The sequence below is a fragment of the Callospermophilus lateralis genome, chromosome 1, assembly GCF_048772815.1.
Source record: "Callospermophilus lateralis isolate mCalLat2 chromosome 1, mCalLat2.hap1, whole genome shotgun sequence".
Taxonomy (NCBI): Eukaryota; Metazoa; Chordata; class Mammalia; order Rodentia; family Sciuridae; genus Callospermophilus; species Callospermophilus lateralis.
In genome coordinates, this window is record NC_135305.1 from 32,623,395 (window position 1) to 32,695,483 (window position 72,089).

At 36.7% G+C, this 72,089-nt stretch overlaps 1 non-coding gene across 1 annotated transcript; it reads right to left on the reverse strand.

Moving 5' to 3' along the window:
• Positions 1–29,329: 29,329 nt before the first annotated feature.
• On the reverse strand, positions 29,330–29,405 carry Trnaa-agc (transfer RNA alanine (anticodon AGC)). Its single transcript has one exon. It is a non-coding gene; the product is annotated as a tRNA-Ala (tRNA).
• Positions 29,406–72,089: the final 42,684 nt, after the last annotated feature.

Consider the following 72,089-nt stretch of genomic DNA (forward strand, 5'->3'; position numbering starts at 1 on the left):
CCTTTTTCATCCCATATGCTAGTAATTTGGGTTCTTTCTTCTTCTCTTCTTTAGCATGGCTAAGGGTCTGTAAATCTTATTTATTTTTTCAAAGAGCTAGCTTTTAGTTTTGCCAATTTTTAAAAATTTTTTTTTGTTTTGATTTCATTGATTTCAGCTCTGATTTTAATTATTTCTTGCCTTCTACTGCATTTGCTGCTGACAATCAGCTTTCTTAAAATACAAGTTTGGGCTTTTCTTCTTTTTCATTCACAAGACTGCATTATGAAAAAGATAGCTTATGTTTTCTTTCTCATTTTGGTAAAATAATAGCCCAATTTTAGGCAACTACTAACTTCAGAGAAAGACCAGGATCTGAAGAATATATATAAGTAGATGTGAGAAAAGTCTTAATTTGAAATTTGCTTAAGGAATTTGATGATTTGGCATTCACAATTTTAGGCAGAAGATCAGTGAGGTCACATAAGATTTAAATGCTTGCTATATACTAACTATACCTGCTAGGCATCTGTAGAACACTATGCAACAATAGCAGAACACATATTTTTCTCATGTTCACATGGAACATTCCTAAGGATAGACCATATGCTACACCATAAAACAAGTCTTATTAAATTCAAAAGAATTGCTATCATACAAAGTATGTTCTCCAACTATGATGTAAATAGAAAACAGCATCAAAAAGAAATGTATACAATCCATAAATAAGTGGAAGTAAAACACCATACTCTCAAAAAACCAATGAATTAAAGAGAAACTTTAAAAATTAGAATTTTCAGACAAATGAAAATTAAAGTACAGCCTACCAAAACTTATGGGATGCAGTGAAAGCCTATATTAATAAATAAGCTATATCAGAAATCAACAACCTTACTTTCCACTCCAAGACACTGAGGAGTTAAAATTTAAAAACCTGAAGCAAAAAAATAAAAAAGGAAACAATAAATACTATAGCAGAAATGAATAAAATAGAGATTAAAAATAGAGAAACATCAGTGAAATAAAAATTTGGTCTGGAAAAAAATGAACAAAATTGGCAAAACAAACTATTCTGAAATCTACTAAATGTTGTTGGAAATAATAAAGACTAAAATAAATGACATACAACGCTTGATATTGGCAAAATGGCAATACTTCCTGAACTGATTTACAGATCCATTGCCCTCCCTTTCAATTTCCCACCTCATTTCTTTGCAGAAATCTACAAGCAGACCCTAAAATTCATACCAGAATTCAAGGATACCAGAATAAAATTATCTTGAAAAAGAACAAACTTGGAGGACTCTAGTCTTCTCAACTTCACAACTTAGTGTAAAGTTAGAGTAATCAAGACAGTATGGTGCTGTTGTAAGGATGATATATAGAAGTAAGTGTCCAAAAATAAAACCTCACATTTATAGTTGATTGACTTCTGACAAATGTTTTTAAAAAATAAATAAATGGAGGAAAGCATAGTCTTTTAAATAATACTGGACACCAGCTATTTGCCTGCAGAAGAATGAAATATGCTAGTAGAAAACTAATGCTGCTTGTAAATTAATATTTAGACTCAAAAAAACAGTTTCATTCAGCAAGAAGGAAATTAAATCTGGAAAAAAAAAACTATGGACTTCAGAATTAATGGAAATAAATAAATCCTAAGCCTGTTGAGCCAAATAGGAATGTCACTGAGCTCTGCCCAGCCATCACAGAATTTATGTCCAAGTATCTATCAAGCAGTGTGCTCATACCTGATAGTGAACATACCTGGGGTCTTAGGCTGTGTTGAGAATCTTTTTCTGGCTTGAAAAGATTGAGTTTTTATAAATGGAACAGAGACATATTTTTCATATATTTCAGGGGTGTGTGTGTGTGTGTGTGTGTGTGTGTGTGTAGGAGAGGGAAGTCCAATTTGCTGAACAAGGCTTCTCTGTTCCACTCACAGAGTCTGTGGTCAACAGAAGCCGGAATTATTGAAATGCAACCTCTGGTGCTCCCAGCACTGTTGATTTCCTTGGTACACTTCCTCCTTTCTCTAATCCCCCAACTCACACTTCATTCTGCTCACCCCTTCCCCTTTTCTCTACCCCTCTTGATGGTGATTCCTTCACTGGTTGCAAAACATTAAGTGAAGAGCAAAAATTCTACTCAGTGTGCCAGTATTATAGCCTTCATTTAGTGGACAGTTAATGTCTAATCTACAGTCACTGATAACTGTAAAGATTGTTGCTTCTTCTTCTTTTTTTTTTTTTCCTCTCCTCTATCATAATAGGTTCAGCATATAGCTTGAAATTTGGGATGAAGTAGCCAACTGTTAGCCAGACTTTGGAGAAGTGCGCCACCTGTGAATTACAGAATATTCTTAGCACAAAGGCTCAGAAGATTTGTGCATCATTGCTTTTTTGATGTGTTGTGATACTGCTAAGTGTCTCTTCATATCATCTACTAAGTTCTCAAGTGATGCCCCTTTGAGAAAACACACTCTCTAGGGGTCCAAGGAAGGCATCATTGGATGGAGATTGTTATCTAGGGAAACCTCATTCTGCCCCAATGGCCTGATTCATTGCTTGAAGCCTCATGCTCATTACACCATGTACTTTTCCCTTTTATCTTGTGCGGCACGACAGCTTTCATAGCATTGACGTCAATGATCTGATGGCTTCCATGCAGTTGGCGGAGATGGGCTCACAGTTCTAACATTCATCTGCTTGAACAATCACAAACAGAAAGCCAAGCAGACCCCTTTCCGCTCTTGTGCTTTATTTATTCTTAGCACTTTGCTGAGACTTGGCAACAGCCGATGGAAGCAGGAGATAATTTGTTTGGATTAAGTCAATAGCCATCCTCTGAGATTTTCAGCTATCTTGTTTGTTATGCTGCAATGATCCCTGTTGTACCATGTCATTTGACTCATAAGTGGTTTGGATAAATCCATCTCAGACACAGAGATGCCAACAGAATCACTGGTATTTATTTATTTGTGAAATCTCACATTTAAATCAATCATTATTAATAGAATGACATCCATATCTATTTACCAAACTCAGTTTCTTATTAAAAAATAAGGATACAACTTGGGGCAGTGGTGTGTGCCAGTAATCCAGCAGCTTGGGAGACTGAGGTGGAGGATCACGAGTTCAAAGCCAGCTTCAGCAAAAGTGAGGTATTAAACAACTCAGTGAGACCCAACATAGGGCTGGGGATGTGGCTCAGTGATCAAGTTCCCCTGAGTTCAATCCCTGTTACCCACCCACCCCCCAAAAAGAAAACAAGGATACAAACTCAAGGAATCTGTTTCCCTAACTATACAGAGATGTATACACATGTAACTGCTTAGAAACACATTCTCACTAGATATTACAATTTCAGTTATTTTGAGAAGGTGTTTTTTTTTCTTGATATATTAAGCTAAGTAACTTTTTAATTAATTGAATTCTTTTTCTGGTACAGGAGATTGAATTCAGGGTTTTGCACATGCTAGGAAAGTGCTCTATCAGTAAGGTACATCCCCAGTGCTTTTTAAAATTTTATTTTGAGACAAGATCTCCCTTAGTAGCCCAGGTTGGACATGAACTTTGTGATCCTCATGCCTTAGCCTCCCAAAGAGCTGGAATTAACAGGTGTTCACCACTGCATATGGTACTTAATAACTTTAAAAAAAATAATAGTAACAATTAGGGAAATGGGCTATACTGTGCAGAATGAAGCTGGCTCCACTTTTAAAAGGTCCTATATAAATCTCTAGCCATAATTTGCATTTTGACTTTCATGTCCCCTCTCTTTTAAAAATACAGGTTGTCTATGTCAGATATTCAGGCTCTTTCAAGAGTACTTATGCCTTTGTAATATTCTGTTTCTTCCATCATCAAATCATAAACCTTACCATATTGCACAGCACATCTTAGTTTTCAACCTCTGGTATTTACTTTGGTGTTTATAATAATTCTGTGTGGCAGTGGAGTCAAATATTGTATGCCTCTGGTATGAAATGTTTGTTTTCTTATAATTAGTGTAATTGTAGTGAAATTAATTATGCTTCAAGAATTTTACAATGCCTGGTGACATACCAGAAGAAATGGTAAGGTGTTGTAAAAACAGGTAGTGGAATTCCTGGCTTAAGAAATAGAGCCCTTCAGGGTGTGCAGTAAAATAAACCAGGAAGCAAAATGATGGATAGAGGGTGGCATCTAGCAATTTCCAGAAAAGCCTGGAGCTTCACATAAACTAATGCTGTGTTTGGCTTCTTGGCTTTTTCCATGTTTTCACACATGTTCTTTAGGCCATACATTGATTTTTAATTACTTTTCCTTCCCCCCCCTTCTCTCTGCAAAAATTTTCTTTATTTTTTCATTTTTAAAAAATCTGCCTGCATAAAAAATTTTAAAGTGCGGTTTGGAGGAACTCAAGTTCTATAAAAGTCAGAGTAAATAACCACCAGCTGCTCTGATGGTCAAATTTTTAAAATCTCATTTGTTTAATAGTACAAAGAATTATTTCTTGCTCTTATCACAAACCTAATGCAGGTGAAGCAGTTTTCTTCCAATGGTATTGCAAAGAGATCCAGGCTGCTTCTGTAATGCAAAATGTTATCTCAAAATTATATGCTTCCAGATTCACCAATGAGAGAGAGAGAGAGGTGGGGGGGATATGAGGTGAATTCACAATTCATACTGGCTCAACTCACACTACCTTGGACCCAGAGTAGCATATTATTTACATTCACATTTCCATTGGTTAGAGCTAGTTATAAGCTCCCAACCTAACTACAATGCTGAAAATCATAGAGGAACATAGAGAGTATTTGATGAGTACCAACTATCTGTGCTATAAATATACAGAATGATAAGAATTCATAGAAAATTGGAGCTGAAAAAGTTTTTATAGACTATATTGTTGAGTCTTTTTCTTCATTTTACAGATTGGAGAAGAATTAGTAGCTAGAGAGTTTGAGGGATTCTGCCCAAGTAGCAAGACATGGCAGAGGGAAGAGTGTCTAATCACAATAATTAGTATTTATTCAACTCTTGTTATGTGTTGGGCACTATGTTTTTCTGTATGAACTATCACATTCACCCCATGAGACAGACTCTGTTGATCTTTATTTTAAAGATGAAAAAAAAATGACAACTAAAATGTCTCATGTCACACAGGTCATAAAGAACCAAAAAGGAGATTAAAAGTCTGGCTGCCTATCTTCCAAATGCCAGCATAGAATTTTTTTGTTTGATGTGTATTCTTTTTCTCTGGTCTCCAAATTGCCTTCTCATCATACCACCAGACTACATAGATTTGGGATGAAATGTAAAAGTCTTCATCAAAGGATAATGCTACAGGAACATTAAGACAGAAACTTCTCCAATGTTCTCAGTTATCTTGAAGACAGATTGAAGTTACCTATGAGAGCAGAGAGAGAGCAATGGTATCAACATAAGCTAATCACTACTAGATTGGCTTGGTAAAGCTTGCTGCTTGTGGTAAACAGGTCTTTCCTGCAAGATCTAGGAGTATTTTCTGTCACATAGGGAGTAGCCATTTCAGATTACAAGCTAACAAACATTAATTTATACCCATTGATATAAAAATGTATGCCATAAGGGCATAAACTGAAGAAAACAAATGTGGCAACTTATGTTTAAGAAGCCAAAACCAAATGTTATGGATTAGTTCTGAGTTGTCCTCCATTAAGCTAATGTGATAGACAACACAAGAATATTTAGAGGTGAAATGGTTAGACTATGAGAGGTGCAACCTAATCATGGATTAATACATTGATGGATTAATAATTTGAATGGAACAACTGGGTGGTAACTATAGGCAGGTGGGGCATGGCTGGAGGAGGTAGGTCACTGGGGGTGTGTTCTAGAAGGGTGCATCTTCTCTGCATCCCCTTCTTCCTTTTCTCTCTGCTTTCTGGCTACTAGGACCAGAAAGATTTCCTCCACCATGCCCTTGGGCCGTGACATTCAGCCTCACCAACCATGAACTGAGATCTCTGAAACCATGATCCCAAAGTAAAATTTTCCTCCTCTAAGTTGTTCTTGTCAGGTATTTTAGTCACAGCAACAAAACTATGCCTAACCACTAAGTCAAATAAAATAGTCATTTCTCGTGGTTCTCACTCCTTTACATGACAGCAATACAGGGAGTTTAGTTCACAACTGTTTACAATAAGCAGTAAGGATCAAGTTTAATGTTCAAGTTATCTAGTTTGTCATCAAGGTTAACTTCTTCATTGATATATATAAAATCTAATGAATTAAGAACAAATTAGCCAGGCACGGTGGCACAAGCCTATAATCCCAGCAGCTGAGGCAGGAGGATGGCAAGTTCAAAGCCAGCCTCACAAAAGTGAGGAGCTAAGCAACTCAGTGAGATATTGTCTCTAAATAAAATACAAAATAGGGCTGGGGATGTGGCTCGGTGGTTGAGTACCCCTGAGTTCAATCCTAGGTATCCCCCCCCCCACAAAAATAGATTATGTGACACAAATTATGTGACACGTTTAGCACAGTAGTTGAAATATAGTAAGTATCACAAAGTGGAAGCTCTTCTTCCATCCTCCTTGTTCTGTCCAATTTTAGCTGGTGAATCACTATAGAATCAATCTTTTCTCATATTTTCTTTTTTTTTAAAGGTTTATTTATTTCTGCTATCAAAGAACAGAATTATGACAGTGTAATTTAACAATCCTAATTGGCTTCATTTTTAATTTTAAAATCAGGTAACACTTCATTCCATAAAACAGAATCAGTTTTCCCATGAAAACTGATGAGCCAAGCACTCATCAAAAATAATTTAATGAGTTAACATCAGATTATTTATTTTGCTTACACAAAATAAGGACAAGGGAAGTTCACTATTTCGCCAGTTTCGAACGGCTGTTCTCCCTCCAATCCAGATTTCTCTTGGAGGACCAGATGTGTCAGCTTGGTTTGATTGACTCCATGTTGTTGTTGTTGTTGTTTTCCCCCTGGAATATTGTCTCTGTTGAAAAACTGGCTTCACAAAGAAGGTGGCAGCAGGAAAATTTCAGAATCCAAAGCTTAAAAATAAGTCTTGGGCAGTGTGGGGTTATTTTCTGTCTCTGGGAGGGATCATCCAGTGTCTGAGGCCTGGAGACAGAGGCAAAGTCCCCAGCCGCCCATCCAGGAGATGTCACTCTAAGTAGCGTCTGGTGTTCTGACCTTTGCTCACCCAGGATGACGGTGGATAAGGAGCAGCAGGTCACAGGGGCCCCCTGACCCTCTGGGAGACAGAGCTCTCCCTGGGCAGACCCTGGGGCTGAGGGTCAATGGCCAGGGGAGAATCATATCAACGACTCTCCGCCTGTGGTCCCTGAGGTCCTAGGGCAGGGATGTAGGAGGCAGCTAGGGTCATAAGATGTCCCCATCCCCAGCCAGGCTGGGCGCCTGGCTAAGTGAGGAGAAAGATGGTGGCCTGGCCCCTGCGCCTGGTCTCACTTCCTCCCAGCACCGCCTGGAAGGGGAGGAGGTGACACCCAGGGGAAGGCCAGGAAGTGAGGCCACTGACACATTCAAGTTCAGGGTGCGACAGCTCCATCTGCCCCCCAACAGGCCCAATACTCAGCTCTCCTTCATGGGCCACGTCCTTTCTGAGAGACACGCCCTGCCCTTTATAGGCACAAGGACCCAGAAGTTCCAGGGACACGTCCATGTTTAGGCTCTCGGATCCGGAAGTGCCTCAAGTGTCCATGTTTAGGCCCCCGGATCCGGATCCAGAAGTTTAAAGGTGCACATCCATGTTTAGGTGCCCGGATCCGGGAGTTCTCGGGTGCACATCCATGTTTAGGCCATAGCATCTGGAAGTGCCTCAGGTGCACATCCATATTTAGGCTCTAGGATCCGGAAATTCCTCAGGTGTCCGTGTTTAGGCCCCCGGATCCAGAAGTTCCTCAGGCGTCCATATTCCTCAGGCATCCCGGATCTGGAAGTTCCTCAGGTCCACGTCCATGTTTAAGCCCCTGGGTCCGGAAGTTCCTCAGCATCCATGTTTAGGCTCTAGGATCCAGAAGTGCCTCAGGCGTCCATGTTTAGGCCCCAGGATCTGGAATGCCTCAGGCATCCATGTTTAGGCCCCCAGATCCGGAAGTTCCTGAGGCGCACATCCATATTTAGGCCCACAGACCCGGAAGTTCCTCAGGTGCACGTCCATCTTTGGGCCCTTGGATCCGGAAATTCCTCAGGCTTCCATGTTTAGGCTGTAGCATTTGGAAGTTCCTCAGGTGCACGTCCATTTTTGGGCCCTCAGAGCCGGAAGTGCCTGAGGCATCCATGTTTAGGCTCTAGGTTCTGGAGTGCCTCAGGCGTCCATGTTTAAGCCCCAGGATCCGGAATGCCTCAGCCATCCATGTTTAGGCCCTCGGATCTGGAAGTTCCTCAGGCACACGTCCATGTTTAAGCCCCCGGTTCTAGAAGTTCATCAGTCCTCCATGTTTAGGCCGTAGCAACCGGAAGTTTCTCAGGCACACATCCATGTTTAGGCCCCCGGATCCAGATCCAGAAGTGTCAAAGGTGCACGTCCATGTTTAGGCTCTAGGATCCGGAAGTTCCTCAGGTGTCCATGTTTAGGCCCACGATCCAGAGGTTTCTCAGGTGCACGTCCATGTTTAAGCCCCCAGGTCCGGAAGTTTCTTTTTTCCTATTTTCAACCGTGATATTATTACAAATTCTTTATCCCAGTGGAGAATTCAAATTTCACCGGTGGGGGGGGGCACACGGTAATGATATAAAATTACCCATATTATATTTTAACTGAAATGACTCCTTGCTTGATTGCATTCACCAGATTGCTTCCGCAAGGTGCAGACCTAGCTTGCAATTGGAAGGAGACCGATAGGAAGGCAGGGGATCACATCGTTCCTAAAACAAGTGGACACAGGCCAGGTGAAACATGAGATAATTAACCAAATCTGAGTCCAAATAAGTGTTTTGGAGGAAGAATAAGTTTCTGTTCTCTACTCTTGATGAGGTCTCCTGGGAAGGAAGCATGCTGTCCAGGAAAAATCAACATATTTGCCACCCTAAGAACTAGTAGAAGTTCCAACTCTTTTTACTAATTTGTTAAGTCCCTTACTTTCTTCAAAGCTGTCTGTTTTCTTTTCTATTCTAATTTTTTTTTTATTTTTGTGTAGTTATTTTGAGAATATAGTAAGAAGACCTACTACGGTTTAACAATAATTCTATGTTCCTGCAAAACCCTACCATAACATGATAAATGAGATGTGAATATTCAGCCGTGTAAAACATAGAGTTACTTTATTGCATGATTAATGAAATGTAGGAAGTTCCATGTTCCATGTGTGCCATTTAACATCTGCCCAGGTCCTGCCTGAGGTGTGACACATCTCGTCTCTCCAAGTTACTTGGCCAGAATGAATGAGAGAAATAGTCAGGATCCAAGGATCCATCTTTTTCAGATTCCTCTGAGTGGTTGAAGATTGTTTGCTCATTTCCCTTCTGGTTTAGTCATCTTTTTTTTTTTTCTTCTGGACACTTTAGCTTACACTGATTCAGAATGGGATTGATCAGAGGCCACTGTTATTTTCAATCACGTTATATCCATATGTTCCATACCAGGGAATTTTTTACTTTGTTACTTTTGAGAGTTAAAGTTATTCACCACCGTATGTGAAATGGGATAGAGAAAGGTTTATTCTCCTGATTGGAGAGAAAGAACTGCATTTAGTTTCAGAAATAATTTGATGTACTATAGCTCATGTTATGCATGAGGTGAAAAGAGAAACTGACACTGCTGTTGAGAGGATGGTGTCATTTGGATAGAGAAGAAGGATGGAAGAAATGCAGAAAGGAATAAGCAAGAAAAGGAGAAAAGGAGCTGGAGTCCTTGTAGGCCCTGGATCTTTAGTGAGTGTACAGTCCAAATATATGTTTTGATCATTGGAATGTTTGTGTGTATGTAGAGTAGTATGTATATGGAGTTGAATTCTCGGTTGTGGTTTTCACTCAGCTGTCGTAGGAAGAGCACAGATGAGCACAGGCATACAGGCACCTTTATGGCACCCTTGTTATCTATGAAAGTTCCCAATACTACTAAATAAGATGATTACCCACATCCAAGTCATTTCATAGGTGCACAAGAATCTCTGTGAGATGATCTCAATTTAACATCAACTTTCGAATCTGGGTTCACATAACCAACAGAAAGCTGAATTTCTCTTCAGTTTGCTCTAATTCTAGATTGTGGTGAAGTCATGAGGCTTAAAGTTGGAAACATCCCTGTCTTTAAACCCTTTCAGATGGCAAACTAATCCAGAATTCATGACTGCTTCCTTCATGGCACATTAAATAAGCAGAGCTCCATTGACTAGCAACTTAGAACCCTTAGAATTCTTCACATAAAATTGAAACTGCAGAGAATGGCATTTTATGGAAATAAATCCATCCTGTGCCATTGCATATAAATTTCCTACCTTGTTCTTAAGTGATAAAAGGAATATTATTTTCAGCTTTTCAACCCACTTGTGGTTGATGAAATAAAAGCTCACTTAAAAGTATTTAAATATTTATTACCTAAGTTATTAAAACATTACCAAAGACCAGTGGTTCCCAGTTTTGTCTCAATAAGATATCACACATTCTAATCAATAACAGTGGCTTCCCAAGGCTTGATACTTCCTCAGGGAGTGGGCAGATAGGGAAAGAAATAGGGGCACCTGTTCGTTTCTGAGAAATGTTATGAGGATCATATCAAAAGCAATCAAAGGAGTAAAGAGTCAACCTACAGAATGGAATGAAACATGTGTTAACTATTCAGTGCTGGCCCCCTCTTGTCCCACATACTGGTTTACCATGCTGTGCTGAGAGAGTGGGTTAAGAGCACCCACGTGAAACCAAGTTCCAGCTATGTGAACTTGAAAAGGCTTTGAACTTGGATGTGCTGACTCCATCTGACAGACAGTTAATATCTGGACTATCTAAAAAACTGAAAAAAATTAACAAAAGACCAATAATGGGAAATGATCTGAACAAATACTTCTGAAATAAAGAAATACAAATGGCCAAAAACATATACAAGGGCTGGGGATGTGACTCAAGCGGTAGCCTGGCATGCGTGCGGCCTGGGTTCAATCCTCAGCACCACATACAAACAAAGATGTTGTGTCCACTGAAAACTAAAAAATAAATATTAAAAAAATTCTCTCTCTCTCTCTCTCTCTCTCTCTTTAAAAAAAACATTTGCTATTAGGGAAACACAAATCAAATCTACGAGATATCATTTCAACCAGTTAGAACAGCTGTAATAAAAATAATAACAACAAATGCCAGTAAAGTTATAGAGACAAAGAAACTGTTCCCTTTTTGTGGAAATGTAATAGCCATTATGGAGAATAGATGGAGGTTCCTCAAAAATCAAAAATAGGTCCACCATCTGATCCAGCTATCCCATTTCTGGATATAAAAGCAATATACCAAAAATCTGCATACCCATGTATATCGTGGCACTATTCACAACAGCTAAAATTTGGAATCAGTCTAGGTGTTCCTCAGCACTTGGCTCAATGCTGTTGTTCCAGATTTATGTTATTCGGGGTTTGGATTGTACCAGCAATTCCCTTCAGGTTGGCCCCACTTCTGTTTTCTCATCACTTGTGCGGAGGCAGGAGGTTGAGGTCCTGAAATTGTGGATGGGGGTTTTTTTCCAGGTGTGGCACTTGTGGAGCAGGCATCTGCTCAGGGCAAGCTGAGCTGCCTGGCCATAACAGGTCGTCACACCCTCTTGTCTGGGCCCTGCATGTAGAAGCAGCCCAGGCTCACCACCTGCACTCCTGCCTGCCCCACCTGCCACTCCACAGCTCCAGGAGAAGGGCTTGGCTTCAACATTCTCAGTGTAGTCATAGAATCATAATGGAGAAAAGCTAATGAAGGATGAATGTGGGAGTGAAAAAAGGTGATGTGAAAAAATGTCACAAAAAATATTATCTTCACTCACCAGATAGAAGATACAATATTCTAATATTAAACTCTGGAGTAGTATAGACATTTGCAATCTCTCAGCATGACTGACTGTTGAAGGCTTACCTTTGACCCTTCAACTCCTGTTTCCATGAACTCCCAGAAATCAAGTGTGTTACGAGTTGGATGTGTGGTGTCCCTCAAAAACTTACATGTGAGACAATGCAAGAAGGTTCAGGGGAGAAACGATTGCCTTGTGAGAGTCTTAACACAATCAGTGAATTAATTCCTTGATTGGATTAACTGAGTGGTAACTGGAGGCAGGTGGGGTGTGGCTGGACGAAGTGGTTAATTGATGGCATGGTTTGGGGGTATATATTTGTATCTGAAGAATGGAGTCTCTCTCTCTCTCTGCTTCCTGATCAGCATGTAAGATGTTTCTCTCTGCCACACTCTTCCACCATGATGTTCTGCCTCACCTCGAGCTCTGATGAATGGAGCCGGCTGTCTATGGACTAAGACCTCTGAAAACCATGAGCCCTAAAGTGAGCTTTACCTCCTCTGCAGTTGTTCTGATCCAGTTCTTTAGTCACAGCAGTGAAAAAGCTGACTAAAACAAGCAGAACAGGAGACAACAAATCCCGACTCTTATTTTAATGAAGTATCTCAGATCCTTCCGTTTTGATTTAAAGCACAATGTGGACAGGGAATGTGTGTGGGAGCCGGGAATCTGTTTCAACACCTGGAAATGACTTCAGGTTCTATAAAAGCCACCTCCTATTATTCATCATAACAAGTGTCAGATATAAAAAGAATCCAATATACTAATAGGAATAAATGTACAGCTGGATCTAAAGTTCAATTAATTACAAGTTGGAAATTGTTTAATTCAGTGCAAATATTTCAAGGGTCTATAGCTTGTTTTTAAAAAGCAATCAATTAATTAGAGATTGAATTAATCTACATGACAATATTTTATGTCAGGCAGTGAGGAGATATAAAGGACAATTTATTATGATGCATGCTTATCTTTTCTGGATTTCTTGAATGAGACACAAAGTAAGCAAAACAAAGTTAAAATCTATTTTGCCTATAAAGTGGACCATTTCTTCACTAAAGTATGGTTTGCTTTCTGTGGTTTGTCCTTCAAAAATCAAATGTGTGCAATAAGTTCATCTGACAAAGCCATTCCAAGAAACAAGAGCACAATGCTGTTAGGGTCTGTAAACAAGTCAGGATGGTGCCTGGCAAATGTTAGAGTCTGTAAACAAGTCAGGATGGCGCCTGGTATTTTGCCAGGGGGAGTGGTTTGTGAGGTGGCGCCAGCGAGCCATTAAGTGTGGAGATTTCTTATTGGTTGACTGCTGTATCGAGTTTATGTTAATTAAGATAAGCTGTGTGAAATGTATATATACTCCTCCTGTCCTACAATAAACGGCTCCCATTCCTGCTGTATCAATCTACACAAGTTCTTCGTCACCCCCCCCCCCCCCACTGTGTATTTTGCTGCGGCCAGACTGCAGCACAATGCAGTGGCAAAGTTGGTCCAAGGGTGAGTCTTGAGTTGGTCACTGCTGTGGGCAATTAGAACTCTCTGATGAGCTGTGTAGATGGTGCTTCAGGATATTCAATACAGGGAATAGAAGAAAGGGACATTTATCCATCAGCTCTCATCCTGCATTTGTCAGAAGTTGCCTTATGGTATTAACTTCCTATACTTCCAGGCTGCATATGTGTGTGAGAGGTTCTTAAAGAGATGCCCAGGGACAGAATATGATAGATAAGTGGTAAAACTAATGTAGTGTATGCAGAAGGGCTGGCTGCAACAAAGTATGTAGTGAAAGGTGACTTGAGAGGAAGAGAGATGGACACAGGAGTCAGCTCTATCAGGTACCACATCCAACTAATCCATAGTGGCTGCCAGACTCTGGTATTGGGAAGAACTCAGATGCTGATCCTGAATTCTACAATGAAGAGGTGAGAGTTATGGAATTCTTGTTTGACGTCATTTGGAATTAGGAAGGTCATAAGTTGGTTTCCTTGCTTCCTCTTTGATGGGAGTGGGGTGATGAGAACTGTGGCTGATGGAGTCGTCCTAAACCAACCTGATTTGGTACTAAATGCCTCCTTTCAGAGAGATGTTTAGATACTGCTATAAAATGTAAAACAGAACAATATTCTTTAGACTGTGTCTAAAACAGAAGTCTGTCATGAGATGGGTTGGCAGAAAATAACCAATTCCTTTGGATTTGTTTGCTTATGATTGAAGAGAATAACCAATAAGGAGCATAGTGGAGAATGTTTCCCATGCTAAATGTGAAACTACTGCTTTTTTAAAGAAGGAAAAAGATATTTGTGTGCTTAAATATTCTATAAGTCTCTGAGTCTTCCGATATTCTGGGGACCCCTCTTGCTTTAACTATGTCCCTATGTCAAGCAGTTTTGGGAAGGCTGGCATCTTCTCTTACACTTCTGAGGCTTTTAGGATAGGAGATGTGTACATTCTCTGGTTGTTTGCCATCTGTCACTCAGAATTCTTCTTCCTGGCCTTGCCAGTGTCACTGATACCTATTTTGTCACCAGTTCTGCTGGATGCTTTCCCCTTTTGTCACCCCCAATGTGCCTGAACGCCCCTCTCTTTCATTCTGTGGCTCTATCAGAGTTGCCATTGTCACAGAATTTTACTGAGGATTTTGGGATAGTTGAGAGATCAGAGCAGAGATGAGGAAGTTCGCCAAATGGCAGGTTTCACTGTTTCTGGAGAACTTGGCTACTTCTCCACAGAGGAATCCAGTACAGGTCGTCTTTCTCTTGAGCCTCATATGTCTCAGGATGCTGGAATCTGCAGTTTCTCATCTTTGCATGTCCTCACACTTCCTGGGGTCCCTAGTCCCTCTGGTAGCCATGGGACAAGTCAAGAATCTCTGTAACTTCATTATGCAATTTAGCTTTTGCTTTTTCTCCATCTCTCACTTTTAGACTAGACCAGAAGCTGTTCCTCAACAGAATAACAGTAAGATCTAGAAACTAACTTTTTCCCCAAAGGGGCAAATTCTGCTATTCATTTGGAACAAAGCTCCAGGATGTTTACTTTATTTTCTAATTTATAATTTATTTCTAATTTTCTAATTTATTTTCTAATCCTCCAAAACAAGCTTGGAGCTAGTTAAAGTTAGAAGTTTAGGGTTTGGAGGGATCACAAAAACTAAGACTGGTGGAAAGAGAGTTTTCAATGGAAGAATATTTAAATGTATCTTTAAGCCGAAATAGAGGAAGAAAATAAGAATTCCCACCCCCCAGAAGAATAGAGAGAATCAAGCACCAGAAATTCCAATTATAATGTCTTTACTAATGAATCATGGGACCTAGAGATGTGGGTACAGTGAAATAAACAGAACTGAATATATACCCAAGTAAAAGAAGAATCACTGGACAGCATTATTTATTAAAATCTTGAGTAGTCGACGAAGACATTAACCTTACCCATTGGGTTTAGAAAATCTAATGATTTTCCCCAAGAGTTTGATTCCCACTCTAACTTGAAATGGAACAAATCCCCATGTGTGAGGTAGAACTGGAAGAGATTTATTTCATGTTGGTGGAAGACATTTGGGAAAAAGCAGTCCTTTCTTGGTAATACCCCAAAGTACTCAGGTGATTTTTTGGGAGGAGGGGGGAGTCAGTGTAGATGATTTAAAAAGAGATCATGTACAGTAAAAGAAAGAACTACCCATCCCACCTAATGTAAAATGTCAGCATTCTTTGTTTAAACCAACTGACAAACTGCATCCAAAACCACAATGCACTTGCTGAAATTAATTTAAATTACGAAGTAAACCCTAAGCAGCTGCAAGCAAACATTTACTCTATTAGAACATTTCTTAAGTCCTCAGTGAGAGGTAAAATAGGAATAAAATTCATCTTGAGTTATTCTGATACTGGATTAGTTTTCCATTCAGGTGCAGTGGATTCCCTTTAAAGTGATTTTCCAAATCAACCATATTCTGGAACTTTTTATGATACTTTGAAATGATGACATAATCTTTTGTATTTAGAGGTGGTGTGCTTTCTTAATTTTTTTAGGAAATTGATTTTTTTTTTATTCTCTATGCACTAAAATTTGCAATCAGCAAAATGAGAAATTCAGGGCCAGCAATCTTTGTGAATAACATTTTGCTCTGTCCTTCCTAAGAGCTGGTAAAGAACAGGCTCAGGGTAAGAGGTATGAGTTTCAGATTGGAGCAATTGAGACTTGTAGACACCTTACAGTGGCACCAAGCAAATCCTGGCTTTGATAGTTTCCATCCACATTATTTCTCAGGCCCCCACATATCCTATAAAATACCACCTTCTGATACCTTTGCTAGCACCGGCATTAACCCAGCTTCTAAACCTGCTTTATATCCGAATGCTTTAGAATTCTGCCTGGTTTTGGTCTGAGTGGCACAACTGGCTAGCATGAAACACCTCTCTGGCTTGCCTTCCCCACAGGACTTTTCCTTCTTCTCCATATGTTGTAGGCCAAGGTTTAGCAATGCTCCTTCTGCTTGTCAGCATGAGTTCCCCCAGACTTTGTACCCCAGGTCAGGTCAAGAGCTTTTGAATGTTCCGTTCTCAGAGGAGAGAGTGGTTACTTCAGCCTGATTAGAACATTGAAGAAGCCAAAGCCGGCTCTGCATCTGGACAGCTGTACTGCCAGTTGGTCCCAAAGAAACTTGAGTAGCAGATGGGTGATCAAGAGAAGGACTCTGACCCAGCTGGAGTTGAGAAGCAGATGACATGGGGCCTTAGATGCAAGAGCTGTGGCATAAGTCAAAGTATTAATCACATGTTCAAAGCAAGAGGCCACAACTCCAGCCTTCAGGTCTCGACATCATCTGCCTCTCAACTGCATCTGGGTCACAGTCCTTCTCTTGATCACCCATCTGCTACTCAAGTTTCTTTGGGACTGACTGGCGGCGTAGCTTCTTCCTACCCTCTCTCCAGTGACTAGAAATCAGTCCTTGGCTGGAAGTCCCATCATCACCTTCCTTCCCGCTTGGTGCTTCCTCCTTACTTTCTATATCTGGCCTCATCTAACTATTACTGCTATCCATTCTTTCTGTCCATGCCTATGGCTTATCACTGTGGCTACACCTTCTCCTTGTCCCCAGACTTTCTGGCTCCTTGTCCACAGACTCTCTCTGTCTTCTTGTCCCAGCCATCTCTCCAATCTTGACTTTTAAATAGCTAATCAATATCCAGCAATGATATTTTCACCTTTGTGGAGCATTTCCTAAATGTCAACATTAGACACATTAACTCTCAGCCTCATGGCCTCTCCAAAGTAAGTCTCTTTACCCTCATTTTGTAAAAGAGTAGAATGAGTTTGGGATTGACCATTGTAGGGGAAAACACAGGAGCCAGAATCAGACTGAGGTCTGGCATTACAACGTAGCTTCTTCATTTCACCAAATTATCTCCCCTTGGAAACAGGTGCAGTACATTATCTTGAATCCTCACCAATATTATTATCTTCACTTATAAACGTAGGGACCTCACGAATGACAAAGTCATAATTGGAGTCAAGATTGACTCTGAAAACCCTACTCTTTTCACTGCATGACGCCATCTTCTACTGTGGTACTCAGTCCATTATAAAGTGTACACTTGCTTTGTAAACACTCAAATTTCAGCCTGAGATCAATTTAAGTGCCCTTACAGTAAGGTCCCCTAATATTGCATCTGAATGCTGAATTGTCACTTCGGACAACACCTTTTTCCTTGATGTAATTCTGCCTCTTTCTCAGCTTCCCCCTCCATTTGTCCTTGGAATGATTCATCTTTCCATTTTCTCTTCAGCAGGCATAGATTGTCCCTAAGGATGCTTACAGAACTTGAAATATCAGCCAGAATGCCAGCTTTAAATTACAGTGAGGAATGGCGCCATCATGCTCTCTAGTGACTCATGTGTGTTGATCAGTAGCCCCTCTCCCTATGGGCAAATCTATGTGGGATGTTAAATTTATAATTGGGAGGTGGGTTCGCAAAGGAAGAATTGGAACAAGAGAAATTAAATGAGGTGACTGGGTGTGACAGACTACATGGTCCAATGCATCCATCTTTGCGTTTGAAATTTTGCTGTCACTGGCCTTGGCTGCTTAAACCTGGACCTGGGTACAGACTCCCTCCTCAGGTACTTTACTGGAGTGGGGAAACATTGTTACTGTGCTTGATCCGCTTGAACAGTTTTTAAGAATTTTTAAATGACACATTCAGTAAAGATAAAAATATTTATGGAAAATGTGTAACATTTAAAGAATAAATATTGTGAACATTCACTTTCCCAGTGTCCAGACAAGAAACAGCATTATCAAGAACTTTGAAATCTATGCGTTGCTACCTCATCCTATCCCATTTTCTTTCTTAAATAACTATGAATCAGCATTGTGTGTATGTAATTTCATTTGTTTTCAGAATAGCAATATCCTTGAATCTTGAACTAATATATTGACTTTAGATAAATGAGATCATATCGTAGTTTTTAATAAGAAAATTTAAGTTCATGCTGTTTTGTGTAGCTGAAATTCATTACATTTTGGTAGCGTATAGTAATCCATTGTAGTAAAATATGACTATTTACCTGTTCTACTGTTGATGTGCATTCAGATTGTTTAGAATTGGCTAAGACAATTAACAGTGCAACTATCTATATTCCTGGGCATTTTTCTTGATGTCTATAAGCATATATTTCCAGGGTGGAATTCCTGGGTTATATATTAAAAATATTAAGTTGTATCCTAGAGTGCTGTGGTAATTATACTATATATATATTTCTTTTTTTTTTTAAACATGGGGTCCCCTTATATTGTCCAGTCTGTACCAGATCTTCTGAATTCAAGTGATTCTCCCACATCAGCTTCCCTAACAGCTGGGACGACAGGATATGCCCCATGCCTGGTTGATACTCCTATCAGTAATATAAAATTCATCTTTTTTCCACATTCTCACCAGGGTATAATATAGCCAGACTTTAATTTTCATTAATATTGTGGGTGTGATGGTATCTTATTATAGTCTGAATTTACATTTCTTAATTTCTAATAAAGCTGAGTATCTTTTCATGTTTATTTCTACTTGTGATTATTCATCTGTGAAGTTCTTATTCAAGATTTCCCGCCCCCCATTTTTTTTATTGTATTCCTTTTCTTTCTTTGAAATTGATTTGCAGAGATTTTTTTGTTTTGTTTTTATACATCTTTTGCTATGAATCAGTTTTATGTGTTAAAGATCTTTTTTTCCCAGTTTGTGTGTTTTCTTTTAATTATTTTTATGTCTTTTGAATGAAATGATAAATCACAATTTTCCTTTATGGTTTTTGTGTGGATTTTCAGAAATCTTTTGCTAGATGGAGATCATAAAAGTATCTTCTGTCTTATTAGTTTTGCCATTTCTTATCTAAGATTTTAATTTAATGAAACTGGGTTTTACACATAGTATATGATAAGAATGACATTTTACTTTTTCATCTGTAGATACCCAAATATGCGCAGATAATTTATTGAAAAGTGCATTCTTTTTCCAATAACCTGCTATACATCTGTCATATACCAGAGATCCATATAAGAGTACCACCTGACTCTGGGCTTTCTAGACTGTTACTGGAGTACATCCTCACAAGACCCCTCTGTCTTAATAATTAGTTTTATAATAATGCATGTGATAAAGGAAGTACTCCTTTTTCTTCTCCATCTTGACACCTTGCTCTTCCATATAAATTTTAAAATCAGACCGTCAAGTACCACAAAGTTCCTTTGGGATTTTGATGAGACTCTCTTTCAAATAACCAGTCAATTTTGGAAGAATTGTTTTTTTCTATGGTATCAAGTCTTCTTATCCTTGTGTATAAGGGTTCTATGTGCAGATTTTTTTTTTTTTTTGCTTTTCCATAAAGTGTTATATCTTCTTCATTAAGTTCTTGAACTATTTTGTTATATTTATTAAAAATATTTTATTATTTGAGGTTATTATAAATGTGTTTTAAATTAAATATTATGTTTGAAGAAAGTTATTTTTGTACATTTGATTTTTTCTGTGAATCCATTCTAAATTGTCTTATTAATTTTAGTAATTTATTTTTACCTCTTTTTGGATTCTGCTACACAGATTATATTCACAAATAATAGCTTTTTTCATTCTTTCCCATCCTTATACCCTTTATCACTTTCTCTTACCTGATTCTTGGCTAAGACTTCCACTACAAGATTATACTAGTGGTGCTAGCAGATGTCCTTGTTTTCTTCTCAATATCAGAGAATGCTTTCAATATTTCACCATTAAATATTATGTTTGCTATAGGCATTCTGTAGATACCCCTTGTCAATATAAAGATGTACATTATTGATTGCTTTCTTTACATATACTAAGAGGATTATAAGATTTTCTCCTTGTATCTAGGAATATGGCAATAAAAATGCCAAATTAAAACATGGTATTTTATATAAATTAATTAATTAATTTCCTCTATAAAATTAAACTTGTTATCCTGGAACCAACCAAATGATGCATTATTTTAAAATGCAAACACACACACACACACACACACACACACACACACATTTCTGGTTTATATTAAAATTCTGTTTAGAATTTTTTTTTAATCTTTGTTCATAAGCAAGATTGATTTTCAGTTTATAATCACGTTCTCATATTTTGTTTGACTTTGGATCAAAGTTATGCTAACTGATAAAGCAAGCTAGGGCTATTCTATTTTTCTATAATGAGATGATTTGTGTGATGTGGAATTATTTTTCCTTGACTATTTGTAGACATTTCTGTCTTTATTATTTGCTGGAAATTGTTGGCTGACTGGACCTGGTTTTTCTGTGAGAAGATTTTTTACTTCTTATTCAATTTTTTTATAGTTATATAACTTACATTTCCTATTTCTTTTTAAGTAAATTTTGATGTCATTTTTTTTCTTAGAGATTTATTCATTTCACCTGAGCTTTCACATGTATTACATAAAGTTGCTCATAATATCTTTTTATTATCTTTTTAACTTTGAAGCACTGTTAATGTTTTTCTTCCTAATATTGTTTACTAGCACCTTCATGCCTTTTCAAAAATCTATCTTCAGAGACGTTTGTCAATTTTATTAGTTCTGTTAAAGAGTCATGATAGATTTTCTACTCCGATATTTTTTCCTGGAAATTTTTCTACTCTCCTATGAAATCATTTCCTCTGTCAAGCAGTGGCATTCAAGATTGGATATTATACTGGTAACTTGAGAAATCACTTTTTTCCCTCAAAAAAACTATCAGTGTTTCTTAAGTATAACTTTGAGTTGAATTCCACTGGAAAAAAATAATTATGAATTCAGTTGAGTTGAGGATTTAGAACAATAAACGTTCCCTTGTGCAGTTTTAAGTAGGAAATGTTGGATGCTCATACAAATATTTTAGTACTCTACCTCCATAAGCTTTTGCAGACAGGTCTTAACAGGTTTTTTTTTTCCAAATCCTTTAAGTAACCCACCAGTACAAAACACAGCAACCATCAGAAAAGAACAAACATAACCCTGGTTGCTTTGATCAGGTGGCAAAGTTAAAGGGTGAGGTTATTTCTTGAAGGTCATCGAATCTAAGCTTCCAACTTTATTTTTTTATTATATTTCCTCTTTCCCCTTCCGGCTAAATGGAATCATTCATTCATACCGAGATAGGACCTGCGTTTTCTTGCTTCACTTCAATTCTTTCCTGTACTTGGAATTTTTTTCTTATATATCTTTTACCCAAAATATATTTATCCAGCAAGGTTTCTTCCTAGTCTATGTCCTCCTTATTTGAAAACCGTCTTTCTTTTCTGCTCACATATGTGGCTTCAGCTACTTTGTTTGCTCTACACAACATTTTGGCACTTAACAATACTAAACTGGCCAAAGTTGACTCCTGACCATATGTCAGATCCCCTCTTTGGGCAACTTGGAATTGGAAGTCAGAAGTTTTGTGAGTCTCAGATGGTTCCTACTTTCCACCAGATTCCTGGATCCAGTCTCTCTTTAGGCTCAACTAATTTCCACCCTTAAGTTCCAGAAGCTACCCTTGTATCATTGCAACATAATTCTCTTTTTTCCTTATGCAAGTCAGGTGAGATGATTTTTTGCAACCAAATGACAATTTGACAAGGACCCCTCTGCCATGAAACCATTCCTTATTCTTCCTATTTAAAATATAATCTTTTCATGAATGGCTACCCAATATTATTCCACTACCTACTTAAAGAATATCATATTCTTTTTTTTTTTAAAAAAAAGCTCTTATCCTGCTAATTTTTACTTTTCTTATTTATTTATTTATTATTTATTTCTTACATATATGACAATAGTGGAGTGCATTACATTCATAATTATCCATTCACATCACAATTTTTCATAACTCTGTATATAGAGTATGTTCATGCCAAAATATGCCATTATACATGAGCTCTCTTAATTTTTTTTGCATCACAATTCTTAATACATCAATTTTTATTTTTCAAATGTGGACAATACACACCAACTTTTGACAAAGAAAGATGAGGATTTACCTCTGTCACTGTCCTCCCCCTTCATGCTCTTGTTCTCTTATTTTGGTCATGACATAATTTTGCTTAGATCATTGCTCAATATTTACAGTTGAATGTACATATCAGTGTTGTAACAGCTGAACCATATGCAATAATGGATTACTTTTTCTTTCTTTTCCCCTGAAGGTTAATACTTGGCTTTTTCTTTTCTTTTCTTAGTTTACTAGGATCGTATTATTAATTTGGCCTCACTTTTTCTCTAAAAGAACTTTAAAGGTCCTCTAAATATGGCAAACACATCGTGTAGATTGAATTTTTCTTTTGGCGATGTCTCAATTAAACCTCCTTTTTTCTCCTTCCAGTTCTCCTGTTGCCATCGGCACCATAGTTGTCTTGAAACTCTCCTTCACCATCTGGAATATTCCTTCACCACTTTCTGTTGTAGGATTCCTTTGTTTCCTGGGTCTCATGTCTTCTTCATTTTTGTTTTTCTCCCTGATGATTTGGAGAATTCTTTCTTTTCTTTAAGCACAATATTCTAAAGTCTCATGACAATGTGCCTGAATGTGCGTTTGTTTCATTCATTGTTCAGATAATCCCTTTAATCTGACTTTTTGAAGTTTTCTATTTGTTTGATACCTCCTCTCCTTTGTTCTCTGTTTCTGCCATTTTGGAATTTGGGCTGTTGAAGTTTGGACATTGTTCAGATTGGCCCTCTAGTTTTAATTTTTTTCTCTATTTTTCTATTTTGTTCCTCTTCTTCTTTTCTAGTATTTTTTCTTTTTTTTTTCCAGGGAGGAATCATCTAATTTTCTGCTTTGGATGGGAATGAGTGGGGATGTGTATATGTGTTATAAATTCCGTGGCTAGTGTTCTGGGAGTATAGCAAGCTTTCACTTAAAACCTGTTGATGGTTTACTCAACCTTTTAACAAACTCCTTTTAACAAACTATATGAACATACATTATAAATTCTTTTCTATTTTAAATTTATTTTATTTTACCCATCCCAGCAGACAGGCCTTTTTGTGTGCAATTTCTGTAAATGAGTGTTTTGGAGGTCTGGTTTTCTGTTTGACTTATAGTATCTCAGTGTGGGAAATAAGAACTATTAATCTATTTTGCGCCTTTGGACCCTTTGGCAATATTTTTCCTAACCAGAAAAATATTTTTAATTCATGAAGTCAAACACATATAGGATTATAAAGAAAATTGATTACGCTCAAATACAGATATTAAAAAACCACATTTATAATACAATAATTAGGTACTTGTAAATAAGCACATTAGATAACAAGATTCAGTGATAGGCCTAATAACTTTTATGATTTTACGGTAGCAAAGAACACAACATTTTAAGATCCCTGAAAAAAGTAATATATCTTCCAGGCACAGTTGCACATGCCTATAATTCCAGTAGTTTTGGAGGCTGAGGCAGGAGGATGGCAAGTTCAAAGCCAGCCTCCCCAATGGCAAGGTGCTTAGCAACTCAGTGAGACCCTGTCTCTAAATAAAATGCAAAATAGGGCTGAAGATGTGGCTTAGTGGTTGAGTATCCCTGAGTTCAATCCCTGGTACCAAAAAAAAAAAAAGTAATATAATATGGAAATAACTATAATTGCTGTTGATGAAAAAGACACAGATTTCTTGCCTCTATTCATAATGGAAGGAAATGCTGAATTTCAGCTAGATGTTAGTGAAAATAACAATGTATTTCCTTTGATTCCCAGGTTTATAAGCCATTGAAGTATATCCATGGACCCCTGTAGAGGAAAGAGGAAGAGATATTTATTGTTGTACAGAGAAAAGCTCAATAGATTCTTACTTCAGAATTATTTCTCTCTCTCTCTTTTTCTCAGGGTGTGTGTGTGTGTGTGTGTGTGTGTGTGTGTGTGTGTTTCATTTGAGCTTTGATATTTAGTCACACTCCCAAGGATGGTTTACATGACTTTAAACTCAAGTTGGAACTATTCCATTTCAAGCTACATGTGCAATGTTGAAACAGATTCTGACAGAGTGTACATTTTAAATACCACTAGAATGGTTGGTTTTCTCAATTTATTTGTGATGCAATTTTTGTAAATCACTAGTTGTGTTTACATCACCCAATACAGACCCAATTTTTATATATTTCTCCTTTTTTAGTGTAGACAACATCTCAATTAAATAAATATAATTTGTTAAATAACACAACACTTAATATTGCCTGAAGATTTCACAATGTGAATTCAAGTTTGAAGTCAGGTTGACCTTGACTGTGATAAAGTAAAATGGAATAAAGGGAAGGGGGCAAGTAGGTAAGAAACTAAAGAATAAATAAAAATAACTTCAAGTCTTTTCACTAGTGACCATTATAGGCAATATTCAAAAGACAGAAAACAGCTGAAATTCAGAGTAGTTCATGTTTTCTACACAAAACTAAATTCAAGTTACCATACATTTTCTAACAAGCAAACAAAATATAATTTTGCTCTGGTAAGCCTCTCTGCAATTAATTGAGTGGTTGAAAGTATTTTAGAAGGAATTTCTGTAGTGTTGCATTAAAAGCTGCATGTGACATTAACAGATAACTCAACATTTTTTATTGTTTCCCTTTCCTCCAAACACATGCATTACTTCAATTAATCAATAAAGTACTTTTTAGTATATGACTGAAGGGGAGATTTGGTTAGGGCTCTCTGGCCAAATACATCAAACCCTCCAGTTTGTCCTTTAATCTTTATAATTTTACTCTTTCAGACTCTGAAGTTTTATTTTTCAACTTTACTGTATTTTTTCCCAGATTTTTAAGTGTTTGGGGGAAACATTATTGATTGAACATCTATCAGGAGCTATTGTATAATATATGATTGTAATAATATATACTACTAATATATGATTAATTGCTAAATAGCTGAAACCTATATTTTTAGAACCATGCAGAAAAATGTTAGAAGGAAAGATGTAACATGCATATTCAGATGACTTAAACCTAAATCTTGGCTATACTACTTTGAGGATTTTTTTTATGTTTGTGGGGGGTACTTATTATAATGTCAGCCTTGTTTATTTCAGAAAAATGTATAAAGTTGCACTGTAATTAATATATACTCCCATTTCTTTAGTGCTTCCCTGTGGGTCAAGTGTCAGGAAGGAGAATAAAAAGTAAACTGAAAAAGAAGGTTAATTAAAATTTTTTTCATTGTAGATGAACACAAAACCTTTATTCTATATATTTATTTTTATGTGGTGCTAAGGATTGAACCCAGTGCCTCACATGTGCTAGACAAGTGCTGTACCACTGAGCCACAACTACAGCCCCAAGAAGGTTAATTTTTATTGTTTTTGCCATTACTGGCCTTTAAGGTCTACTCTGAAGTTCAAAAGGACAAAAGAAATTAAAATGTAGTTTTTTCTATAGGGAGTTTACACCTAAAGTGTGTCACCCTTTATTTATCCATCCATCTATCCAACTATCTAATTCATGATCCAGCAATTACCTAGCACCTGTTCCATGCCAGGTATGGAAGAGCTGAGACTGATGGAAAGACCTGCCTCCCGACCCCCTGTCTAGTTTTGAGACTCCCAGAATAACAGATATATTATCCTCATTCATTGAGTTTTCTTCCATTTAATGTTTTCCAACTACTGATTCCTAAAATAGGCCTCTAATTGAAGATGTCCTTTGTTTGCAAAGCTAAGTTTTCCTCAAACGAGCTGAGAGATTTTTTCTGAAAGAACCAAGAAAATCATCTGACAGGTTATAAACTCTTAACACACATTCAGGTATGTGTGGATGTATTATTAGTATTGTGAAAAAAATGGCAGGTATATAAGACATGTGGAGGGACATATGAAGATGGATTAGTACGTATCCAGATGACTGGAGCTAAAAACAAGTAATTGGTACTCTTTATTTCAATGCAACTTACAATGATTCCACAAATGTTATAGCAAAGTTATCAAAAGTTAATAATTAATTATAAAATAAGTATTGAGTAGATATCACACACTGTTCTTAGTTGGGTATTTCAAAGTGTGAAGCATATGGTTTTATGCAGTTTGAAGGACACTATTTTATTATTTTCTTTTTTCATTTCACATTACATTTACCTAGTCTCAAACTCCATTTGAGACATTAAGAAACAAAAACTTAATTAAACAACATAATTTGTGGATTTTTTTTTTTTTGGTCTGCATTTATATCATCAGAGAATTACAGTGGAAACCAGAAAACTTCTGTGAGCCTGGGCAACTCAACTAACCACTGCAGTATGTGTAAAATGTCAATATGCATAACTTGCCTGTCTATCCCATGAGGTTACCATGCAGATCAAATAAAATCATACATGAGAAGGCTCTGGGTTTTGTTTCTGTTTGTTTTTTTTCCAAAAAGTGTTGTGCACGCACGATATTATAATTGTAATTATTAGTTTGATTGGTATTATCTGTGCTTCTCAGTCAGCTATGTTGTTTACTGTGTATCTTCCTCATTGTTTCCCTTTTAGAAACTGCTCCTTGGAAAAGAAATAGATTCTCCTTTGTTGGTCATTATATCTAACTGTCTAGTGGAGGTGTAGCGCCATGCATTCTGGAAACTCTCCTCATCATGCTGAGGACAGAGTGGCATAACCTTGTTATAAACAGTGTCACTGTTCACAGATTACCAGAGGATCCAACCCTGTCTCCTGTGTACAGGATGATTTATAGTGTATGGTATAATGGAAGGTTATAATGCTGCAATCAGGGAATAGATTCTACTTGCATCACGGAATAGGCCATACATAATTCTGTTCACAGGATACACCATCTTTCTTTAATGGCCTGAATAATGTAGTAACAGAACAGCAAAAGAAAGTAATTTGGGAAATAAAACCAACCTGTTATTAAGTGATGTATAACACTGACAGTTGCCAAAGTATTCTTTGTTCTCATTATTTTTTATCTATGAGGGAAGTTAACAACCATATAATATCTGATATATGCCTATAGAATATGCTTAATAGTTTTAATGGAACATATTTTAATTCCTTAGTATCTTAATAGAGTATGGAGGGTAGAGTCCCGCCTTAATTTTATAGAAAGGGAGACTAAATTTTAAAAATAGGCTCAACAAAAGGAAGAACGAAATTATGTCAATTGCAGGAAAATTAATGGAACTTGAGAACATTATGTTAAGCAAAAAAGCCAGACTGAGGAAGTTAAGAGTTGTAAGTTTTCTCTCAGATGTAGAATAGAGAGGGGAAAAAGGAAAAAGGGCTAGGGGAGATCTCATGAAAATAGAAAGGAGACCAGTCGAGGAAAGAGGAGGGAGGAGGGGATGGAAAGGAGAAGTACTAAGGAGTAAAATTGACTAAAGTATGTTTTGTGTTTATAACAAGATGTCACAATGAATCCCACTATTATGTATAATCATAAGGTACCAATAAAAATTTTTAATATGCTGAAAATCTTTGAATATATACCTTGGTATAATAATTATGAATCACACTCAGATCTTTGATTTGGTGTTTTTGTTTTGCCTCAGTAAATATGCTCTAAATACATATGCAAAATCACAAACATCCTGGCTATCCATTAACTGTACATATCTCTTCTGTTTTGAGATAGAGAAGATTCTGGAGCTTCTCCATGCATACTGCAATGAACAGACACAATCCTGACCAAATCAAGAGAAAGTAACCATAATGTCACACAAAAATAAAAACATCACCACCTTTGTTAAAAGTTATTCTGTCAAAAGACAAGTTTCCTGACATACTTTAGTCAGATACTTACCAGTTAATTGACTAACATGTCACAGTTGTATACATCTTTTTCAGTTACAGTTTAATTATTCCTGTTATACTGGTGGTACAAAATGTACTTATTTTATATTTATGGGAAGATTGCAAAAGATTTGCATTGAGCTCAAAGTCTGTTCTTTGCTTCCCTGGTGATAAAGAACCTCAGCCATAGGACAACTCAGTCAACTGAAGCAGCCAGTGCAGCAAAGGGAGGTGGATTTGCTTTCCAGTTGAGAGTCTTTTATTACAGGTACTACCAAAGCAATCTTGGCAAAGCCCTATTTTTGTTTATCTATGAACTCTGTCCTGTGTTCCACAAGAAGTCACATACTGTTACAAAGCACAACCACTACCCTCTTGTTATGACATCAGAGAAGTCTTCGCTATGGGTTCAGTTCCAAGATTATGTAATATAAAATGGTTCTACCCAATGATGGGGCACAGTCAAATTCACGGCTCAGGTCTTTTCCCAAAAATTGTAAGAGAAGTTGATGTTAAAGGTGTGTTATGTATTAAGGGACATTGTCCTTAGTTTCACATTACATTGCTTTTGCACAGCACAAGTAGGATGAAGTCTTGGCAATTATCTAGCTAATGTGATCAATGTTAATGGACAGTCTGGTTAATTTGCTACTAAAAGCAGATTTCAGCAACCAGAAGTGAAACACCGAGAGAGTTCTTAAATGAATTTTCTTTAATTTTTAAGTTAAATTGCAGTTCCTTTCTCTATTTTCCAATTACTACATGATGTTTCAATAGTATTGTTGCAATAATAACACTTTGTTCTTAAACAGTTCCTCGAATTCAATTAGTTCAAAGTACATTTGGGTATTTATATAGGTTATCAGTTTCCATCCAGCCTTGTGAGATGAATTTGAGCTGCAGACATTTGTAACTCTCAATTTCACTGTACTTATTCTTCTCTGCATTCTAGTCATAGTGATTTATCATGTCCTTGGAAATTTCATATATATATATATATATATATATATATATATATATATACATACACATACGTATGTGTATGTGTTCTTGGAAAATTTTGTGTGTATGTGTATACACATACATTTTTTATACATTTTGTTGGAAACAATTTTGTTTGTATGCTTGTTTTTGCATATTGGGAATTGAACCCAGGGTCTCTTGCATGCTAGGCAAGTGCTCTACCACTGAGCTATATTCTCAGTGTAGATGGATACAATTTTAATGTTTTGTAATTTGAAAGTATTAAGCTAGTCTTACCTTCTTTCATTGTTGAACTTTAATACTTGTTTTTGTCCAAATATCTATTCACTTAAATGAGTACATTTTTATTAGACATGTACTAATTTTATGCAAATAACACAGTTTAAGGTTGATGCATGACTTTTCCAATATGTAACTGCTTTTGACCTCTACATTGTATATCTTAAAACTAATAGGTGAGAGATGCTAGCCTTTAGCTTCCCTTAGGAGCTATACTTACAATCTCATCTTTATGAGATCATCTGTTGCTATCTTTATCACCTAAGCATTTTTTAAAAATTAAGCCATAAATTTAGTTAATTTTAGTTTAAAATGGTCTTTAGCAATGTTGGTAGGCTCAGCATTATTGACAGAACTATAAATGTAAATGCTTTATTTTTATTTTTTATGGTACTAGGGATTGAACATAAGGCATCACACATGCTAGGCAAGTGCCCACCATGGAGCTGTGTCCCCAGCTCTTCCCTAAGTTTTCTTTTGAGGCAGGGTTTCACTGAGTGGTCTAGGCTGACTTCAAACTTACAGTGTTTCTGCCTCAGTCTTCAAAGTAGCTGGGATTACAGGTTTTCACAACCCTGACAGGCAAATGTAAATGCTCTCTAAAGGAATTTACCTTCATTTCAGGTCTCAAAGAATCTCCACAAACAATTCAAGGACAATTGGCAACACAGATATTATGAATGACAGAAAGTAGGTAAAAGGGCAAAAAAAGGCATAAGACAGTAGGGATGAGAATTATCAGAAAATACTTTTAAATAGCTATGATCTATAAGGTTAATAAATAAAGAAAAAAGCTTCAAAATATCTTTAGGGAATAGGATTCTATAAAATATTGCAGACTGGATTTTTTTAAACAATTAAAGATAACTTTTAGAAATAAAAATTACAGTAACTATTAACAACTCAATAAACAGACTCTTAAAACTCACCAATAAGAAAATGAAAATCCCAAATAAGATGTAGTCTAAAAATCTAACATCCCACCATACAGATGGCAAATAAACATAAGAAAATATACACATCATATGTCATCAGGGGACTGCAAATTAAAACAATAACATATCACTACACTCATTAAAATGTCCAAGATTCATGTAATGATACAGTTTGCTGATAAAGATGTGAAGCAACAGGAGCTCCATTTATTGCTCGTGGGAAAGAAAAATGATTCAACCACTTTGGAAGACAATTTCTTACAAAGCTAAACATAGTCTTACCATATACCCAGCAATTGCACGCCTAGGTATTTGCCCAAATCAGTTTAAAGCTCATGTCTAGAAAAACAAAACAAAACAAAACAAAACTTCACATAATGTTTACAGAAGCATTATTTATAATTTCCAAAAATTGGAAGCAACCAAAATGTCTTTCAATTATTGAATGGATAAACAAACTGATAGTCATACAATGGAATATTATTCAGCAATAAAAAGAAATGAACTATCAAGCTGTGAAAAGACATAGAGGAAATATAAATGCATATTGTTAAGTGAAGGAAGCAAATCTGAGAGTCTTTGGTGTATGATTCCAACCATATATTCTGGAAAAGGCAAAATCAGAGAGAATAAAAAGATCTGTGATTGCCAGGGGCATGCAGGTAGAAGGAAAGAGAGGAGGAATGAAAAGATGGAGCCCAGGGAGTTTTTAGAGAAGTGAGACTTTGCTATCATACTGTAATGGTGGGTACATGTACATGATACATGACACATGCCAAACCTACACAAATGAAGACTATAAAGAGTGAACCTTAACGTGAATTAGGCAGAAAAGAAGTTATAAATTTTGATGAGGTCGAATTTACTGATTCTTTGTCTCATGGGTCATGCCTTTGGTGTTATACTGATAAATTAAGATAAACTTAAATAGGCATCAAATTTTTAGCTCTCAGAAATTGAACTGCAGTAGTAAAGGATCTGTGACTATCTCTGTATTAGGTCTGCTATAAAATCAACATATAATAAACAACATAAGAAAATATCCTTGAAAAAAACTGTAAGAACATATGCCAAAATATTAGTAGTAGTTATGTGTGGGTAGTGACATATGGGGTTATATTCACTTTTTTCTTGATTTTATCTATCTTCTCAAAATATTTTATAATTGCATGATACTTCCTTTATAAGTCATAAAGGAAGTGAAAACTACAATCTTATGATACCAAATTTATCACAACTGTTTTTAAAAAGTACCCAGCAAAAAGACTGAAAGGAAATACACCATATGTTACCTAAGATTTTCTTGAAATTGTTGGTATTTGAGTGATCTGTTTTTATTTTTCAATGTTCCTAAAATTTTTATATTGCGCAGGAATTATCTTTGTAATAAAAAAAAACTGCTAAATTTTGGAAGAGAATGCAATTTAGAATAGATTTTGAACTGAGCGTTTCTCTCTGTCTTTCTGCTCCCTTTCAATCCACTAATTTCTGATCTTGTGTATTAGCCTGCTCATAAAATCAATGAAGAGAGTTTTTAAATTAAATGCTTGGTGCTATAATGACAGTTAGTATTTAATAGTCACAGAAAAAGTACAAAGTATATGACTTTGGCATTAGCAGTTAATGATCCCTAAGCCACCAATACATTTTTTTTTTTTTGGTCTTCAACAGATTATCTAAAAATGCTGTAATCTTCTATTTACTTATTTACTCCTATCTATACATTTTTGTCTTGGCTGATAAAGAACTTAGTCTAAGAGTTGTAGAAATATCTTCTTCACCAGCATTCAAAAAATGACATTTTTATTTATAGCTTAACCAATATAAGTCATGATCTTCCCTCCCTTTTATTTCATTCTCTAAGCACTATATAGCAACTTTCAGAGAGTACTAAGTTCTCTGCCTTTTTTTTTTTTTTTTAGCATTTTCAGGGAAATGACTCAGAAGTAAACAGAAACATTTCATCTAGAGCCAGAGCCAAGAATATAGATCCAAGCCCATATCGGTTACAGCTTGTTGCTGAGTTCTATGGACAGACTAACCTTGGTCAATGTCTGCTTGAAAAGACAACTTTACTGGTAGGTCAATCCCATTCATTCATTTATAAATTACCCCTAGCAATGTGTATGGGATAGAAGATTCAGAAGTCTTTAGGGGTAAGCAAGACACACACAGTCTCTGAGCTTACTAAATTTTACATTTTAGGGGTGACAGAAAAAAACATTAAAGAAACAACATTAAGTATGTATTTATAATCTGTAATAACGGCTTCAAGGGATTCTATGGAAAGAACAGTACAAAAGGACCTGATTTAGGCTGAGTCAAGGAAGACCTCATTGGGTTCAGTTATCTGAGCTTGATCAGTTTCCTTTGGTAGTGTTAGGTTTGCCTGATTGTTTGCTACTTATGTAGCCTTATGTTGATGTCTATGCAATTGAAGGAGTAAATCCCTATTTCAGTTTTCACTGATCAGTTTTGGCAAGTTAAAGTCTTCTGTTAGGTCTTCAGGCAGATGGGATTACCTCTGGGCTAATTAATGATTGTGTGAGATTGAATTCTATCTGATCCCTAGGTGGACAGTACTCTCTAGGATCTCGGTCCATGAAGTTTGGTGGATGGTGCTGCTTCAGGGATCTCAGATAGTGGGCTTGTTACCAGGTGACTGATGGATGTAGTTTTCTCTTTGTCTATGGAAGAGCTCCTAATGCATCACTGGAAAATCACTGGACGACCCTCACCTGAGGCTGGGAGGGTCTAGAACTATAACAAGGAAGAACAATCTTCTTTAGAAATGACATTTAATGGAGTAGAAACAGCATGAATATTTAAATCAGAAGGAGGAAGATGAAAGACCGAGGAAGGAAATGTGTGGAGTATTGGAGGAACTATAGAAAGTCGGAATGGTTGAACCAGAGTGAATAAAAGAGCCTGGAATGAAAGACAGTCTCAGTGCCCTGGAACTCACTGTATTTGGGATTTCTATCTAAGACCAATGGAAAGACATTGAAGGATTTTTAGCAGAGGAATAACCCTGCTGGAAAAATAAATGAAAATGAAACCCATTCTCATATTTAAAGCCATCATGGGAGGGTTGAAGCACTAGATTCCATCTCTTTGGGGATGAAAGTATATATACATGGGCTGTATGAACATCAGACAAAGTTTGAGTTTCCTATAGTGGAGTGTTAAGACTTAAGACTTTGAAATCAGACTGTCCTGTGTCTGCTACTTCCTCAGTGCGTGACTTTAGGTAAGCTAACTCTATACAGCAGGAATAATAATTTGTTTTTGTGAGAACTGGATGAATAATACATATAAAAGGTGAACACAGTGTCTGGTACATAGTTAGTGATCAGAAATAATAGCTGTTATTTCCTGACTCACCACCATTGGGGAAGAATAAAATCATCACACTGTGGACCTTTATGCTCCTTACATAAGCTAATGCTGGATGTGTTTTTAGTGAGCTAAATTGTACTCAGTGTTTTCAGAGTAATGAGCCAAATACATTAACTGTTCTGGAAACAGATGAAGCCTGACTATTTTGACTAAATATAGAGATAATTAGAGTCTAGACTCTATCTGTTGATAGGCTTGGGGAAGCATAATAAGAATAATCATGCCATAATAGAATAATACACAGGGCTAAAACGAATCAGAAATTTCACAACACAGATGAAAAACAACTAATTTTATTGATGTCAGAAATACATTATTAGCTGAATCTTCGTATAATCTTATGATGTTTGTTTCATGTTGTAACAGCTCCCTAATAGTGTAATCAATTATACCTTTCTGTTTTTCCTTTTCTTTCCTCCAAACATAGTTGAGTAAAATTATCAAGTGTCAGATAAAACCCTATTCTGTAGTTTTATAATATGCATTAAAAGCACTCATTCTTTGATGTACTTGAATATAGAGATGAAAGGTCCTTACAGATACTTTTATTCAAAGCCAGAGACCTATTTTCTATAAGAAAGGTATTGACTATTTTGCCTGGTAACAAGGCCTAACTACATACAAGTTGAGTATCCCTAATCAAAGAACCTGAAGTTTGAAATGCTCCAAAGTCTGAAACTTTTTGATCACCAACATGATGCCACAAGTGGAAAATTGCACACTACTAAAAATATTGTATAAAATTACCTTTAAGCTATATGGATGAGGTATATGTGAAACATTACTGAATTTCATATTTAACTTAGGTCCTCATCACCAAGCTATCCCATTTTGTATATGTAAATATTTCAAGATAAAAAATATTGAAATTTGAAACACTTCTGTTCCCAGGCATTTCAGACAAGGAATACTCAACTTGTATTTGCATATTGTCAGTGGAGCAATTCATGTTATCTTCTGATATCATTGACTAATATACATGTGAATAAGTCTACAACGCCCATGTGTTACACAGAAGGGAGAAAAGAATAGACTAAAATATTGGGCTTTGGGCCATCCTCATGATGGAGAGCCAGATGTGAATGTTAGAATTGCAGGGTTCCTTGTTCATCTCCAGCGGTGTGGGAGAAAGTGACAGGACATAGCTAATGGTAAACCTGTCTTCATTTTATGATTTACAACCAGGGTGAAGTTCAGGGTTTGAAATACCAAACCAAGCCGTGCAACAAATCAAGCAATTGGGAGTTGTTGTTAAATCAGATGAGCTTCATTAGGCTAAATGCAGGAACTGATTAGTGTATGGAACACAATGCGAGTTTGCAAATGCCACTGATCAATCCCAGACCATGGTTAATTTTTCACTAGTTCTTGGCAAAAAGAAGAAAAGTAAAGACAAAATAGTGAGCTTTTCATAGAGTAAGTCATTTAGTAGTTTTTAATTCAGAATCATGTACTACTCCTTTTTTATATGGAATTATAGAGGTAGAAGGTTTTTATAAATCAATGCTGTTTACTCTGCAAAATAAAAAGTTGATGAGATTATGTCAGTCTACAAAGAAAACATTTATTTATTTATTTTTAAAATTATATACTTACATATTATTTTAATTGACATAATGCTAATTGTGCATATTTTTGGCATACAATGTGATATTTAAATACATGTATACAATGTTTAATGATCAGATCAGGGTAATTGGCATATCATTTGCCTCCGATATTTATCATTTCTTTACAATGGGAACATTCAGAATCTTCTCTCCCAGCTATTTTGAAATATTCAATTAATTGATGTTAACCAGTTACCCTACTGTGCAACAGAACGAAGTTTTTACTCCTGTCTAACTGCACTCCTGAACCTATTAACATCTTCTCTCCATTTCTACTCACCTTTCCCAACTTTAGGTAACCACTAGTTTACTCATTACTTCTATGAGGTAAGCATTTTAGCTCCCACATAAAAGTGAGAACATATGGGACTTGTCTCTCCGTGTCTGCTTTATTGAACTCAAGTGTCTCCAGGTTTATCCACGTTGCCACAGATGACAGAATTGTATCCCTTCTTGGGACTAAGCAGTACCCCATTCTGTATTTGTGCCATATTTTCTTTATCTATTCATCTATTAATGGACACATTTGTTTATTGAATCTGTGAAATCTAAAACTCTAGCATCCACTGGGATAGAGCACATGTAACAAGAAAGAAAGCTAAAATGGGTCTTTTAAGGATCCCAATAAAATTAGATTATTAAAGTAAATATTTTTGCAAGAACTAGAGGTTGCAACCTGAGGCCCTGGTTCAGTTCAGGCATGTGGGCTCAGGCTACGACAATGCAACACATTAAATGAATTGGTATAGCTCTATTTTATGAGAATGAAAGACTCTGGCTATAGTTCTAGAGTAAGATTCTGCATCTAATGTGCCATAATAGAACCTTTATTATGTCAAGATGTGGATGGGGGCAGAGAGCATGCAGGAATACCAAAAAGTGGCTGAATAATCAGACCCTTGGGACACTCAGGAGAGCTGCCTTTTACCAAACAGTGTAGTAGTATTTCCATATTTTTAGCAACTGCTTTGGCTACATCAATTACCTGAATCTTATCCCTAGCCATTTATGATAGAGGTTAAATAAGTCCCTATTTAAAAGTGTAAAGACAATTCTTATTCTGGAGGATACCATGGAAAAGAGTTTGACTCCATTATCTTTAGCTGTGGTCTTTTGAAGGATAAACCCACCAAGGTTCTAAACTTCCCCCCAAAGATTCTACGCTTTGTACATTATGAAGAAAATCAGTTCACTTTCCCCATTTATCTCTTCTCCAGGTGATAGCTACACGAGGTCTAATCTTGTGTTTAATAACAATAATCAACTAGTTTGGTTTTTCTTTATTTCTGGAAGGAACAAAAGGAAGGCACAGAAAAATACAATCTGTTCCAAAGCCATTGGTTTATAGAAAGACACTAGAGGCTCCTGAGCCCTCTTCTCCCAATGTCTTCACTGCCTCTAACCAAGATTATTTGTATATTTAACTCTTTCTCACTGCTAAACTGTTCACTCTGGAGGATCAATCTTTGAAATTGGCCATTCTGATAACTTAACACATGTTCTGCAAAAAAAAAAAAAAAAAAAAAAAAAGCCTTCTCTACATCAATAGTACAGCATTGCAGAAATTATACATAAAAAGGATGTCAATAATATTTAATTTATAATCAAATCCCAAACTGCCTTTTATTCTTCTGTGGCTGCTGAGTTGGAAACATGGTCTCTTCAAGGACCTATAATGTAGTTATAATATACTTTAATATCCTCAGATAAAATGTGTCATATCAATTCATCATAATTAAAATGCATTATTAGAAAATCTCTACTTGCTTTTGCTATATTTAATATTTTAATTTGTAACTTCTTGCTGTCTCTAATTGCTGTTTCTGAAAATCTCTGTATGAGATGAATGGAAATTATACTTGTGTACTTCAATCCTTTTTAATAGGAAAGAAATGTAAATTCATACTTTTTTTAGCTCACACAAATCAGAGGTGAAAGAGGTTGTGAACAATTCTGGTTCTGGAAGAAAAGTAACTCTAGAACACTTGACAAAAACAAAACAAAACAAACAAAAAACAAAAAAACCACTAGACATGTTGGATAGTTGATTCAAAGAAATCAAGTGAAGTCTCTAGTTTTCAGAAATATAAAGGGAATGGAAGACAAGAAGATTAAGGGTATACATGGACACTCCAAAAGGGTATAAAGTGAGAGAAAGGGGCTTCTTCTACATCAACTACAAGGCTGTAGTACCCACAAGGGGACAGTAGATGAGTCTATTATGAACTGAATGCTTGTGTCTAACATTTATGTGTTGGAGCCCTAACCCCCAATGTGATAGTATTATGAAATGACACCTTCATAGTATTATGAAATGACACCAGATTACCACTGAGGTTACGTGAGGTTGTAAGGGTGGGGCCCTCATGATGGCACTAGTGCTCTTACAATGAGACGTTAGCATGTTTGCTTTCCCTTTCTTTCTACCTTGTGAGGATACAGCAAGAAGGTACTATTTACAAGCCAGAAAGAGTTCCCCCGAACCATACAACACCAGCACCCTAAACTTGGAATTCTAGCATCTAGAACTGTGAGATAATAAGTTTCTGTTGTTCAAGCTACCTAATACATAGTATTGTATTATGGCAGCCAGAGAAGACTAATATAGGACCCTAGTGAGGGAGAAAGTTTGAATTGTTTTGATGCTCTGAAAGGATTGCACTTTTAGTGGAACAGTAGACTAAGAAATAAATGTATTCTCTAGCAAAGAGAGACAACTGATACATTTATTCGTTTCTGCCTAAGTTTAGAGTGAAAAAAATCAAAACAAAAGAGCTACCTCTGATAATTTAATACTATAGACTTGTGCCTCAACTAGAGTTAGAGCTTGACCTTAGCTTACCCCAAAAGGTAAAACCCTCAACCCTAACTTAAGGAATTAATGTAAATGTTAATGAATATAAATATTAATTCCTAGGCTAATAATATTCCAATCTCCTGACAAAACCAAGTAGACTGAAAAGATGCTCCACAATGCAGGCCAGAGGGAGTTAGAACAGGAAAAAAATTGGTTAAAGAAGAGAATACCTGGCAAAAATTCCAGACCACACAAAGAAGGCATTTACCATGAATGAGAGAGAAGGAAAGCAGTAAAATGACAACATAAACTTGAGATAATAGGACAATTTGAAACAGGACATGAATTGCCCATTTAAAAGTGTAAAGAAAAATTCCTAGAATTGCAATAAGGAATGAAGAACACAGTGATAAATATGTGAATAAACTTAAATAAACCTTGATTGCATTTAAAAAAATTGTGAAGAATTGAAGCCCTAAAAAGAAATAAAATATGATAAAAGGAATAGTAGACTGTTAGAAAAAAAAGAATAGAAAAGCAATATAATAGATTAAATATTTAAAATAGGTGAATAAACGGATCATGCAGCTGAATAATTGATGAACTAGAAAATTTATCTGAGGATATTAGATAGAATATAGCACTGGGAAATTATGAGATGGGAATCAGGAATTGGATTAATAGATGAGAATTTTGGGAGTAGAATTAGAAGGTCCTCATACCCTTAATAGGAATTCCAGAGGATAGGACAGAAAAAAATGGAGCTAGGCATACTCATAAGGCTGTGAGAATTTTTCAGAAGTGATGAAGTACATAAATTTGCAGAATTACGAATCACATGGTTTCTAAGGATAAATAAGAAGAAATCTAGCCCTGTGTTGTGGTGTTCGCCCAAATTCTAGCCACTTGGGAGGCCGAGGTGGGAGGATCACAAGTTCAAAGCCAGCCACAGCAACTTAGCGAGGCCCTAAACAACATAGTGATGCCCTGTCTCAGAATAAAATATAGATTACAAAAAAAAAAGTGAGTGTGGTTGGGTATGTGGCTCAGTGGTGTGTGCCCTGGTTCAATCCCTAAAATTTTAAAAAACAATCACACACAAAAGTAATGTAACCAACAAAACCACAACTATTAGACAAATCCCCCAAACCTCTCAATAGCAAAAAGCAGAGACTAGAAAATAATGGAATAATGCATTCCAAGTGCCAAGGAAAAGTAACTACCAATCCATGCTCAACGAAATTCTATTCAACTAAATTATTTGAAAATATTTAACCCTTGCTAATAAGAACTGTTAAAGGATATACTTCACAAAGAAAGAAACTGAATTCATGAAAAGACTGATAGAAAAGAACAATCACACTCACCCACATGGGAATTAGTAATGACAGTGGTGACATATTTGAAGAAACAAAATCAAGATGGAGCAAGAATATAGAAAACAAGAGAATGTAAAAAGTAAAAGGAAAAAAACATTCTAAGATATTGTTAGAAAGTAAGATGTTGATTGAATTTAGACATTATTATATCAAAAATCCATGTTAAAAGCTAAAAGGGTAAAAATGTAACATGCAACTTTTAAACCAGGGGCAGTGATGGATAAAGAAAACTGTTAAAAAGAATCCTAAAAAGGAGAAAAAATAAACAAAGAAAAATTATGCTAAACAGAATATATTACCCTATATATTGAAGATCAGTTCAAATATATATGTAATCATAATAAATTCAAGTAAACTATACTCATCCATTAAAAGATAGTAGAAGGATGCCTTTTTAAAATGTTAGCTCTACTGTTTATAATAGATAAAGTATGACTCAGGGAAGCTGCAATAAAAGGAAAATTAGTCAAATACAATGATGACTAAATGAAAGTTGGTGTAGCTATGATATACATAATCATTTTAAGTAAAATATTTTTAAAGTTTAGGGGAAAACACACTATGTAGTCACAAGGAATAAAACAATCAAGAAGACAAGAAATTCTAAACTTAGTAATAAACCAAAAAATAATAAAAAGTTGAAAAGTTTAAAATGAAAACCTGACAAATCCATAGTCATAAGACTTTAATAGAGCTTTTTCTATAGTTAATAACCAAGTAAATAAAAATAGTAAATAATCAGAATATATATCAGAAAAAATTAACAAATTTGCTATAACTTATATGGAATTTCATATATATATATATATATATATATATATATATATATATGAAAATAATTAGTAGTTTTAACTATCTATCTAGATAGATAGATAGATAGATATCAAAGCAATCCTTAGCAAGAAGAGTGAAGCAGGAGGCATCACAATACCAAACATTAAACTATACTACAAAGCAATAGTAAAACAACAGTATGATATTGGCACCAAAATAGACTGGTAGACCAATGGTGCAGAATAGAAGACACAGAGACAAACTTACATAAATACAGTTATCTCCTATGAGACAAAGGCACCAAAAACACACATTGGAAAAAAGATAGCCTCTTCAACAAATGGTGCTGGGAAAACTTGAAATTGATATACAGCAAATGAAACTAAACCCCTATCTCTCACCATGCACAAAAATCAACTCAAAGTGGATCAAGGACCTAGGAATTAGACCAGAGACCCTATAACTAATAGAAGAAGAAATTGACCTGAATCTTCATCATGTTGGTTAGGCCCTGACTTCCTTAACAAGACTCCTAAAGCACAAGAAATAAAATCAAGAATCAATAATAAATGGGATGGATTCAAACAAAAAAGCTTCTTCTCAGCAAAATAAAAAATCAATGAAGTGAACAGAGAGCCTACATTTTGGGAGCAAATTTTTGCCACACATATGTCAGATAGAGCACTAATCTCCAGGATATATAAAGAACTCAAAAAAACTTACACAACCTAATCAATAAATGGGCTAAGGACCTGACACTTCTCAGAAGAAGATAAACAATCAAGCAACAAATTTATGAAAAAATGTTCAACATCTCTAGCAATTAAATAAATGCAAATCAAAACAACTCTAAGATTTCATTGCACTCCAGTCAGTATTGCAGTTATAAAGAATACAAACATCAGTAAGTGTTGGCAAGGATGTGGAGAAAAAGGCATACTCATACATTGCTGGTGGGACAGCAAATTGGCACAGCCAATCTGGAAAGCAGTATGGAGATTCCTTAGAAAACTTGGAATGGAACCACCATTTGACCCAGCTATCCCACTCCTTGGTCTATACCCACAGGACTTAAAAACAATATACTACAGTGATGCAGCCACATCAATGTTCATAGCAGCACAATTCACAATAGCCAAACTGTGGAACCAAACTTAGATGCCCTTCAGTAGAGGAATGAATAAAGAAATGGTGGTATATATACACAATGGAATATTACTCAGCAATAAAAGAGAATAAAATTATGGCATTTGAAGGTAAATGGATGGAGTTAGAGAATATTATGCTAAGCAAAGTAAGCCAATCCCCCCAAACCAGTGATAAGTGGATCTGATAAGTGGATGTTAATTCATAATTGGGGGCAGGCATGGGATGAGTGGAGGAACTTTGGATGGCGTAAAGGGGAGAAGGAAAGGGGTATGGGGGTAGAGAAGATGGTGGAATGAGATGGACAACTTTAGCCTAGGTAAATGTACGACTGCATGAATGGTATGATCCTATTTTGGGTATAATCAAAAAAGTCAAAAATTGTGCTCCGTCTGTGTACAGTAAATTAAAGAGCATTCTGATGTCATGTATATCTGTTTAGAAGAAATAAATAAATTTAAAAAATAAAAAAGAGTAAATGATGAGATCATTATATCAAAACTTATGTAGTAGAGTAAAAACAATCATTAAATGCATTAATTACATATATTAAGTGAAAACACAAAAATAAAGAATCTATCTGGTTTAAAAGTTTGAGGAAAAATATTTACAAATTAGCAGGCAGTATGGGGAAATAGGATTTTCCCATAGATTGTACAACTCATAGCCTTGACTTACCCCTAATCAATAACGAAAAGCACTTTATCTACCCCTAGCTATTTAGTGGTTAAGCCTGAAAGCTCCATTGACTTGGAATTATGATTCTATCAGACTTTCCTGATGTAGCCCATATGTAAACTAGGGAGCACTGAAGCATTTAATATTCAAGATTCCTTAGGAAAATAAAACATTATAATACGAAAATACTGACTAATGAATTAGCCTTGTCATTTGAACTTCCCACCCAAGCACCTTAACCCTGTCTAGCAATGTCCACTTTGGTCAGACTCTCACTGACCACCCATTGTCTAAAACTTCCTGCATTTTCAGATAAGACCATTAAGAACATAATGCAAATACTTGTAAAGTGAAAATGCAAACAGTGGGAATCATACAGAATATTATGAAGTCAATAAAAGTGGAGCAGTATTTGAGTCAAAGCCATTGACAAACATTTGGCAGAGTTCAAATGCGTTAACACACTCCCTGAAAAAAAAAATTGACCAGAACAATAACACTATAAACATTGTGAATGAAAGTAATTTTAAAACTCAAGCACTAAGGAAATTTTGAAAATCTAAAAGAATTTTGTAAAATTATCTTTATGACCACCTTGAAAATACAAACCTAAAGTGTAGAGTATTATATTATCTACCCATGTAATTTTCTTGAAAAAAGTTTGCATCACTCTCAAAAAAAAAAAAAAAAAAAAAAAAGCCCATTTGGATGACTCTTTGTTCATTTTAAGAATTATACAAAGTTGTTTCTACAACGGGCATAAGTGTGGTTGATGTAAGACAAAATAAATGTATGCTATCATGTCAATCACTTTCAAAGATAATGTTCTAATCAAACTCTCTCCACCCCATTGCTCAATCACATATATGTAATTCATCATGTAAACATAAATAAATGGTTTTTATTTCAAGTAAGGTCTAAGCTGGTCTTTTCTGGCACCATTTATATTTAGATAGGGAGGACCTCATGAACCCTGACAATCTCAAGGTTACTATGAATCTTAATTGATATAATTAATATGATTACAATGTGACCAGCCCACAGTAATCATTCAATAAATATCAGTAGTTAACAATGCCATGCTACTATAGATCTAAAACTTCAAAAGATCTCCATGCAAACTTTCTATACAATTTACAAACATCTTTGAACAATATTGGCTTGTATAAACTCTGTTTCTAATCCAAATTGGACTCTTCTATATCTTCACACATACCAACACAGTAATCTTATGTTCTTTTTTTTTTTTTTGGCCCCAAATGTCTTTCTGCACATTCTGCATATCTAGATTCAGGCAAGGTTAAACACAACTTCTCAAAAAGTCCTTCTCTAAACTCCAGTTGGAAATAGCACATTCTTCCCCTGAATTCTATGTTTTCATAGTAAAACGTATCCTCTATAATAGACTGATCAAGTTTTTCTTAGGAAGAGCTATTTATGTCTCACTTCCCTTATGGAGCTGTCATCTCTGCTGAGAAAAGAACCCATGTTTGAATTATCTTAATATCCTCATAGCATCTTGCATCGCAACTTGCCTGTAATAGTCATTCACCCACCCATTCATTCACAATTGTTTGTGAAATATCAAAAGGAGTTAGTTCTTAGTAATCGTATTCATTGAGTGAAAGAATCAGAGCAGTTTATTAAATGGGCATTAATATGAGGTTCTTTCTTGCAGCTTGCCTAGTAATATCCCTTCCCAATCTTTTCTAAACGATGAGAACATACAGGATTCTGGATATGTGCCTTTCCGGAGATGTGCTTGAGGGAGTAGCATGTGTTATTCATTACATCACATATAACCTTTTCAAGTTTACAATCAATCTTGCTTGGACGGCTGGTGTCATTTAAAAAGTACGGCAGTGTGTTGGAAGGAGAGACAATCAGAGCTGGCTACAGTCTGTGAATCCAAATACCCTATTTAAAGGTCCAAACATGAAGAAGGAGGATGTACTAAACACATCATTTTCCTTCCAAGTGATTGAAAAGGGATGGTACATTGAAGCTTTGTTGGGTTTCAATGCATTGATTTTTTCACTACCTATTTTTCTCAGGTTTGTCAGGTACTTAAGAGTCTATTTCAAGTTGCCTGCAGACTTCTTTTCTCATGTTTCTTAAAACTATTTGTGATTAAATCACCCATATTGTCTTCCAGGATCTAATGATTCTCTTCCTGCTAAATTCTCTTCTTTTTCTTTACTATATTCTGTTTACCACATCTTTATTTTCCACTCCACTGCTTACTTTTGGTATCCCCATCAATTTTTCTGTTTCTTGATTCTCTGTACACACTCATATTTGTTCACCTAGATATTCATTCAGCATATAGTAGTTTCAGGACACTTTCCAGGTCAACACTGCACTAGTCAGAGAGAATAAATTCCCTGCATTTAGAGAAATCACAGTCTAAAGTAGTGATGGGAGATGCAAAATTATAAATAATACCTTTTGACATAATGAGCAAGCACAGGATAATATCGTGCATGTTATTTAGGCTTCTCCATAAAAATGGCAAAGGGGCACATTAATTATGAGGTAAACCGATGGATAAGGATTTTAGGAATTAGAATTAAACTAGAATTTTAAGTAAACAATGGGTGAAAAAAAGGAATTCTAGGAGTATCAAATAGAATAGCAGAGTTGATAGATATTTAATTGAATGACGCCGGATCAAGAGCAATAGTTCATTTGGGCACAGTGACACACACCTGTGTCCCCCCCTAGCAACTCGGGAGGCTGAGGCAAAAAGGTTGCAAGTTCAAGGCCAGACTCAGCAACTTAAGGAGGCCCTAACTCAAAATAAAATAAATAAAATAAAAATGCCCAGGGATGTGGCTTAGTGGTAGAGCACTCTGGGTTCAATGCAGTACTGCAAAAAATTTAAAAAAGAGCAATACTTCAATATTTTGCAAAGTACTATCTATGGACTAACTTCATTGGGATCATCTAGAGTGTTTTTGAAGTTGTACATCTGTGGACTTCACCCCAAATGTATTGAGCTGGAATCTCTGGAAGTAAGTAAAATCTGCCTTTTAATAGTAAGCACTGCAGATTCATGTTAGGCACAACTAAGTTAGGAAGCATTGTATAGAGACAGGCGAGTATCGATAGGAAACAGGCAGATGAACTTGCCTGACATGAATGAAGGGGGGATGTGAGTCCAAGGCAGCTGGGGAGGTCCCCAACTTTATTACTATTATTTTTTATCTCTTATGATTTCCAATGGAGAAGTGAGTGTTAACATTTTGATATACCAACCAGGTGTGTGTCATGATGCTAGGAATTCTCTAACTGAGAATTTATATCTCAAAACAGTTCATCTGTCTTCTATGTATCTCTACCTAGGCTGATAAATACTGTTAGAGAAAACCATACAACCACCCAGGTTGGATTCACTACCAGCATCTGGTCCTCCGTCATGTAAACACTCAACATTGTCTGGTGACCTATGTTTCTGCAGACATCTCATTCTTACAACACTTTTAAGAAACTTTCTCCATTCTCAACCCTCCTACTGTACTACCTCTGTCTTCATTCTTGATAGATAAGCTTAACTCCTACTTGATCAAGAGAAGGAAACCCTTAAGATAGAACTCTCAACCCCCATGCCCTCCACCCCTGCCACAGAACAATTGCATTTGCACAATAAGTTTCACTATCTATCCATGTTCCTTCCAACCTAGGATCTAAGAATGGAAACAGCCACCACCAAGACACTTGTTAGGAACACAGAACTTCAGACACAACCAGGCAGGATTTGCATTTTAATGAGAGGATTAAAGTTTAAGAAATTCTGCTAAGCTCCCAGCCCCTTGTGGGTGCCTGCCTTCCTCAAGTTTAACTGTAAACCCTCCTCCTTCTCAGCTGGACCTTCTCAATAACATTCAAATATGTGAGTCTCCCCATTCTAAATAAAAAAGCAAAACATTGTTTTTTATTGAATGTTGAAAAACATTCAAACTATTCTTAAAAGCAACACTATGATTTTCTCTTTTTCTTTACAAAGTCAGAATTGTCTAATACTTCCTTATGTTGTTTCTATTTTGTTCCCATTCTTTCCTCAACTCACTTTTAAAAGAGACCACTAGTTGTTCTGCACAATTCAGTATTCCTGTTTCCTATAGTAATAATAGTAATAATACCCTGATATTTAGCCGGGCATTTAATGGTTTAGAATTCGGGCTCCATTTCCTAGCTTCCTTTGCAGATCTGTGTATGCAGGTCTCTAGGTTCTGAATGGTGAGCTGCTAATGGAAGTGGTATGTGTACTAACAGAGAAATGATCTTAAAGGAGAGAGGATAACCTTCCTGATTTTTTCTTTCGTGCTGGTAGAATATAGAAGAGATGACAAAAATCCTAGCAACCAACTTGGACCATGAGATGAATTCGGAAACAGAAACCACATATAACATGGGGACAAGAAGAAAAAGATTGAAATAATGCATTTCCATCCCACATTGAACAGACTATCCTCTGATTTCTTAGATATGAATAAAAAATATAGTTCTCTTATTTAAGAAATGCTATAGCAGGCTTTTGGTATCAGAATTCTAGCTAACATCTTACAGCAATATGCCAATCTTCCTTCACTTCCACCATTCCTGAACAAGTTATCAATGATATTTGTTGTTACTCCTTAACACTCATAACACTGTTGACCACTCTTCCTTTTTAAATTTTTAAATTAATGCTACTCATCTCATTTAAATATTTTCAACACTCTTCCTTGGCTTTCTGTGTATATACATGGGTACATATGTGTATAGACATATATATAGAAAGACATATATAATCATAGACATATATATGTCTATATATATAGACATATAATCACTACATATTATATGTGTATACATACATAGAGAAAGATATATACACACACACACATATGTATCCATGTACACATCTGTACATTATGTACATGGGTATATACCCACACATATACATATATATGTACATACATATGTGTGTCTGTGTGTATATATATATATATATATATATATATATATATATATATAAAATTTTTTTTGCAGTACTGAAGATGGAACCAGACCTCTGGCATACTAAGAAAGTGCTCTACTAATGCCAGGCATGGTGGCAAACACCTGTAATCCCAGTGGTTTGAGAGGCTGAGTCAGGAGAATTGCAAGTTCAAAGCCAGCCTCAGCAACTTAGTGATGCCCTAAGCAACTTAGTGAGACCCTGTCTCAGAATTTTAAAAAATTTAAAAAGGGCTGGGAATGTGGCTCAGCACCCCTGGTTCAATCCACTATACAAAAAGAAGAAGAAGAAGGAGAAGGAGAAGGAGAAGAAAAGAAAGTGTTCTACTACTGAATGACACCCAGCTCTATTACTTGGGTTTTTATCCAAACCGTCTTCTGTCTTTATTTAGTACATAAATCAGAGTTCTCACCCAGTTTAACTTGAGAGTTTTGAAAAAAAAAAAAATACTGATGTCTGACCTCAATCGCAGAGAGTCTTCTTTCAGCGGGCAGGGATGCCATCCTGCATGACTATTGTTTACACTCTCCCCAGTGACGAACAGCAGCCAGGGTTCACCATCATAGCCTTAAGTCTCACTGGGCTGAAGGCTGTTGTAGACTTAAGACTCTTATTTACTGCTCTGCACATGCATCCTGACCAACCTCATCTGCTCCTACTTTCAGTTACTCTCTACATACTAATGACTTTCAGGCTTAAGTCACTTGGAGCCATATATGAAACAGCCAACTGGACAGCTCTAGTAGATAAGTCATCAAGATTAACATCTGCAATTATTTTGATTATTTCTTCCCACCTACCTAAAAATTCTTGTTCCTCTTCTGTGTTTATCTGTGTGAATAGTACCACTACCCACATAGTTGTAAGAGCTAGAAATAGTAGAATCCTTCCAATTCACCTCATTCTCTCAGTCTCCCTGTTAAATCAGTTGTAACACTTAGATTCTACATTTTCACATTTCTCTCCATTTCTTTCCATCCCCACTGCTGTTTTCAGGTTGAGGCTTCATTACTTCTTGCTTGTACTGATTTTTCTGCCATCTTGCTTCTTTCCAATCCATTCTTCACACAGCAGCTGCAGTGCACATTTTCAAACATACATCCAGTTATGACACTTCTTCACCTAGAACCCTTCAGGGGCTCCTCTTTGCTTTGGGATGAAAGCCAAATGCCCCTGCTGGACCCATCATGATGTGTCTCTGCTTTACCTCTCCAAACTCATGGCTCCAGTCCTCCCCACCCTGTGCTACTGTACAGGTACAAGGAACTATGGTGTTCCAAATTCATATGTTCTCCCCTGTACTCAACCTTGAGCATAGTTAAATGTCCTGCTTTCCTATCTGGTTGACCAGTCCATAAACTTGCCTTAGTTCTGGGGACTATTTCTTGATCATTACTTGTACACACAGACTTTTATACAATGTCTGGGGTATAATTGACTCTACAACAAATATTTTTGACCACTTATTAAATCCCAAATGTCATGGAACTTGAATTATGGTGAATTAAATATTTGTTAGGTGAAAATAAGTCCTTAATTATTTCATGGGTAAACTCAGAGAGGTTTAGTAATTTTCTAAGCTTCACAGAAAATGGTGTAATTGAAGCTATGTTTGATATAGATTTACTGGCTCTGAAGCTCATGCACATCTTTTAAAACATAAAAATGCTTTTTGAAGAGATTATAATAGCAGGGCATGGTGTTGCATGCCTGTAATCCCAGCCACTTGGGAGGCTGAGGCAAGAAGATTACAAGTTCAACGGCAGCCTTAGCAACTTAGTGAGACCCTAAGCAATTTAGAGAGACCCTGTCTCCCACTAAACAATACAAAGGATTGGGGATGTAGCTAAGTGGTAAAATGCCCCTGGGTTCAATTTCAATCTCCAGGATGAGGCGGTGGGGGTGGGGGTGTGTGTCTATAATAAAGATGGCATTTAAAACAGAGTCCTCTAATACTTAAAATGTTTTCTAGGTTATCATTATATTTTCTGGCTTTTCTAATTAGCCTGTGGCTTCTAACAAGCTCATAAAACAGCAGTCTGGAGATATGTTCATCTAAAAGCAAAACATTTGGTCAATTAAACCAATTTAGTGAAAAAAGAAATAAACAACTGAATTCATTGGAGGGACATCAATTTTCTTTTGGAATAGTTAGTCGGATATCACTAGGCACAGTATTACACTCCAGAATGCTTTTCCTTTTTTCATTTGGGTTTGGATCCTGAAAGTGTGGCTTTGCTGTGCTTTGCTTCCTGAAATTACACAAAAGATTAATTCTAGGTCACAAGAATGAGTGCTTATGGGAGCAGGGTAATTAAAGCAGTGAATAGAGAAGGTCGAATGTGACAAATACAGCAGCACACACATGATGGTAATGCATTGGAGTAACACAGAAATGAAACACAGGGCTTTGGGGGTAGAGAGAAGAGATGAGCACAGAAGTGAATGATCAGAAAGGAAGAAGGCAGAAAGAGCACAAGAATTCGGTGGGAGGCCATGTGGATGCCTTGCTGCTGCTGGGTTCAAGATGAGAAGAACTGGAATCCCTGGGGTGAGGGGCAGGAGAAGCAAGGTGGCTGTGACAGCCATATTGACCTGGAGCTTACATGGAGCATCTTCATTCTGGCAGGAGTTTCTATTACAAGATAAGGAACAATGAAAAGCATAGAAAAATCCACTCCTAAAAGGAATGACTTATGTAAATAACTCATTCCTGCATTTGTCTAAGAACATGTATAATATTAACAAGTCAAACTGGGGAGGAAGAACAGCCATGGGCTCAAGAAAATGTCATTGTTCCTTAGCATAGGGACTGAGGAAGAGACTGAACCTAGTGCTTCCCAGAGATTTTCTCTACTTAGAAGCAAAACCTCAAAAATTTGGAAGTTGATTGCTCACAAAATACCTATATAGCCTTCTAAAAAGTAAATCATATGGTAGAATATTCAAAAGATGTAAAAACAACCGAAAAGTTTTATTCTCATGTGTATTCTAAGTTATTTTTGCAAACCAATTAATTTTATGTTAGCATTTGTAAAAATGAGGAAGCACACAGATATGTGTTTGTGTGTGTATATGCATATATATATATATATATATATATATATATATATATATATATATATAGAGAGAGAGAGAGAGAGAGAGCCCTTTATCTATATACCTACATATAGGGATATCTATATCTATATATCCTTATATCTATATATTTATTTCTGGAAGGACATGCAAAAAATAATGAGTTAGGGCTAGGGTGTGGCTCAGTGGTAGAGTGCTTGCCTAACATGTGTGAGGCACTGGATTTGATTCTCAGCACCACATATAAATAAATAAAATAAAGGTCCATCGACATTTAAAAAATATTTATAACAAAGAATGAGTTGTGTATTTGGGAAGTAGATGTGGTAACTTGACAGACAGGAGATAAGGTTGGAAGGAGTTTTTGTGCATATATATCTGAATTTCCCCTTATTCTCTTTATTTTGGAGCAAAAAAAAAAACATTATTTATTCAAAAATCCAATCGACCTACTTTAAAGAAAATAATAGAGCCCTCATTACTTCATTATAACTATAGATCCCTAAGCATGTGCATAGGAATCCTGGTACGGAGCTCCAGTTGGCCTTATATATTGGCTTGTCAGGTTTTCATCCACCTTCTAGAATTTCTGGTCTATTGCAGCTCTGAAAGATCAGGGCTGAAATGCTCTACAAAGATACTTCATGATTCAGGTGGCCCCTAGAGGACAAATCGAGAAGTTTGGTTATATCTTCCCCTTCCTAAATGCGAAGGAGTTTAGGATACAAGACACATGGTTGGGAGTCATGACCTCGGGTTGCCTTTTGCTCATGATCACTAATGTAAGCACTAGATTCAAAGCCAATTTATAGAGAACACATCAGGATGGCAGCATACTGCAAAATGAAATACACCTGGAACGTGACACTACCCTTGTCACTCATGCAAACCCTGGTAACTATGGGAAGATTCCTAGCGTTTCTCTGTCCTAGTTTCCACACGTGTACAATGTAAATCATGATAGCATCCTCGTAATGTCTTGCATTTAAAAACTTACCCTTTTAAGATTTAGAGCTCAAATAGGTCAGGTATCTTCAATCCTAAGGCAATCCTAGGTCTCCCAAACTCACTCCTACAGGAAATGAGCTGCTACAAAGCACAGCCAGACAAAGCCCATCTCAAAGAAAACCTTCCTAGAGACAGAACCAGCACATCAAATTAAATTACTAAGGAATGCCACAATATGATTTGGGTTCTGTTTTAGTTACTTCTGTTGTGTTCCCCCATTTTTTTGCATTTCCCTACGGAGTTGTTATTGCAATGAATAGTTTCTGTTGGTTGATGATCACTAATGTTATGATTTACTATAAATTGCTGAACCACATGGAGCCAAGCGAGATCTGATAAAAATGCAGACCATCTATATAACCCAGATTTGAAATAAGGAAGTGTAGGCTGCCTTTCCCTAGAAATGAGGGGATTTTAATTTTTTTTCTGTGGACAGGAGCACTTTTTTAGTTATATGTATGGAGTGAAGAATATACGGAGATGCTGGGAATCCTCTTTAGTAGTTTCATTTTCCTTTATGTTATGATTTCCCCCGGAAAATTCCTAATCCTAATTCCTAACTCTTAACCCCAACTGCCAAAGCACATAGTATAGGTAAAGTTGATTTTATTCCTGGCTTGAAAAGAGGGATCTGACTCAGAACACTATAAACATTTGTTCCCAATGGTATGAATATATAATCCAGTGCAGGTCAATGCAGAAAAAGGATTTGGTCAGAACATTTTTTGCTCAGCTTACAGCTGTGAAGTTACAAATCAAACAGAATCACATGAAAGAAGTTCAGATAGATGTGAGAGAGACGGTGGGGTGGGGAGAGAGAGAGAGGGAGAGAGATATTGAGATTCTTGTGATTCAAGAACATGTATGTCCAATTATGTGAATAATAAACTTCTTTTTGCTTCAGCCACTGAGTTGGGTGTTCTAACCTTTGCAAGTAAGGAAAATCTCAACTAAATCCAATGGATCTTCAATATATGAAAAGATGTTTTGCTTTACTTAAAATACAGGAAACAAAATTAAATCCACACCAGTTTTCAATTACCATATTTGTAAATATTCATTATTTTGATAACTCATATATTGCCCAAATTATAGAAAAATAGAAATTATCATACTTTGCTGGTGGGAGTGTTAAGGTGGAGCAATCCATTTGAAAATGTTTGTTGAAATTACAAATGCATTTACCTTTTTAAAAAATTTTTATTCTAATTTGTTATATATGACAGCAGAATGCATTACAATTCATCTTACACATGTAGAGCACAATTTTTCATATCTCTGGTTATATACAAAGTATACTCACACCATTCACATTTTCATACATGTACTTAGGGTAATGTCCATCTCATTTCACTGTCTTTCCTACTCCCATGCCCCTTCCTCTCTCACCCCTTTTCCCTATCTAGAGTTTGTCTAATCCTCCCATGCTCCACCTCCCAACCCCACTATGAATCAGCCTCCTTATATGAGAGAAAATATTCAGCATTTTGGTATTTTGGGATTGGCTAACTTCACTTAGCATTATATTCTCCAACTCCATCCATTTACCTGCAAATGCCATGATTTCATTCTCTTTTATTGCTGAGTAATACTCCATTGTGTATATATACCACATTTTCTTTATCCATTCATCTACTGAAGGGCATCTAGGTTGGTTTCACAATTCAGCTATTGTGAATTGTACTGCAATAAACATTGATGTGGCTGTGTCCCTGTGTTATACTGTTTTAAAATCCTTTGGGTATAGACCAAGGATTGAGATAGCTGGGTCAAATGGTGATTTCATTCCCAGATTTAATCTCCATACTGCTTTCCATATTGGCTGCACCAAATTGCAAAAATTTAATGCAATTTTGATTGGAATTGCATTAACTCTGTATAATGCTTTCGGTAGTATGCTCATTTTGACCTTTTGCTCATTTTGTATGAATGTGCCTTTTTCCCCACATCCTTACCAAGGTTTATTGTTGTTTGCATTCTTAATAGCTGCCATTCTAACTGAAATGAGATGAAATCTTAGAGTAGTTTTGGTTTGCATTTCTCTAATTGTTAGAGATATTGAACATTTTTTCATATATTTGTCGATTGATTATATATCACCTTCTGAGAAGCATCTGTTCAGTTCCTTGGACCATTGATTAATTGGGTTATTTATTTATTTATTTATTTTTGGTGTTTAGCTTTTTGAGTTATTTGTATACCCTAGAGATTAGTGCTCTATCTGATGTGCAAGTGGTAAAAATTTGCTCCCAAGCTGTAGCCTCTCTATTCACCTCACTGTTTTTTTTTTTTTTTTCTGAGAAGAAGCTTTTTAGTTTGAATCTATCCCATCTATTAATTCTTGATTTTAATTCTTGCCTATTAGGAGTCTTAATAAGGAAGTAGGGGCCTAATTCCATATGATGAAGATTTGGGCCTAATTCAACATGATGAAGATTTGGCCTACTTTTTCTTTTATTAGACACAGGGTCTCTGGTTTAATTCCTAGGTCCTTGGTCCACTTTGAGTTTTGTGCATGATGAAATATAAGGATTTAATTATACTTTGTTGCATATGGATTTCCAGTTTTCCCAGCTCCATTTGTTGAAGATGCTATCTTTTCTCCAATGTAAGTTTTTGGCACCTTTGTCTAATATAAGATAACTGTAATTATGTGAGTTTGTCTCTGTGTCCTCTATTCTGTACCATTGGTCTACCAGTCTGTTTTGGTGCCAATACCATGCTGTTTTTGTTACTATTACTCTGTAGTACAGTTTAAGGTCTGGTATAGTGATGCCACCTGCTTCACTCTTCTTGTTAAGGATTGCTTTAGCTATTCTGGATCTCTTATTTTTACAGATGAATTTCATGACTGCCTTTTCTATTTCTAGGAGGAATCTTACTGGGATTTTGATTGGAATTGCATTAAATCTGTATAGTACTTTTGGGAGTTTGGTCATTTTGACAATATTAATTCTGCCTATCCAAGAACAAGGTGGATATTTCCATCTTCTAAGGTCTTCTTTAATTTCTTGCTTTAGTATTTTGTAATTTTCATTGTAGAGGTCTTTCACTTCTTTTGTTAAGTTGACTCCCAAGTATTTTATTTATTTTTTTTTTTTTTTGAGGCTATTGTAAATGGGGTAGTTTTCCTCATTTCCCTTTCAGAGGAGTTATCACTGACATACAGAAATGCCTTTGATTTATGGGTATTGATTTTGTATCCTGCTACTTTGGTGTATTCATTTACTAGTTGTAGAAGTTTCTGGTGGAATTTTTTGGGCCTTCTGGGTAGAGAATCATATCATCGGCAAATAGTGCTAATTTGAGTTCTTCTTTTCGTATCTGTATCCCTTTAATTTCTTTCATCTGTCTAATTGCTTTGGCCAGTGTTTCAAGAACTATGTTAAATGGAAGTGGTGAAAGAGGACATCCTTGTCTTGTTTCAGTTTTTAGAGGGAATGCTTTCAATTTGTCTCCATTTAGAATGATGCTGGCTGGGGGCTTAGCATAGATAGCTTTTACAATGTTGAGATATGTTTCTGTTATCCATATTTTTCTAGTGTTTTGAACATGAAGGGATGCTGTATTTTATTGAATGCTTTTTCCACATCTATTGAGATGGTCATATAGTTCTTATCTTTAATTCTATTAATGTGATGAATTACATTAATTGATTTTCATATGTTCCCACTTGATCATGGTACACTCTTTTTTTATATGTTTTTTGTACTCAATTTGCCAGAATTTTATTGAGAATTTTTGCATATATGTTCATTAGAGATATTGGTCTGAAGTTTTCTTTCTTTGATGTGTCTTTGCCTAGTTTTGAAATCAGGGTGATACTGACCTCATAGAATGAGTTCGGAAGTGCTGCTTCTTTTTCTATTTCCTGAAATAAATTGAAGAGTATTGGTATTAGTGCTTCTTTAAAGGTCCTTCAGCTATGTATTTATCTGGTCCTGGGCTTTTCTTGGTTGGTAGGCTTCTGATGGCATCTTCTATTTCATCACTTGAAATTGATCAGTTTAAATTTTGTATGTCATCCTGATTCAATTTGGGCAAATCATATGACTCTAAAATTTATCAATGCCTTCGATATTTTCTATTTTATTGGAGTACAGGTTCTCAAAATAATTTCTAATTATCTTTTGTATTTCTGTAATATCTTTTGTGATATTTCCTTTTTCATCACATATGTTAGTAATTTGAGTTTTCTCTTTCCTTGTCTTTGTTAGCATGGCTAAGCATTTATCAATTTTTTTTACTTTTTCATAGAACTTTGTGTTTTGTCAATTTTTTAAATTGTTTCTTTTGTTTCAATCTCATTGATTTCAGTCCTGATTTTAATTATTTCCTGTCTTGTACTAATTTTGGTGTTGATTTGTTCTTCCTTTTCTAGAGCTTTGAGATGTAATGTTAAATCATTTATTTGTTGACTTCTTCTTTTAAGGAATGAACTCCATGCAATAAACTTTCCTCTTAGTACTGCCTTCATAGTGTCTCAGAGATTTTGATACATTGTATCTGTGTTCTTATTCACCTCTGAGAATTTTTTTAATCTCCTCCTTGATGTCTTTCACAACCATTGTTCATTCAGTAGCATATTATTTAGTCTTCAGGTGTTGGAGTAGCTTTTATTTCTTATTTTATCATTGATTTCTAATTTCATTCCATTATGATCTGATAGAATGCAGGATAGTAACTCTACTTTTTAAAAAAAATTTTTTTTAGTTGTAGTTGGACACAATACCTTTATTTTATTTATTTATTTATTTATTTATTTATTTATTTATTTATTTATTTTTATGTGGTGCTTGTGATTGAACCCAGGGCCCTGCACATGTGAAGTAAGCTCTTTACCCCTGAGCCATAACCGCAGCTCAGTAACTCTACTTTTTTATATTTGCTAAGAGTTGCTTTGTGGCATAATATATGGTCTATTTTAGAGAAGGATCCATATGCTACTGAGAAAAAAAAGTGCTCATTGAAGGATGAAATATTCTATATATGTCTATTAAGTCTAAGTTATTGATTGTATTATTGAGTTCTATAGTTTCTTTGTTTAGCATTTGTTTGGACCATCTATCCAGTGGTGAAAGAAGTGTGTTAAAGTCAGTTATAATTATTATGTTGTGGTCTGACTCTTGAACTTGAGAAGAGTTTGTTTGATGAACATAGATGCTCCATTGTTGGGGCATAAATATTTATAATTATTATGCTTGCTGATGAATGGTTCCCTTAAGCAGAATGAAATGTCCTTCTTTATCCCTTTGATCAACTTTGGCTTAAAGTCTATTTTATTTAATAAGAGAATGAAAACCCCTGCTTGCTTCTGCAGTCCATGTGAATGGTGTGATTTTTCCAAACCTTTAATTTTAAGTCTGTGGATGTCTTTTCCTCTGACATGAGTCTCTTGGAGGCAGCATATTGTTCGCTCTTTTTTTTTTTTTTTTTTTTTTTAAAGTCCAATCTGCCAGTCTATGTCTTTTGATTGTGAGTTTAGGCCATTAACATTCAGGGTTATTATTGAGACATGATTTGTATTCCCAACCATTTTTGTTTATTTTTGGTATTTAACTTGACTCGTTTTCTCCATTGATTAATTTTTTCCTTTAGTGTAATACATCCCTTTGCTGATTTTCATTGTTGTTTGTCAATTTCTCTTCATGGAATATTTTGCTGACGATGTGATGTAGTGTAGGCTTTAGAGTTGTAAATTCTTTTAACTTTTGTTTATCATGTAAGGTTTTTCTTTCATCATCAAATCTAAAGCTTAATTTTACTAGATACAAGATTCTTGGTTGGCATTCATTTTCTTTTAGAGCTTGATATATGTTGTTCCAGGATCTTCTAGCTTTCAGGATCTGGGTTGAAAAATCTGCACATAATCTAATTGGTTTCCCCCATATGTAATCTAATTCCTTTTTCTCATGGTTTTTAATATTCTCTCCTTATTCTGTATATTAGGCATTTTTATTATAATATGACTTAGTGTGGATCTGTTGTGATTTTGCACGTTTTGTGTCCTGTAAGCCTCTTGAATTTTCCAATTTATTCTTCATGTTTGGAAATTTTTCTGATATTATTTCATTGAATGGATTGCTCATTCCTTTGGTTTGGAACTCTATGCCTTCCTCTATCCCAATAATTCTTAAATTTGGTCTTTTTATACTATTCCATATTTCTTGAATGTTCTGCTCATGGTTTCTTACCATTTTCACTTTGTGGTCTACATTCTTTTCAAGATTATGTATTTTGTCTTCATTGTCTGAGGTCTGTCTTCCAAGTGATCCAATCTGTTGGTGATCCTTTCAATTGAACTTTTAATTTGGTTTATTGTTTTTTTTTCATTTCAAGGATTTCTGATTTTTTTAAGAACCTCCATCTCCCTATTGAAATAATCTTTTGCTTCCTGTATTTGTCTGTGTAGCTCTTTGTCAAATGATCTTTTCCTGCCCATATTTGCTCTCTTATATCATCCTTTATTTTGCAGAACATTTTAATTATGTTCATCCTGAACTCCTTCTCTATAATTTCTTCTGCTGTGCTAGCCATGGATTCTAATAATGTGGTATCTTGATTTGTTTGGGGCACTTTATTCCCTTGTCTTTTCATGTTACTTGTGTGTCTTCCCTTCTAGCACTGTAGATCCAAGGTGTTACCACTTTTACCCTTTAGGCTTATAGTGCCATGTGGGGTTCCAATACCTCTCCTTTGAGTTGAAAGACAATGTTAACAGATCCCAGTATAAACAATATACATCCTAAAAATAAATATTTGCTATTAAGATATATACAGTTTGGCTACAATGTACAGAAATGGTGAATTCAATTTTTATCTAAAATATACTCAGTAGGTTTGTACAAGGGTTTACAGTTTCTGATGGTGGACAAAGATCCGTGGGTGAGGAGTAGGGTATGAGGTGAGGATGTAGAGTTATTATATCTTAGGAAATGTGAAAGAGAAATCTAAAGAAGAAGGTTAGTAGCAGGAGAAGAGAGAGGAAGTACCTTTGGGTAGACAAGTAAGTGGGAAGACAGTAGAGTACATAAAGTACACACACACATACATTAAGAAAAATAAAAATGTTAAAATAGTAAAAATTGGTGGAAAAAGAAAAAAAAAAAACAAAGAATATACAACACAACTGTAATATATTATTCAGATGTCCTAGTCCTCAAAATCCTAATTCATGCAAAGTACTTGGTTTCACATATGTTGGGGATGTGAGGGTAGGAGATCAGAGAGGGAGAAGGAAAAAAAAAATCTTGAAGGAAGAAACAGATTATGTTTTGGTTGGAGATCAGTATCATTCCTGCTTCTCTTCTCAGCCAATAGATGGGGTCCTGTTGTTAACTAGTATCCCTGCCCTCAGGATAGTGAAGGTAAGCAGGGTGGGAGAGTTGGTCCTGGTTGGAAGGCCCCTGGAAGTGGGGTATGGTACCCACTGGTCCCTAAAGGGAGACTGCACCTCAAGGATCTCTTGGAGAGAAAAGTCACTCATTAGGAAGTAGTAAGGAAGAGGGTGAATGTGATCTAGTTTAGAGACTAATACAGAGACCAGGAACTAGGAGGTCTTCAGATGAGATAAGGAGAAAGACCAGGTACTCACAGCACAGGAGTGGGCCCTTTCTCTCTCCGGGGCTCTTGAGCATGGCACTTTGGGTATGCTGCACACTTGCCCTGCTGATAACTGTTTTGTGTTGGGCACTCATTCTGCCATGTTAGTAGCTGCTGGGGAGAGTGGGGAGTTAGAAACTGGGTACCTGGCCAGTCGGAGTTCCAGTGAGAGTTGCCCCCACTAAAAATGGTGATGAAGGTGACCCAAGATGGAGGTGATTGTTTTCAGCAATGGGGTGTAGGGTCGGGTGGAGGGAGCCAGTCAATGGTATTGGACAATGACTTCAGAGATGTGCATTGTGTGGCTGTTGCTGACTTCAGAGTTTCTGTGAAGTTCCCAGGTGCAGTCAGGCTACTGTGCTTAGGGGGACTATGTCTGCTGCTGCAGAGTCTCAAGATGAAGGCGATCAGGGGAGACCCACGTTGGTAGATGGAGGTCCACACAGGAGTGGCGGCTGGAGTTCCTGCATGTGGGAAGCTGCTGGGTGTCCTATGTGGGAGCGTTGTCCATGATTTCTGTTTGGGTGGGTGGGCTGAAAGTTCTGCGAGGGTGCTGATGCCAATGGTCCCACTCTGGTACCTGGTACTGGTAGTCCTGCATGGGCGAGTAGTTGGGAGACTTACTCTGGCGCTGAGGCTTGGAGCCCTGGACGGGCACATTGACAGTGCTTCCTGCGTGGGGGCAGGAATATCACTCACAGAGGAGCAGTATTCTCACTACTTGAGTCCCAGGTCATGGAGTGACACAGAATGCTGCCTCCCTCTGGCTCACCATCTTGGATCTTCTGCATTTACCTTTTTAACTAACAATTTTACTTCAGGGATTTATGCTACAGATGTACATGTGAAAGAAAGTAACACTTATTCATTATAGCATTGTTTGCAATAGCAAAATGTGTCAGTCACAATGTTCATCAATAGGGGGCTGGAAATGTGAAAGATTATGGTACACTTATATAGGGAAACTGTGAAGCTTGTAAAAAAAGACCAAGTATTTCATAAAAATCTGAAAAAATAGAGTCATACTTTCAAGATAAATGTTAGAAGAAAATTTTTAAGTACAGATATTTGTGAAAAAAAAACCATCTAGGTAAAAAATGGGAGGAGAAAAGGAAATATCTTTTCATATTTGCTTGTATGTGGGTAAATATCCCAGAAAATATAGAGAAGAAACTGACAAGAATAATTATTCATGGAGTGGAGATGTGGAGATGATCCGTGAGATTTAGGGAATACAAAATGCAGGGGATTTTTTTCTTCTTCTCCTTTTTTTTTTTTTTTTTTTTTACCGTATACCTTTTATGTTATTATATTTAATTTTTTGAACTATATAAATCTTTCACAATATTTTCAATATATACACATTTAAAGAAAAAAAACACAATAATCAAGTGAGGTTCTGGAATTGTAATTTACATACGGGGTGCTCACACTGAACTATCTGCCGCATAAATTGGAGGAGCAGGCTTTCTTCCACCTTCTAGAACATTAGCTGGAAAGAGATCTTTGCTGCATTGCTGCAAGAGGATATATCCTGTGGCAACAGTGACATCTACAGGACACATCCAATATCTTCTGTTTGTTTTTTTACTTCTCTGAGTTGGAGGCAAGATGTGGATCGGGTGGTAATGGTTAGTTTTCCATTGGAGTTGCTGGACCAAAGTGTTTCTGACCGTCACTGAGATTTATTACCATATTCACCTGGATCACTGTTCTGATCATCCAGCATCGGTAGCTGTGCGCACAGGCACTTACATCTTTTTAAAGCCATAGATCCTTTGCTTGTAAAATGTGGATAATAATATCTGCTCTATCCTATTATTACCCGCTGATATCTTAAGTGAATCATCTCTCTTAAGGAATAACAACACTGCTCCCCAAAACAGCTTGTGATCACTCAACCCCAGACCCCAAACCTGCAGCATGAGGAAACCGAATCTTAAACAAAGGCTGCTCACGCAGCAAGAGGTACTCCATGCAGAGATGCACGAAGCATTCTCAGCCCGAAAGCAAAGGAAAACTGCCAAGCAGAGGGGAGCTGGAGAGAGAAAGGCAGGAGGAAGGGGGATGTGGGGAGAGTGGAGAATGATGGCAGCCTTGGAACCCTTGTACCCACATCTACAGAAAGCTCTGCATTTACCTCTGACTTTTCAGCTTAAGGACAACAAATCCCTTTTTCTAAAGACAGGGCAGGGTGGTTTGTACATTCGTTTAGTATTCCCCACGTGTAACTGAAAGACTCCTAAATATTTCATATTAGAAGCTGCTCAACCTCACTCTAATAAAAGTAGAAATTAAAAATGAGATAGCACTTTCTACCAATTATATTGGCCAAAAAATTAAAATTAATAACACTTGTTGGACAAGCTGGGTAGAAACATTCTCCTATTTTACTGGTGAGAGTATGAGTTTAACAACCTTGAAGCAATGCAAATTAAACACATTCATTAAAACTGTAAATGCATGTATACTTCAACCTAGCAATTACATTTTTGTGCAATTTACCCCACCGATATTTACCCATATGTGCAAAATGAGGTGGGTACAGGATTATTTGGGAGCCAGGACAGTGATGCATGCCTGTGATCCCAGTAACTTGGGAGACAGAGATAAGAGGATCACCAGTTCAAGGCCAGACTCAGCAACTTAGTGAGGCCCTCAGCAACTTAGTGAGATGCTGTCACAAAATAAAAAATAAAAAGGGTTGGGGATATGGCCCAGTGGTTGAGCACCTCTGGGTTCAAACCCTAGTACAAAAGAAAGAAAGAAGGAAGGAAGGAAGCAAAGAAGAGAGAGAGAGAGAGAGAGAGAGAGAGAGAGAGAGAGAGAGAGAGAGATTATTTGGTGCAGCATTGTCCAAAAGAGCAAACAATGGGAATCAACCTAAATGTTCCTCATTGGAGAAGCAATTCATTAATGTAGTGCAGAACTTTCAATATACTAAAATATACTAAAAGCAATAAGTAATTTCTAGAAACTGAAAATGCTAAGTTCTCCATAATATATAGCTGTGTAGCAAAAAAAAAAAAAAAAAAAAAAAAAAGCTTGTTAGGAACAGCTTGCTGTAATTAGTGTTAAAAAGGATGAGGGAAGGACCCTTTGTTCATTGTTACTTGTATATGCTTTAATATTTCTGAAATAAATTATAAATGAATTACCATTGTCAAGGAGATGTAGAGAAAATTGGTGGATAACTGAGATGAAGAGAGATTTTTTTCTATGAATACCTTTTTGTGCACTTAATTTTTGAAATTCTTTACATGTATAAATCATTGAAAAATGAAATAAAATTTCAGAGGAAAAGATTCCTAAGTTATATGTTGAGTTTTGGAATTCTGGGGTCTTTAGGTGAATAATATGCAGACTGGACTCCATTGCCCTAGAATTTCTGACCCTTTCCAGCCTTGAGAAAATAGGCTGCAGTGCTGGAAAGAAATAGCAAATGCAGACAGTGGCACCTACAGGACAAGGTGAGAATGTTTCAGTTTGTTTCTTCATTTTCTGGTGGTTGCAGGAAATCAGAGTTTAGGGGGAGAGGAATGATGATTTTTTTCCCATTAGAGTTGATAGTTATTGCAAACGTAATTTTCATAAAAACATACTGGAAGTTTGGACCTTGAGCAAAATACCCCAATTACAAATATGAACAGTGTCACTCACTCTTTATTGTTCCCAGCTGTTGGCTTTAGGTAAAGGAACTTATTGTTTCTGAGTCATAGAATCTACCTTTTCAAAGGCAATATGCTGTCTGTGCGGTAGGTTAATGCCTCACAGTGAATTGAAAGACTTCTTTTGCCAGAGAAACTCCAAACCTGGCAAACAACAACCTTTGATTGCTAAACCCTTAAGACAATCCTAGACACCAAAAACCCATTCCAATAGGAAGTGTGATGGTTTAGATGTGATGTCCCCCAAAAACTCACATCTGAGACAATGCAAGAAAGTTTGGAGGAGAAATGATTGGGTTATAGCCTTAACCTAGTCAGTGAATTAATCCCTGGTTGGATTAACTGAGTGGTAACTGGAGGCAGGTGGATTGTGGCTGGGGGAAGTGGCTCGTTGGGGGCGTGGCTATGCGGTATGTATTTTATATCTGGAGAGTAGAGTCTCTGCTTTCTAATGATCATGTGAGTTTATTCCCTCAGCTATACCCTCCACCATGATGTTCTACCTCACCCTGAACTCTGAGGAATGGAGCCAGCCTTCTATGGATTAGGAACTCTGAAACTGTGAGCTCTCAATAAACTTTTCCTCCCCCCAAATTGTTCTGGTTAGATCTTCTAGTCACAGCAGCGATAAAGTTGACTAAGACAGGAAGTAAACTACAGAGAAGATGTACCTCCAGATTATGACTCCTGCCCCAAGGTCTCCAGCTCACAGGGGTGGGTGATGGAAAGACAAAAGAGGTGCAGACAGCTGACCAGAGCGGCCAGATTAGCTAAGAAGCTCACTTTATCTGGAGCCCAGGAAAGCTTTACTCTTCCTGTCCCATGCGTCATGGTGTTTGCTATGCTACATTTTACTGTTTCCAATTTTCCTCTTTACCAAGTAGATTTTAAAAAATCACTGTCTTGGTCTTTCTCTGTCCCTCCATGTATTGTGCTTATGGTTATATTGGATCCATAGGTTGCTGGGCCACAAGGGCCCACATCAAGATGTGGCCAAAAAGAATTATCCAGAAATTCTGGACTTGGAGCAATACCTGGATGATTCTTTTTGTGGTCTCTGTCTGGGAAGAGAGGAGTGCAGTTTTCATAGTGTTTATTTAATTAGATAGACATGGACAACTTTGAAGGGGTCTATGTGAATAAAAGGATATGAATGGATGTTGGGCTGTCCAAGGTGTGGATTATAGCAAAAACTTGTGGTGTAAATCAGTCGGCATCTATTCATTCTTCTTCATATAATGTCGCTTTGATCTTTCACTGGACAGTGGGAATTCTCATCATTCACTCAGTCCATCTAGTTGGGGTGACTTTGACTATCCCTGGCTCCAGGAGTGGTTGTGTGACTCAGAAATGTCTAATCAGAACACATATCTCCTGCTCAGTTCAAGTCACACTCAGTCTCTCTGTTGGTGTTGAAGCTGTGAGGATGAGAGGAAAGGGAGGCTGTGTGAGGATGAGGCTAAGACAGAGGGAGGCTGGAACAAAAGCAGAAGGGGAACGAGGAGGAAGAGACAGAGAAAGAGAAAGAATACTTTTTATTCATTCTCAGATTGGCACAAATCCTAAACACACTGTGTTGGTCAAGCTGTAGGAAGATAAACTATTCACTTGTGGCTGGTACAAACATAAGCTGGTATTGGCCCTGCAAAGGGCAATTTGGAAATACCTATAGATGTAGTAAATACACATATCCTCAGATACATTGAGACATGATAATGTGCATGAAAAATGAACTAAATACAAAACATTCACTTAAGCATCACTTTTAATACCAAAAGTATTAACATATCTGTTAATTGAGAAATGAGTAAATTTAGGTGTATCTATACAATGGGAATACTCACAAGAGAGACAGGAAACTTTTTATGTCCAAGGTTTTTATTCCAGTACGGGATTTGTAGTACAAGATTTTGAAGGTAGAGTGTCATAAGGAATAATCAAGATGAAAAAAGATGATGTAATAGTACATTATTTTGCAAAATAAAAGGAAGTAGTTTTTAAAAATTATTTGTATGTGCATAAAACATCCTCTGGATGTACAAATGAAATTAACAACTTTATTAACCTTAGTATGGACTTAGAAAAAGGGATTTTTTCCACTATATTCTTTTTATTTTTATTTGATTTTGAACTAGAGAAATATATTACCTATTCAGAAATTAAATGAATATAGAATTAAATCCCTCACTAGTGTCCAGGATCTGCAGAACAATAAAAATAACAACAACAAACACAGGTTTTGGATCCTGGCACTGAACTGCATAAATTGGATGAGCTGACTTCTTCCATCTTCTAGAATGTCTAGTCCATTGCTGTCCTGAGACCGCTCACAAAACTGGAAATAGATGTTCTGTGATGAGGGTGGCACCTGCAGGACAAAGTGAGAATTTTCTGTTTTTTTCATTACCCTGTGACTGGCAGAGAAATTCAGCAGGATATGGAGCTAGGAGGATGTATTGCAGGAGTTTCCACTTAGAATGCTAAGTATGAAAGTTTCACTGATAATAACAGATACATTGTTAACAAGACTATTTTTATATAAGATACATAGGAAAGTCATGTGGAATAGAGGGGTAAATGTAAACCCCTCTATTAGAAATATTGGCTTTGTTACTCCCTAGCTACATGGATTTAAATAAAGTCACTTAACATTAATGAACTGTGGAATCCAAATTTTATTTTACATGTTATAAGGGTTGTTGCCTTGTAACTTTTTAAAAGAGAATTTAACCCTTTTTTTAATGTATTTGTTTGTATTTGGTGCTGAGGTTCGAACTCAGTGCCTCACACATGCTCGGCAAGCTCTCTACCACTGAGCTGCAACCACAGCCCCGCTGTAACTTTTTAAAGGGATGTCATAGCCAAAGAAATGCCACACTGGACCAATAGTTCCCCACGGTTGCTCAATCTCTGAGGGGATTCCAGGCCCCTACACCTACTCCTTCAGGAAGTAAGATGTCAGGCCATACATCTCTAAATGTTCTCACCTCAAATGGGACCATGGAAGAGAAAAGAGAACATTCCAAGCCTGCTAAATTCATATGACCAAAGAGCTCACTTTGCCTCAGCATCAGGGGCCTTGGTCGGTGTTAACTGTTTGAGGTCACAGACCCACTGTGCTCTGCTTTCTTTTCCAAATGAAAGACTTTATCTTATTTGTCATTATCTCTCCCCAAGTATAATGTGAGTTATGATCTTCATTTAATCATGTTTGTTGGATTATGAGAAACCACATTAGGACCTGATCAAGAAGAATATTCATCTCCCAGAGTTTCTGGACTTTGATCAATAACTTTTATTTATGAGTTAGTGTTGTGCATCTTCCCTCCCTCTGAGTAGTGAAAGAACACAGTTTTTATTGTGCATAATTCAGCTGCGTGATGTTGATGGGGGCATTTTCGAAGATATATGGATGGGTAGAAGGAAGGGTACATTGTCCTGTGACTCCAGCCTAGACAAGGAAAGCTGTGCCCCCTCTGTCTGCCAGGCCTCAAGGACATGCACAGGATGCAGGCAAAGCCACGAGAGCCAGGCCTCGTTGCTGGTCCTTACTGCTGATGTTGGAGCTGTGATGCCCAAACCTGGTGCTGCCTGGGAGAGTGAGAGACGCAGAGGGAAAGCAGAACCAGGTGTGATGAGATTCTTTCAGTCCCTGGATCAAAGTATGTCTCCAGATGGACCTACCTGACTGTTTTCCGTGAATCATGTTTCTTTCTGTTTCTTAAAAAAAATCCACTTGTGTTTTCTGCTGCTTATAATTGAGTTTTTATGAAAGGATGTTAAACCCCCTCATAAAAAAGTGAAACTACTTGGAATATCATTTTTGACTTATATTGGCAAAAGTCCAAACGCTTGATAGCACATGATTGGATGAGTTGTGGGTTGGAGGGCATTCCATATATGTATTGGAGAAAGCATTAATTGCTATGACTCCTGTTGGGGTGATCTTGGATATTGTATTAAAATTACAAATGTATCTACCTTTGGTCCAGCAAGTCCACTTATATGAATTTATTGTGCATTGTGCATATGTGGTGCAGTCTCCCACTTACCCCAGGGTTTCATTTCCTGTGGTTTCAGTTATCCATGGTTTCAGTTACCAGTGCTCAACCTTAGTCCAAAAGTATTAAATGGGAAATTCCAGAAATAAACAATTTATGTTTTAAATTGCACACTGCTCTGAGGAGCATGATGAAATCTTGCTTCATTCTGCCTGGAGAGCCAATGATCCTTTAGTCCAGTGTATCCACACCATATATACTACCTGCCCTCTAGTCATTTAGCACTGTCTGTTATCAGATCATCTCCTCACATCCATCCATCAGCATCATCATGGCTTGATAATCCTCCTGTGACCTATCATCAGAAGATTGATAGTAGCCCAATGTTGTGTCACTGTACCTATGTCATGAACCTCACTTCATCTCAGCACCTGAGTACCAAATCATCTCATATCATCACAAAAAAAGAGTAAATATAGTTTTAAGGGAGAGAGAGAGATCATATTCGTATAATTTTCATTAGAGGATTTTTATGGCTGTTCCATTTATTGCTATAATTGTTAACCTGTGTGTCTAATTTATAAATTAAACTTAATGATGGGTATGTATATATAGTGAAAACATAGTCTACATAGTGTTCAGAACTATCTGCACTTTCAAGCATCCATGTTGGTGGAGTGAGGAGTGTTTTGAAACATATCCCACAGATAACAGAACTGCAGCACTTCCTCAGAGAAAGTCCAATGTGGGTGGCTATTCTCTCTTTGTTTCCCCCACTCTGTTTCCATTCTTCATCCTTTACTGCCATACTTTTTGATTTTAGAAGACTGGCCCCTATTTAGTGTATCACATGGGCACCTCTGCGTTCTCGTCTTTTGAGGTTAGATTTAGGGAGGGGGCACTAGCAGGAGGTTGAAAATGAGAGGAAGAAGGAGGATGAGGTAAGTAGTTCTTCTTCTGCTGACACCTGCTTTGACAAGAGTGACCTGTAAAAAACTGTGTTTCTCTGTCCAACACAGATAAAGTCAGATGGCCTCTTCCATAGCTATAGCCATCACCAGATTCTGATGACACTAATTCTTCTCCATTGTCCCTGTAGATGAAATGCTGGTAACAGGTTTCTGCTGCAACTAATTCCTACATAATCCTCATTCTATTTTAGTTCCTATAACCCCTAAAAATGTATGTTATATATAATTTGCATTAGTATATTTTATATGTCAAGTTAAAATTTACAGTAAGGTTATCTAAGTATTTTTACTTAAAAAATATTTGGCCCATAGATTGCCAAGATATTAGGTCAAATATTATTCTGAGGTGATTTCTCTGAGCATGTTTGGATGAGATTATCATTTAAATTAGTAGATTAAGTAGAGAAAATTGCCCTCTACAATGTGGGCAAGCCCCATCTAATTAGTTGAAGGCAGGAATAGAAAAAGAGACTGACTTTCCTCTACACCAGAGAGATTTTCCTGCCTGACAGCTTTCAAACTAGGACATCAGTTCTTTCTAGAATAGAGCTGCTGAGAGTCAGCCTTTGGACTCAAACTGGGACATGGGATTTACAGATTTTGGATTTGCCTGTCTCCATAATCATGTGAGCCAATTCATTCATATATATATATATATATATATATATATATATATATATATATGAATGAAATATATATATAATCTTCTGTTTGTTAGGAAAACCCTAACTTTTACTCCTCCCCTTTAAAATATTCCCTTCATCTCATTCTCTTTAGTTAAACATCTTGAATATAAGAATATAAGATTCATTTTCTGTGGATGTTCTGACACAGTAATGCCATCAAGGATGACCCAAGGAAACACACCCTCAAATGAGATTCTGGGATTCTGTTGCCCATATATTTGATAAACCTAAGTTATCCTTTACCAGGGGGAATTGGGACACTAGTAATCCATAGGATATAGCAATACCATGATTACTCAAGTCATCACTAATATGAGACGCAGTGCAAACAGATGACAAGGCACGATCAAATGACTGTGCCTCTTACTTGCTATGTCAACCAGTGATAATTACGATTTGTGGTCTGGCTGCTCTTAACTGCCTTGGAGAGCTTACAAGTGGTGGGGGGAGAGGTGGGGCTTGTAGAACAAGGAGAGAGTGAAAAAAAGATAAGTGGTGTACTTAAAAAATTCTTATCTAGAGTGTAGACATAGCTGACCATATGTGTTGCAGAGAAGCAAGCGTTCTGGGTATCATGTGCCAATTAAGGCATTAATGAATAGGAGTGGAATTCTGAAAGCTGGAATAGGAACACTTGGGTAACCACACATGAGGCTGAGCATTTTGAACCCTGAAGTCCTCCTGAATCTTCCTTGACTAAGAAAGAAGCCCATCTCTTCCCCATCTTCTCCAAGGAAGCTTCATTTTCCTATATAAATTTCCTTTATTGACTTAACCAAGGGCTACACCTCACGATGGGAGTCAATTCTCCCCCAACCCAGCCCCACCATCCCTCAAGAACCTTCAGACCTACATGAGAGTTAAATACCAGAATAACTCAAAGGGAGAAGTGCAAGGTTGGCTCTGGGAGGAGATAAAGCATATTTTGGATAAGTCACCAGATATTGTCCTTTGTATTGGCAGGAGTCTAGGGAACATGCACAGGCATTGACCCTGAGGGTACTAGATGAAATGTGAGATTGTATTGAGCCAGATTTATTGGTACAGAGGCACTCATAGAGTATTTCTTATTGAATGTGTTGGCTGGAGCACCTGAATATGGTTAATTGAAACCTGGGCAATAGTAGTTTAAGTTAATGAGGCTGTGACACCAGAATTTTTTTTTTTTTTTTTTTTTTTTTTTTTGAGCAAGCTGTAAAGGGCAGAGTTCAAAGACCTCGGAAAATTCAACTGTTGGAATGGATCTATTTGCTCATGAGTTGCATAGCTGCCTACCATCCTCAATCATAACTAGCAAGAAGAATCAGGTGATAGTTTGTTTTCCAAGGCATTAAGAAATGTCTATAAAAGCTCAATTTAAAAATTCAGATTTAGTAGGCATGTAATAATGATGGAATATGCTGCCATGGAATTGGGCCTGATTTCACTGGGAATAATAGGATTCTGGAATGGAAGATGCCAAGTGGCTTGCTTGGCTGTCAGAGATAAAATGGTAGTGATTATTTTAATGAGTCACAGAGACCCAGTGGTAATCAAGGTGTTTTGACTCATAGGTCCATTAAACTGATATTATGCTAATTGTGGCTGGTAAACAGAAAGTCGAAACACCTTGACTGCCTTAGTAAAATACATGCATGCCAAACATGCAGGATCCTATTCCATTGATGAAGTTTCCAGGGGTCAGTGGTCTGAGCATCTATGTAAGAGACAAGTTACTATCACTGCAAAGAAATGGTGTCAATGCACAGTGAGCTTCTTTGGAGTGGAAAGTCAGGGAATTCTGCATTTCAGCTGCATTTCCCTAAGCCTCTTTACTAGGTAATCTATAAGACCATCAGTTTGCTTGAAGCCCTTGAACAAGAAATGGTCAAGGCTGGTGGTATACTGGTAAATATTTAAGAAGCAACTCTCTAGTAAAGCAAAAAGCCTGATTTGCTGTTTAATGGTGGAAATACTCCCATTGTGGCCAATTTCAAGCTACCATTGTGACCATCCAACTTACAAAATTCTGAGCATTGAATGGTTGGCTCTTGTGAACCAATATGAGCTATGACCAGCATACCATGGGTCAATGCAAGGTACCTTCTACTCTTCCTCTAGGTACTTATGATACAGCAGACGCATTGGTACTTGACACAATTCTGTAGTGGATAGAAATTTTATACAAATGCTTTGAAATTCCCACCATCACAGGGCAGACCTAGTGATCTTTGGAAAAAAGCCTCTTTGGTCAATATCTAACGTCCATTCGCAAAGCACTCATGGCTTAAAACAAAACGCTGATAGAAACTGAATTTCTCACCATTGGACTCTAAAATATTATGTGATACAAACTGTTCATTTATAACCATTCCCTACTTTTTCCATGCCTTCTCTGAGCCCCAGCATATTAAACTCTAGAGAAGACATCTTTTGGGCTTCCAGTGGGATTGGCCAGTGCAAGGAGAGCAAAAGTAAGGGCAGAGAGGATAGGTATTTAGCCTCACTTGCCCCCACTGCTTTTCTGCCTGGTCTGATTGCAGCAATGTTCTACTTCCCTTAGGTCACAGCTTGTGAAACAGGAGCCATCTACCACAGTTCCAGCCCTTGCCAGCCTCAGTTATCACACTTTTCTCTCTGTTCACTTCAAGCTGAGGGATGAATTTCAGCTAGCTGCTGGCCATTCGCCATCCTTTGTGAATTTCCTTCGTCTTCCCATCTCTCTGTCAATAGTTGCTTTGTTATATTCTCTTCAGTTAAACTATTTTGAATACATCATGTTTCCTGCAGGTCTCTGGTTGATGCAATGACTAATGTGTTGAGTGACTAATGGCAACTCTATTTGACAGAGGCAGTAGGGGGAAGTGCTTAAGAGCACAGATTTGGTGCCAGAGCAGCTCCACCACTCACCAGCTTTGTGACCTTAGGCAAATTATTTACCTTTTTTTTTTTTTTTTGCCTCAGATTACTCATTTGTAAAATGGAAATAAAAACTGACCCCTCAATGGGTGGTGGTAAGGATTACATGAGTCCATATAAACTAAGAACATAGTTTAAAAAAAAAACTGATATGCTATAAGCATAATTTTGTAATCTCCAGAATCTGGAATTCAATGCTCTCTAGGAATACATTTCTTTGTATCATCTCAAAATAGGGAGATTATTTGTGTAAGTCTGATATGATCACATGACCCCTAACAGCAAAGAGCTTTCTCCTGATGGTGGCAGAAAGAGAGTTCAGGGAGACTTTAAATGTAAAGAAGAGTTGACACCCACTATTCCCTTTCTGGTTGGAAGAGGACAGGAGTCATGTGAAAGGAATGGGACTGCCTGGGGGGTCAGAGAGTGACTCCTGACTGGCAGTCCCACAAGTCAAGGAATTGAATTATGCTTGTAGCCCAGTAAACTTGGAAAGGGGAGCCTACAGATAAGAGCCCAGCAGGCCAATAATAGCTTGACTTGTATTTTTCAGACTCTGAGCATAGAACTTGGTTGAATGCACCCAAACTTCTGATAAGGGGAGTTGTTTAACTTGTTATGGCAGCAATAGAAAATTAATACAGACTGATATTTTTATTATCATTGATAAATAATAATAAACAGTAAAATTGGAATCAACCTAAATGCACATCAATTGGAAACTATCTCAGTAAATCATGGTGTGTTTTATAATGAAATACTTTACAATAGTTGAGAAATAAAAAAACTCTTTATATCTTGATATAGAAAATGCTAATATGTATTTTTATAGGAAAAAAACAAAACACAGACTCGTTTATATAATATGCTGTAGTTTGTGTAAAAAAGAGGGCAGTGATATGTATCAATATTGTTTATATATTCATTAACACTCTCTGGAATGATACAAGAAGCTGATAATGGAGGCAAGCTGCTTTGAGAGGTCATGAAT